General features: G+C 41.4%; 1 long non-coding RNA gene across 1 annotated transcript; it reads right to left on the bottom strand.

Annotated features, from left to right (window-relative positions):
- Window positions 1-32515: 32515 nt before the first annotated feature.
- LOC142055220 (uncharacterized) lies at window positions 32516-56204 on the bottom strand. Its single transcript, XR_012659846.1, has 4 exons — window positions 55262-56204; window positions 42784-42913; window positions 39641-39742; window positions 32516-33118 (listed from the first exon to the last, which is right to left on the bottom strand). It is a non-coding gene; the product is annotated as an uncharacterized LOC142055220 (long non-coding RNA).
- Window positions 56205-60948: the final 4744 nt, after the last annotated feature.

Genomic DNA, 60948 nt, shown 5'->3' on the forward strand with positions numbered 1-60948 from the left:
CTTGAATATATGGCAAAAATTATTCAGGTAAAAAGCATGTAGTAAACTTTCTGACAGAAAATGACAGGCCTCAGGAGACTCCGTGGTGCAATGCATTTGAGGTGAGTAGCTAAAGGAGAGAAATCTAGACTCTGCAGCTCAGGTTGCTGGCCCATTACTCTGACTAGATACCACAGTGTCCCTTTTGGCCCCTGGTGAACAGTGATATAGCCTGTATTTGCCACATAGCTCTGAATAAAGAAACAGGGGGTGGGGCAAATCCTCTGCAGGGTTGAAGTGTGTGGCTGGGCAAAGCTGAACGTGTCTAGTCCCAGAAAGAGCTGATGTTAAAAGTAGATTCTGGGCCAGCCAGTGGCATCCACAGATTGAGCAGTGACGGGGATGGCAGAATGTCTGCAGGTTTGTCCCTACATGCTAATAGCAGTTGCTGTAGCAGAGTGGCCAGCATGAATTCAGGTCTTCTCGAGGAGCAGCCATGTGAATTCATGAAGCTCCAGGCTGTTTTGAAATGTGTTTCTGAAATATGCTACCCCATGACTGGTCCAGAACAGGATATTCTTCCTTCTGTGGAGTTGCCTTCAACTCACTTTTTGTTTTGGCTTAGAAGCAAAAAGACAGAGGCAAGCTAAGAGAGTGGATACAGGATGACATTTGCAAACGGGACAGCTCTTGCTGTCCTATCCTTGCTCCTATACCCACTCTTTGAGCCAGAGTTGAAAGTCAGTATATCATATCCAAATAAACAGTGACAGGCAAAAATCAGTGTGGGAAATGCACTGAGATTGACCAGCATCATCCAAGATTCACACATGACTGGTTATTAGACAAATTTCTGCTCTTTGCCTGCCTTAACTTCCATGCTCAAGCTCTGCTTCTGGAAAAGCAGCATCTCATGTGAGCAGGCTTGTGTGCTTAGAGGTACATGAAGTACTTCTCCTTGACACTCCTGTGCCAGCAGAGACAGCCTAGCATACGAGGAGGCTGAAGGTGTGGTTTGTCCCCAGCATTTGGAAAAGACATGGCTGCAGCAACTAAGTGGGGAGCTCCCGCGACATGAGAGTGCAGTTAGCGAGGGAATGTGGTCTCCCAGGTGCTGTCAAGTATGGTTTTTTCAAAACAATGCAGATACAACCTTTATGGCTTAAAGTGAGCACTGCACAGGAAATTAAATACATGTGACAGAGACAAGTGGAGCTAAGAGACCTCATAAACGCAGATGGAGCCATCTGTATCTCCAGTTCAGAGAGCACCTGTTAACAGCTTATATGCCACATGCATCCTGATGCTGGAAGAGTCCTCAAGGGACCTGATTCCCAATCCACCTCATTCATCACGAGGCTTCACCTTTTCTCCTTAGAGAGGATCATAGCAAGGAGAGGAATAACAGATGCTGACCCAGCTGTTCTATCTCGAGGAGAGCATTGCCTGGAGGGCTCACCTCCAGTAGGAAGTCCCACAGCACTGTTTCTTATACTGGAACCTTTAAGAAAGTGTCAACCCCATTCCCAGCATGTATAAACTCCACAGTCGGGGATCCCCAGCATCCCTTGTGAGTACAGTCCTGGAAATGCTCACTGAACAGCCTTGCATACCGCAGCTGTTATACTGGACCTGAGCAAAGAGACAGTTGTTGAGGCTGCTGGGTCGTTGCCAGGACCTTTCGATTGGACTCTGAATTTAATTGGCCAGAAAATAGCATAAATGTATTTTCATACCTATTTTGGTCCCACTTCAAAATTCAGTGTGATCTGCAGGGACAGAGAGAAATGACAGCAGTGTCACACAGGCTCAAATCTGCCTCCTTTATCAGAAAAATTTTAGGCTTTGATTGTTCTGAAAGAAGATAGAGTAATTGAGTACCTCTCCAAAATGGACAAATGACTTGAGTGTACGGACTCTTACAGTGTCACACGCTTACAGAAAGCCTTAGAAAACTTCCTGATGCTAGAAATTAAAGAAGAGAGTGAACACTCTGAGACATTTACTAAAGTATTAGGTGCCAGCAGATGCCAGGAGAAAAGCTGGCGCTTTTCATGTTTAGAAAGCAAGAATCTACTTGTGACCTTGTTCTGGGCTAAAAGGTGAGTAAGATAAAAAGAGATGTCAGGAAAAAGAAAAAACAAAATGGTGTTAGCAACATCACAGACCTATAACAGCCTTGTCTTGTGTAGTCTCCATGCACTTTACCAGCTTTATCAATTAGTTGCACCAGAATTCATACCACCTACTAGCCCCTTTTGAACAAAACCATGACAGCCATTAACACAATTAATACCACCAGAAATACAGCATCTGGTGCAAAAAGTCTGCAGTGCAGTACAGGTAGAAATAGATGTGCTTGCTAGTGACTGGCTTGATATATTTTCTTCCCTGGAAGGAATTCACATGCAAAAGAGCCTAGCAAGCCTGGCAGCTTCCCTGTTCATTGTTTCCACTGCATTACGCTATGTAGAGAAGGAGCTGCCACCTCAGACTTGCACTCTAGCTCTGGTGCAGTCTTGTCTCTGAAGAGTCAGAGTCAGGGATGAATCCTGCTCAGAGATCTGTGGATTTGTGCCTAGGGCTCCATCTCATCTGGTCTTTACTAAAACCAAAAGAACATGGGAAAACATGGGATCCATTGCTGCCTCCTCTGAAAACAAACTGGCCACTGACTTCAGCATTGCAGGATCAGGACAGATATCTACTCCCATACCACCAGCACAGAGCTCTGCTGTTAGGAGATCGAATAATACCTTCTGGAAAGTTTTCATTACCACTGTTTAATGCAGAACATGAAAAGGACATGGTGGTCTCTCACATACGACTTACATGCTTATATGAAGATTTGCCAGTGCTGTCAAGCACGTAATTACAGTCCTCCATTAATAATGAATAGCTTGTAAACATATGCTACATATCCAAACAACACGTATGAACTATTTGCCCTCTTGAACCTAATTTATACCACTGTATTTTTAACTGATGTAGAATATTGTATAACAAGTAACTCTACAATAAAAGGTCAAGCTGTAGTTTTTCTAAGACCGGGAATGAAAACAAATACTACAAACATTACACAACAAAAAGCCTAAATATTATTCCATGAGGGACTGCTATATTTTGAAGAAAACAGTGTTACTAACAAAGAATTCCTTGTGGACTTCCAGCAAAGATATTTGATTAGTATGCCTACGTGCTTTTCAAATACTCATCAAGAACAACAGCTGGCAGTGACCAAACTCCTCAAACATCTGGTCTTTTCCTTTCACAATATTCTGAAGCCCCAAGAAAAAAAATATTGTCAAGAGACAAGATGTGTGTAAAGCAGAGATTTTTTTTCCATGAGGCTGTGACAGGCAGAGTGATGAATTTATTTCAAAAAGTACCTGTTTTTAATAAATTTAATCAGCAGTAAGATGTTACCCACAAAACAAGCAACTCTTATGAGAAGCTGGCTGACTTCTTTTGCACATCAAGAAGGGAATGCCTTCCTCTGTTGCTGCATGTCTCACCAGCAGAGCAAAGGGACTAGCAAGACTATCTATAAGACCTGAAAAGGAACAGTTATTTTTCTGTTACTGATTCTCAGTTCTTCATATACAACTGTAATCATAACAGATGACACTGAATAACACTCACCTAGATAAACCTCTAAATACCACACCCAGTACCTACAAGTTCTACTTAGTGTGATGAACCAACATGTCAGGGACTTCTAGTAACATATGGCCATGAAATGTCTAGATGTACTGAATACAAATACAGTGGTTCTTTTGTACAAATACATTCCAACTGGAACCAACAAAAAGGTTTCTTCAGGCAATTTACATTTTGCCTCTAAATTTAATACACGAAAAATTAAGCACCCCAAATGTTTGGACATTACCCAAAGTCAATGGAATATTTTTGAACACTTTCCACAATGTTTGGGCAGTCCTTATGTGAAAACTGATGAAAATTCAAGGGGTACTGCATAACTAAGGGTACCCACTCTCACACAGAAAGGACCTGCTGAATAATAGCAATGATAATAATAGTAAAAGGTCCTATAATACTGGATAGGTAACATGTTGAAGAAAGAATTACCATGATTCATACTCATGCAGGCTGGCCTACATTGCATCTTTCTAGCTAGGCACACCGTATTTTACATCCTCAGAATGCAAAGAACAAAAATCTTTTCAAATATTAATTCATAAATATTAGCTTAGTTCCCATCCTTGATCTTGTTTAACAGAACAGAATAAAAAAATGAGTAAACGGCAAGATTACATGTCCCTGTTTCTTTTCTTTCTTTTACCACAATTTTGCTTATTGCTTGCAGCAGATATGACACATAATGATGAAGAGAGAATTATTGGTGTAAAGCCTCAAAGTCTTTAATGGATAATACCGAGGTTTATTTCTGATGATAGCTGCTGAAAAGCCTATACATGAGGCTGTTGTTCAATATCAGATGCCAGTAGAAACATACATATATACATACATAAAGACTGTAAAAATGAAGTTAAAAGGTATATTTAAAAAAAAAAGGTTTTGTTAATCCTACCTTGGCAAATGTACCTCACAAAAGAACTGAAGGTATTGTTTTCCATTAGGAGGCTGAGCCAAATTTTAGTACTCAGTTGTGTGACAGAATTATGGTTTGAACTTTAACGGGGCACCAATAAGGAAGGCAGCAGTTGCCAGCAGCCAGCTACCTTGTGGTTGCATGAGGGATACAACAGCAACTAGAACACACGTCTAGGGGACCTCTGACAATCATGTTTGCAGCTGGAATTTTTCATCCGTACCATACAGAAATTTGACTTAAGGCAATGCTCATTAAAAAGAAACAAAAACGCTTGCAAATGCAGTTTTAAATTCAAATTTCAGAAAACACTTAAGTGCTTCTGATTACTTTTCCTTTCTACTTTCCCAGTTACATTCATGGCTTGGAATGTACATCTGCAATGAACAGTAGTTTAATTTTCAAATTTATCTTTAAACAGAAGTGATGTCTGGTTCATTTTGTGGTTCCTTAAAGTCCAAAGGTCCCTGATACTGAAGTTAGAAGCATTTAGATAAGATTTTACATAAAATGTAAATTAAGTCGGTCAGTCATTGGCTATCCTGAAAAACATTTCTAGTGTGGTGTTAAGCTGTGGGAGTGTTGCATAGATAATAGATTATTTCTATTAAATGCTATATATCACTTCTTCATATCAAGTGCTTTAGTGAGCTACTGCCTCTATAGATCTGTTGCCATGTGGGTTGCAGACATCTGTTGAGTATCAGGGAATGTAATCAAATGACTTGCCAAGAACTCCATCAAAAACGTGCCTTTTATATTTTTCTTAGTTGACACCACCATCCACAGTAGATTGACCTAACGGAGGGTAACACATTGAACTAGAAGCAAAATGTTTAAAGTGATGCAAGCCTCATTGTTAACCCCATGTACTCTTCAAAATGCTGTCCTTTAAAGTCAAGGTGTGCTGCAGACTGGGTGCAGAAGTGACCAAGCAAAGCTCCTTGAACCACCTTGCCGCTGGCCATAGGAGCTGGCTGAGGATGGGCTCTCTCCGCTCCTCACTCTTTCTGCAGGGTTTATTTTTGCCCCGAGATACCTAGAAAGGCAATATTCTCAGCTTGGATGACCATATTTCCTGGGGGGAATGAGAACAGCTGGATGTATCTGCTTGCCTCCCTGATTGCAAATTAAGGGAAAAATCCATCTGCATCCACCCAATTTGCTCCGGCTTAGGATCTCATTTTAGCCAAGTATTTAATGGCACAAAAGCCTATGGAAATACAGCCTATATACACAAGGGAGGGAAAAGCTTGCCTTCGTGTTGTCTCATGGCACTTGGTGTTGCTTTTACTATCCCGATAATGAAAACCTCTTTAAGTGTCCATTCATCAATCTCCTTTCTTTCTACAGTAATAATAAAAAAGTAAAAAAGACATACAGATCTAGGAGTCTTAAGGTTTTTATGCCTTACAAGTTGCACAATCATGTTTTTCATATAGCATAGGGTTGAGATATGAATACTATGGGACTGACTTAATGGAAGATTTCTGGCATCCTTCATAAACTATGTCAGACAACAGAAATATGCTCATGTCAGCGGAAACTTTACAATAAATTAGCCTAGTATAATGGTACCACCCACTAGGATGGTTACGATTGGAAGTCTGCTCATCCGCTCCGACATACTCGTTCACTCAGTGATTTATAGTATGGCACACAAAATTTCTGTCCAAGAGTGAGTGCTTTTTGTGTGGTCATTTACAATTACAGCAAGAGGGGAAAAGATAGCTTTGGGGATTTAGAATTTTTCACAGCAATTGAAAACCCCACTGAAATAACACCATGATTTAAAATATTCAGACTAGGGTTGAGATCCTACCCCTGCTCTGCCAATGGGGTAGGTAAAAAATAATTTCAGTGCAGTCAATAAAACTACAGGTAGGTAAAACTGCTATGGAAGAAAGAAACTCCAGCCATCCCTTCTCATCAAGAAGATTTTCCAAACTGAGGATATTCCTCCTGAAGGAAAGTGTCTAAAACCACTAGCAACTTCCAGAAATCAGGGTCAGGGTTGTCATTAGTTTTATCCTAAAGGAAAGGTCAAGCCAGGAGGCTCAGATCTATATCTAAATAGTCTCAGAGCTTAAGGAGAGTTCAGTTCCAACAGTTTCGGGACAATATCTGCTGTAGATCACTGAATGTTGACCGTGTAAGCCACATGAAATTATCCTCCACAGTTACTATAATGATAATATGAATAATAATGAGTATGTGTAACTGGTAGTTGCCCAGCTGGAAAACATAAAGTTTCCGTATATATCTGCCAATTGGACTTTTAACGACAAAACCACAGACTTTTGGACTATTTCAAAAAGGACAAATGGAATAAAAACATACTATCTCTGTGAGAAACTATTTGATTTGTAAACTGCAGCATTGTAAAACAAATGTCATATGTGCAGAAAAAAAAGAGTGGAAATGGTTCTTGAACACATATGGAAGAGAGTTTTCTTGATTTAGTACTTATTGCAATAAAACTTATTATTAAAAATGCAAAGGCAGAAATATCTCTGCTTTTGACTTTTTCTTAATGTTCATCCAAAGGAAATTTCTTTTCTGGGGGAGGAGGGGGAGCAATTTAGTAATTTCTGACCTCAGCTGATATTAAAGCTCTCTGAAACAATAAGGCCCAGGGGTGTCGAAGGCAGCTGCCTGAATTCCTCAAAAAATTTATTTACAAAGTCTATTTTGAGTTCCCTGCATTTCTGTAATGGAATCCAGCTGCTCTGACCTTTCGAGGTTACCTTGTACAGTGTGAACAGCAGCATAGATAAGCGTTACATTAAATTGCAGTTAGATTCTAACCGCTCAGCATTTTGGTTAAAGGGCTGACATGAGAGAAAGTGAAATGAGAAACAAAATTATATCTCTGGTCTGAGAAGTAAAGACCTCAGTCATCCAACATAATGGTTTGATGAGACTCCTGCAATGAAAATAATTTATGCAAAATAAAAATTGAACATGTGAGAGTACGCTCTTACAAAACACCAGGAAACCAAATTTGAAAGAGAAGATCCCTCTTCTCTTCTCACTCCTGAAATAATAATTCTACCTTCATTCTTTCTAGGCCATTTTAAGAAGCAGGGGCCTGAACAGAGGTTCAGTTAAGAAAAGCTTTATATAATACTAAAAATTCAGATTTCAGTTCTGGTGAAACTGTGCAGAAAAAAATGGCACATAGAGAAAGGACTAAGATGGGGTCTGGCAAAGACTGTGGCCCCTTTGCGCCTACTTGGGACAAACTGATAAAAGAGGGTGGATAGCGTGCTATGAAGCAAATAAAGTTTAGGGCCAAAGTCCATGGGAGAATATCCTTTGTATTCAGTGAATGTCAAATGAGACCTAAAATCAGAGCTTGCGAAGAAACTTTTTCTCCTTCAATAGAAATTTGACAAAAAGCACCCCCAGCAATTCAGCCAAACACATTCTATGTTTGCCCAGCTCCAAATAAGAGGCGATATATTTGTGCTTCTCGACATCTACCAGGGCTCGCCTCACCCTGGCTCCTTCCGGAGGGGCAGGTCCCTGCCTTGCCCAAGCTGCGTGTCCCACCAGGCACCACATTCATCCCTCAGCTGCACCATGGCCATGAGAAGTGGCAAATGGATGTGATGAGCTAAGCATGAGGTTCAGAAGGCACTCCTCACCCACAGGTCTCAAGGGCATTGCTGCAGCTTTTTACATAGCAAATCCTTCATTTTCAGCCAAGACCTGAGCATGTGGAAGAGGGAAGAGCTAAGCATTCTGGCTTTTGTCTTATTTAAAGTCATCAGGGTCAACATGACTCATGTCCTCTGAGGATGTGACTTGGGAATTTTTTTCTGTTGCTCAAGATTTTTATGCGTTTTTTCTTAAAGGTCCTAGAAAACTGATGAGAAAACACTTACAGCTGTAAAGTAAAGCCTGTGAAATGAACTGAATCTGAGGCAACATCAGAAGGCAAATAAAATGAAAAAAAAAAATTATCATTCTATTTGATTACTTTAACTCAATCTTATCACCTTTCCAATATTTATCCAAGTATTTTTTAAAGCTTAGGGTTGGCAATATTGCTGAACCTGTATTTTGGGCAGTCAGTAAAGCCTTGGAGCACATTCCCAGGCAGAGAACATTCTCCTTCTTCACCCCTTGGATCTTCTCCAAAAGCCACTGCTGCCTTCTCCCCCATTGCTGCTCACCTGTGGGCACGTTTCTCTTGCTGCAGCCCTTCCTGGCACACAGGCAACCTTGCACAGCGTGAGACAGAGTGGCTGAGCAATGCAGGGCAGAAGGTGCAGCCCCATGGCCCTGGAGCCCCATCCTGCTTCGTGATTGTGCTGCTTCTTAGCATGGGCTCTGTCTCACTCTGTTTCCTAAAGGTGTATGTGCAGCCTTTTAACTAGGTTTAGGAAATAAAACACCGTTCAGCTAAAAATCAAAATCAAGGCAGGCTGCTGCAAGGATGAATGCAGAAGCTGGGCAGACCCATGATCCTGCTAAGACCAAGGCATACTTGATAATTATGTGAGCCTTTGGAGGATGGAAAATGGTGCTATTGTACATCCCTCTGGCCTTAGGGTGGCAGTCTTGCAGCTGTACTGAGAAAGACAGTGTGTCTATGTGTGCTTCTCCCTTCTGCAAGCCCAGAGTCCCTCTAATAGCATCCAACTTTGGGCATTTTCCCAGCTCCTTCTTACAAACAAACCCACCTCTAACAGAACTGTAGGGCATACAGCAGGGCTAGAGACTCCCAGGCTGCCCACTGCTATGATCTGAGTTAGCTGAAACATGCCTCATTTGGTATCTTATTTTCTCTGCCCAGATTAAGCTCTTGGACAGTGCCTGCCACCTGATACCAAGACAGAAAATTATGTCACTGGACACTTCAGAGAGAAGTTCTGGTAAATGATGACATATAAGGAAAGTTTTCACATCTAGATGACCAGCTCAACAAAAGAGAACATCATAATAATTTCCCAGTGATGGCTGTCCTAGTGTGTAAGACATATGAAATGAGCTTGGTGCTCTCAACTAAGCTAATTCTGGTCTTTGCCACAAGAACCAGCACACTAGGTATCAAAAAAAATGAGCCAAATCCACAGAGCCATTTCATTTATGTATTGTGAAATCCAGGACCCCATGACTTCAGGTTTTTAGTTTCCCCATAAGATTCGGACCAGTGGCTGAAACACACATGGGGAAACCAAGAATGGAAGAGAGAAGGGGGATAATAGGGAAGAAAGGCTTAAGAATGAAAGGTATGAAGAAATAACCTTTATATTCCAACCTAAAAGAACTTTAACATAACATGAAAAATGCGAGGGGATGAACCAGGGAATCAGGAATAGTTGCCCTGTAATGTTATTGGCACAGAATTAGTTCACTCCTGGGGCTGATTTCCAAACATGCAGAACACTTAGTTCAAATGCATAAGAGCTGTTGGTGCACAAAACCTTTGGAAATAATGTCTTTAAGTTGTTTTTGTCTTTCCTCCCCCCCGACCAGCTGAATGTCTTTGAGGAGGCCAGCTGGATCCAATTGCTAGGACAGTAGTATTACAATCCCTCCCCCCCCCCCAGTTTTTCCACTTTTACATCAGTATGTTGGCAGAAAGGTTATTGGCATCATCACCCAGAGCCAAAGGTCAGCATGAAAGAAGAACGCGTGAATACTTTTATGAAGGAAATCTAAACTGCAAGTTAATATTCCTACTTTACAAAACTATCAAAACTTTTTTTTAAGTCAATGTTAGATTGATGTGGAATCAGATTCCAGATTCTGGAACATGCAAAATGTATAAAGGTCAGGGGGAATGAATATTCAAGATTCAGAGGCAAATTCAGAGGCATAAACTTCCCACATATTCCATCCAAGACAAAAATTTTCCTTTCATATTCTGCTGGTGGGATATTATACATTGGTTGTCAGTGCTAGGCTCCAAAATAGAAGTTTTTTTTTAAATTATGCAGTTCATGGTTCCAAAACCAAATGTCCCCATTGAGCCACTTACTTTTAAGTGGCTGTTTTTTAAATTTGACTTTTGCATTATGACCCATGGTGGGATGCCCTTCAGCTTGGAAGGAACCTGTCCATGACTTGGTGTCAGAGGAGGCTCAGTGGAGCCCTTACCTCTTTCTTCTGCTTGCTTTGAAAATCTGCCAAAGCAAGGTGATATTAAGGGCCAGTTCTGCTCTGGAAAAAAAAAAAAAACTGTAGTGCTGTAGTGAGTGGCACAGTGTTTATCATGTCAGTGTTTCCATTTGATATTTGAAAAGCTTACATGTTAATGTGTTTTTTCTAAGGGGTAGCTCAAAGAACACAGGCTAGGTTTAAAAAAAAACAACAAAAAAAAACCACCAAAAAACCCCAGAAAACCTTCTTGTCTTCTTATGCCTAACATCAACTGACAGAGGTTACAGACCATACTGTTCACTCTTTACAACAGTGCATCCACTCTGCCTCCACCTATACCAATGTAACCACCTTTGATAGAAGAGGAAAGAAAAATCACGCTCAAAATTCACATTGAGAGGAAGTCCAGCTGTGTGTGATGAGAACCCTCTTACCAGCAGCCTAAAGTAGGTAAGTTGTATAGAGACCTCCAGCTTTTTACTTACCAATAAATCCAGTTCACCTGGAAGCAGAGTCCGCTAGCAAAATGTAGCCAAGAGCATCAACACTAATTCATGTGCCTTAGGAGACTGCAGAGGGGCATCGGTGACTTTCTGGCAGTTGCATATACATTTAGCTCTTTTCAGAGAAGGCCTGTTTTCTTAGAGCTGTTTGGTTGGCGCATTCTCAGTATGTGAAGATGTCTTCCTCTGAGGATGTCTGCCAGCCAATGTGGCTTCTCCAAGTTTCTGCTGAGGGGTGCTGAAATGGTGTGTTAGTGAAGAGCCCTACAGCTGCATTCAGTCCCTCTTGCTGCCAGCTGGGACCTTACAGGAGTATGACATGACCAAATTTGCTATTTCCATTTCTAAGCTAGTCTAGTATCTAGGGTGAACTCAGCAGATAGGTTTTGCTACCTCTGTTTGCTTGGAAATAATGGTTCCAACAGCAGCCTATTTTTTCAAGAAACCTGGAACAAGTCTGAGAATTACAGAAACGGGACTGAATCTCTCTCAGCTGAAAGAAGTGGTTAAGAGGATAGCAATGCCAAGACTCAGCATAGGAAGAGGAATTCGCATGTGACAGCAATTATTTCCTTTGGCAAATGTGAAGGAGGTAAAGGAATGACCAGCCCCAGTAGGAAACCCCTGTACCTGCTGTGGTCTTTGCAGATCAGCTGTTTCCCTGAGATGCTCCATTTGCTACTTAGAAATAGGAGGAGGTGGGGGTGGAGGGAAAGGGAAAGGCCAAACTTAGACAGCTGCAATGAGTACCAGCCAATTTCTATATGATCCACTGTCCACCCCCAGCAAAAGATGTGTGAAGGAGAAGGAACATCTGCGCTTCTCTCATTCTTATCTTGCCCTTTGGGACTTGTAACTTGTAGCCAGTTATTCTAAAGCTGTTGTAACTTATCTTGGGTGTAAGATCAGCACATACAAGCTGTAACTGGCACACAAGTGAACCCACCCTGGTTTTGGTTCTCTGTGGAGAAGTTCCAAAGACTTCTATTTTCACCCAAATAACACCTCTCTGCCACTAACCTGGGTTTGCTCAGGCAGACCTAACTGTAAGGTTTTGTAAAAAAATAGCCAGTGAGGCTTTGACAAACCCAAACACACTTTCCTCTCTGGATAATTCTACTGTTCAGCAATGCAAAGTCATGAACATGCCATCATGCATCTCATGGGTAAACAGTGGCATGCTGTGAATCACCAGGATCACCTGGTATCCTTGAATATTCCATTTTTAGCAAATGTAACATACACTTGTGATATAGACTTTTTTTTTCTTCCAAAATTAAAGGTTTTGTTTCCAGGCAACAAACCTGGTTTTGCATCTTATGTGTTTGCTTTGTTCTTAAGGCCATGGTACACCATTTCAGCCACACTTTGGATCCTTTTCCACATCTGCATGTTGTTTTTTTTAAATCTCTAATAATCATGGTGCATAATTTTTGCCTTTTTTGCTCTATTTAAATAAAGCAGGCCATTAACACCAAAGCACATCATCTTTCACTAGTGATCTGCAGATGCAAAATACAGTGAAAGTAGTTTTTTTTTCCAATGATAAGAAAGCTTTTTAAATGTATCTAGCATATGGGGAGGTGGGTGTGGGGGTGGGTGCTGTTATACAAACTTTACTTTTTGATTAATTTTACTTCACAAGTAACTTGTTTGTTTTCAAATCCCAGTGCTATTTTCTTCTCTGAAGAAGGTCATATGAGGTTCAATAATGACTAAAACATCAGCAATAATTAGCAAAGGAAAGTGTATTGTTCTCTGGAAAGAGTGAGGCTTACAAAGAAACTGATTTTGAAAGCCTATTGTACTGTCATATTGAGGTTAGGATGCAGTTATGGAACAAATTTGCAACCAACATCACAGTGCTCAGCATGACTAATAATTAGTCAAAAAATGTAACTAGTAGTTCATCAAGACTCTTCTTGTGTTTAGAAAAAATGCAAATGCCAGGTTTATTTTTACTTGCTTAAGCATGATGTAAGGTTTCTTCCACTGGAAAATCCCCTATTAGTAAATTTATCTGGATTATATAATATTGTCCATGGGGCTTTTTCTTCTCCTGATGACTTGTACCTACGGAATTCACTTTATAAACAAAATTCTCATCGTGTGACTTCAGTGGCTGTTGTGCTCAGGAATAACCCCTTTCTGACATGCTTCTGCCCATGCTGCCTGCAGGCAGTGTCCAGTCTGATCCTGCTGTCAGTGCATGCTGACAGCGCTGCTCACGGAGGTCTGTTGACTCATCCGACTGGATATACTTTTAAGTGCCTCTGTTTGAAATTTGTTGGGAAAGCCAGAAGGAAAACACGTGTAACTGCTTACTCTCCATGCACTGCTCCGCAGCTGCCGGCAACAGCCTACCAGAGTCATATCTTGCTCCATGCCCTACTCGAGCCTAACTTTGCAAGATGACAGATGAAGATGTCAAACACAAAAAGGGTTGCAGTGACTCTTCTAAAACCAGGGAAGTGGTGCTAGATCCCCAAGTGAACTTTGGCTCACCAGGGTGGATGGCTAGTTTTGTTAGCTGCTGAAGGGGCTGGTTTTCCAAAGAAGCAAGGTCTAGAAGGTGGACCAAAGAGTCCAGAGACTTGGCCTGCAGGAATAATCCAGTCCAAGGAAAAGGCTTGAGATGGTATAACAAAAGCCTTTAAAATGTAATGAATAGTAACACTACACAGTGCTTTTACACAGCATTTTTTACACAGGCTGGGAAACAGACCTCTTTAAGATCATCTGTAAAGAGCATTTCCCCCCAGACTTCAGAGGCTGAAGTTTAGAGAAGTCAGGGTTTGTTTTCATTGTATTTTCTGTTGAGTATATGTCAGGAAGACAGTTCTTCATATCAGATCATTAACCATATTGTGTTAGGAATCACGATGCTAAGTACTAAATAGACCTACAAGACAGGAACACGGTTATCGTTGTTTCAGTTTAATCCTTAAAAAACCCTATTGTGCTTTTCACAAAAAAAGAGGAAGATATTAATTTAAAGGGTTTTTTTTCTATAAATGAAAGGAAAAAAGTGTGTGGCTTTGCTTGTTTAATAAAAAGTTATTTTTTCTGCACTGAACTGCTGACTGCTATCATATGATAGAATGAAGGGAGCCCTTCCTTGGGATAATCCCCAAAGGTGCCCAATTGCTACTGGGATATTTTTTGATCTCATGTTGGAGGACACCCAAAGAAACAGGCCTACAAAAATATCCTCCTGCACTACTGGCTAACAAATAAGTTACTGTTTTGTGTTGTAAGAATCATTAACAGCAGAGAAACAGGATGCTCAGCAGACCACTTTTCATCCAAAAAGTCCAGATAAACTCAATCTCTTTTCATGGGTGGATGCTCAGGTTCAACAGTCTGGTGATGATCCATTGTAATTCCTGCTGGGTTACAACCTACCATGATCTTCTGTTCAAAGGCTGGGACAGAAAATCTTTCTAGTACCAAATGCAGGAGTCTGGCAAGTTCTGCAGTAGGTTATTGAAATTATTAGGAATGCACATTTTCAAATGCAACTCTCTTAGCTGCAAAATGCTATTGTTTTAGGAGCTGCAGCTATTTATCAATTAGATGAGGATGACTGTGATAACTGCAGGGAATCTGCTCTGCAAGACAGCTCTTCATCCTCTCACAGCACTTGTCTGCAAAACATCCCACTGCAAAACCCTGAACAAATGGCCTCAAAATAAAAGGCTGCCTTTGGATTCAGTTTTAGGTAAGACCAACATGGCCGAGCCTGTGGTTTTGCCACATGTTCTGGAAAAAGGGCACGAAAACTGGACCATCTTAGGGCTAGTGGCCAGTTTGTTTCTCAAGATTTCCTTCCTCCTGAAGTAGGTTAATGATCTACGTCTTACCCACACCCCAAACCTGGCCAGCTGCATGATGTTTTAGGAGGTAAACCAGATGTCTTTGCTTTCCCTTACTGGAGGAGTCTCTCCTTTTGGCCACCCTGCAAGGTGCAGGTGGCCTCAAAGCCAAATGCAGCATAGATAAATAACAAGGGGGCTGATCTGGGTTTCATGTAAGAATTAAAACTTTTCCAGAGAGATAAGAGACATGCAGGCAGCTTCCTTCCCCTCCACCACCAACTTGGTCCATTCTAAGTCCTGCAAACACAAATTGGAGAACTGCTGGGACAGCTCCTGCCATCTGCACGGGGGAGGTCGAAGGGGGTGAGCATCCCACCCAGCCCTATGGCTTCTCACACCTACCACCAGCAGGTGTGGACCCAGATGCGTCTTTAAAGGAGGTGCAGCAAGCACTGGGGATCACGCTGTCTCCAGCATCTGCCTGCCTTTGCAATGCTCAGGCTTGTGTTACAGAGATGCAAAACTCACACTATTTCTGCTCAGCCACTGCAGCTGCTCACCCCAACTCTGATGGGGCTCGGAGGCACATCACGACCCTTCACTTGCACTCTGGCCTAATTGTGATATTTCACTCCATTGCAGCATTCACTGATTGTCATTTATTAAGGTGGTGGTAAATGTTGCATCACACCCCCCTCACTCCAGAGCACTTCCCTGGAGAGCAGCATGTGCCCCAGCAGTGCAATTAAAATAATCTTTTCCCCCTTTTTTCTGTGGGAAAAGAAAGTGTTGTCTCTGCCAAAGGGTATATTTTATGTCCGTGTACTAGGAGGGAACTCATAGGCCTGGTGATTTTCTAATTGAGCACTAGCGGGAAGCCCCAAGTCCTGTGTGAAATAAATATTCAAGGCAAAGCATGCTTTGTGTACCTATGCAACCTGCTCCTCGTGGTGATGGGTCCTCCGGTTAAGACCGAGGCCATTTAGCTGACTGCATTTGAGGCTGCAGGAGAGCAAAAAGGGTGTAATGGGTTCCCTGAATCATTCAAGCCCCACCTCTTTTGTTTAGAAAAATAAACTATGCTGTGCAAATACTTTGCTGATCACAAAATCTACTGGCAAAATTATTGTATTCTTCATTCTGTACAAAAGGGAAAACAAACGCTGGCAAGGATCACAGTGTGGATATTTATGTCAAATCCAATAAATGGAAAAAAAAACCCACAAGCAATAGTCAGCATCTGAACTGATATGAAATCAAAAGCCATTTTTGTTAAAGTTGGTTGACATAATCTAGAGTGATTCTTAATAACTCCTTTCAACCAGAAAGAGGTAATAAGTTCAGTTTAAACTGTGGGGGATTGTTTCACAAGATTAAGGAAGAAAAATTGAAAGTCAAGATAGAAGGCTATGAGGGTATAACGAACAAGAATGAATACGAGGTTTTAACATAGAAAGGGGAAGACCAGTGACAGGGTAATGTACCTTTTGAAAAGGTAACACCCATGGGATAGAATTTCTTAAACATGAAGATGCTACCATGGTGGTGGTAGTAAGATTTTTCACAGACATAGCATGTCTTCTCCTGGGGAGCTGTGAAAGGTTTGCAATACATAGGAGTAAAAAGGTCCTCTTAAGTGAACAAAATGTGGATTTTGCTTGTGTATATGTTCTCCTTTCTGGCTGAACTAAATGTAAGAGGTTTGCCTCAGATGCTCAAGCAGATGTTGCACTATAATTACTGTTTTGGGTTATAATAATATAGGCCAAAGCCTTTTAATTCTTCCAGCCATGAAGCAGCTACCACTGCCTTGCAAGGTCTGGCTAGGTTACCATCCAGTGAACATTCAAACAACTTTTGTTTCAAATCAATAGAAATATTTGCTTTGCAATGTGAACCCTCAATTTCCATTGGAAAGCTCAGTGCTCAACATCCTGCTCCCATCTTTTTTTCATTGGGAGTGAGAAACAGTGTTTCCTGGGACCTGAGTTTCAAACTGATGGTAGAAACCGAAGTCTTTCAGCTCCAGTCCACCAAATTTAAATATTTGGATTTGTTTGTTCTTACGAACATTCCCAATTTTTCCAGAAATTATATTTTCCTGATGTGTTCCAATTCTATTCGCATACTGACTGACAGCTGGGCAGAGACACACCACGGAGGGGATGGCATTTCAACCACTTTGTGACTAACTCTGGCAGCAGGAAAAGTTCTTTGTGTCCTAATTCATAAATCATCCCCTTCTTTTTTCTTTTTTTCTGGAAGGCTTCTTTTAGAAGACAAACTGACCTGGCATGATGATAAACAGTCATGAACTTGAATCACAGAAAGGAAAGTACCTTTTAGAACTATTTTCTTTCTCTTTTAAGACTCAAAGAAAAGCAGATGACCTTTGCAAAATTTCCAGCAGGATAAGGTTCATATTCCTCAGTCAGAAACAGCTTGTCCTTTTGCTTCAAAAATAGGTAGGCAGCTGAACAAACTGGTAAGTGACATTATCCATGATGTCCGGGTTTATCTGATATGATAGGAAGAACAAAGGCTGAGCAATATTTTAAATTGTTACATTACAGCAGAAATTTATTGCAATATATGGTTCTTCCCTAAACTTGCTTTCTGGGTTCCCCCCACTCCTTTAGTTTTAAATAGACCAAATGTTTCAAAAGAACCTCTTTTTTAGCCTGTGACTAACCCATTACTAATGAACCAACCTGCTGCTCAGAAGATGGGATATTTTTGATTAGTGAAAATGCATTCTCTTACTGGAAAAAAGTAAAAGAGGGAGAGGGGCAAGGGAATTCCTGAACACTACAGCCACAAGAACAGACTTGTGTTATAAGTACATATATATATATATACACACATATATATGTGTCCAGGTGGAGCTGCCCTGGGATCAAAGCTTTCCTAAAGGTTTTATGCAGCTGGATCAGTATGCTCTGCTTTATGAATTTTCTAGGAGAGGAGTTTGCCTGACATGTTGCCAGTCTTCAACTCCAAGCCTCTTGAAACCAGTTGAATATGAATCTACAGTAAGATATGGCTATAAATTGTGGGGAATCCCTTTTGGGACATTGTATTTGTTGATTCAGGGCTAAGTGACTCAATTTGCTATTTATTTAAACATTCCATTCACCAGTACATAGCCACATAAAATGTGGAATCACATTCTTGTGAAAGTCCTAGAGGCCAGTAGGCCACTGCCCCATGCCAAATTTCACTTGAGTTCAAGCCAGGTTTTTTCAGTTCACATATACAATGGATGAGAAAATGTAGTCCACATATTACAGTAGATGCTCAGCAACTTAAAGATATTTAATTTATACCTCAGATTAAGGCCAGAATATTTTCCTTCTATTGTCCAATTACCTGGCAGTACAATTTAAAGCATTTAATTAAGACCAAGGCAACATTTGATACCAGCCAAACCTCTCTTGTAACAAGATGAACTACAGCAATATTCTACTGCTAGAAAAGGGCTGCCCGAGGCACCCTCCTTTCCCAGGAAGCCATCTCCAGTTCTGACAGTGGCTCTTCCCTCATATTAAATTATTCTCTTAGTTGTATCCCTGCCGAGGTAGAAACTGCTTTACTGTAATGAATGCATATATATTTTTTATGAAGTGTCATTCTTACTCTGCAGGTTCCATTGGTGCAAGACTCCAGAAAGTGTCATAGAAATGTGAAATTAATTGTATGCTTGCTGCTTTCACTTAAACAGTCATTGCAATAGAAGAAGTTTAGAGAGCATGAAAATGAGTGAGATAATTTAACTGTCTGCACAGGACTTTCCTTTTCATTATTAAGTCTGTTCAAGGTAGGGAATGATCATACATATGCTTCTTTAACACACTTTAAACAAAATTCAGTTCATCTCCCCCTCTGTAGAAGATATTAATTAGTCTTGCTTTAGGGGAAAGCTTTAACCTACAAGAGGGAATTGACTGTGTTTTCTAGGTGGAGGGTTTAAACCCTTCTGAGCTTCTGGGAAGGTAAAAAATGATACCACAGTCTAAGACATGCTTCCAGTAGTAAGTTTCCTTCATCTATAAGAATTCAACTGGAAACACGTACTTTCAAACCAGGACAGTACTTCCCTTGCCCATGTCTGCAAAGTGGGAAGGCAGGTAGGGGATGGGGAGTCAGGAAAGCGTTATGTCAATCCTCTACTGTTGTAGGGCCTATTTGTTAGCCTGTACTCCGTCTCAATGATTTACAGACAATTCACAACTATTAAAGTCCAGCCCCAGGACCTTACAATTCACATTTGACACTCATCTCAAGAACCTTAACATAAAAAGTATATTAATACCTTATATTCTATACAAAGCATATTTTATAATAGGAGATACAAAATGAAAAGGAGGTGCATTTATTTTTCCAAAACCAAACTCCTCATTTACATTTTAAGATCATTAAAAGTTGGTTGAAAAGAAAAAGTATAACTGAGTTTCAAGCAGAGTATGTGAGCTACTACTGCTGGCAAACAAACCCATCTCCATTAACAACCGTTAACAAATGTGTAGCATGGGACGAGGTGTTGGAAACATAAGAATACAAAAAAAGGCCAACATCTCAAAACACAGAACTCTGGTAAGAATTATAGAGACTTGCATGAGGGAAACACCATAAGCCTGTAGGCAGAAGTGAATTGCTTGATCCAGTGAGCAGAGGTGACTACAGAAAGAGGTGACTGACTGGTGGCAGAGGAAGCGGGGCAGGAAACTTTGAGAAAGAAAACAAATTTCATTAGAAATGACTGGCCAAGTAAGAATATCAGCAGCTATATCTAGTAGTTATAGATGGTAAATTGGCCCCTGTGGTGGGGAAATCAGAAAGAATCCCAAGCTACCCTGGAAACAAGAAAATTAAGAACTGAACAGAATTACCATGACTGTTATACCCATCAGGGCTATTCCAACAGCAGATAGCTACCTGGATCTGCACCGTCCCTTACCTGACTTTGATTTCCCTGCTTCTGCCTAAGTTTTGGCTGCTACTTGCAGGGAATATTTTTTATTCACTTTAGCAATACAGGCTAGCCCAGAGTGTATAAACTGACATTTCTCTCCTTAGCATACAGATTTAGAAATAAGCTGCCACAGTCAACTTTCAGAGCTAGTTTACTATTATAGATAGAAACTTCTGGTCCTTTTGATACTACCTTCTAAAAAACTTGCTCCCTTCAGCTGTATTAAGCTTACAGTAACCTAGGTTTCTCAGGTCATTCTCTACGCTTTTACAACCTGAAATCCCAGAACTTCCTTCCTGATGTGGTCAGAGCCAGCAAACAGCTGGACAAGGTTGTCCTAATTGGTGTCAATCACTGCTTCTTATAAAGGTCAGGTGATCCCCCCATACCACCATTTCTTAATGAGCTCTGCCTTAGTGAGTTGTGGTGAGTGCTGTAGAGAGTACAGGCAGCTTTTTGCTCTGCCTTAGGCATATCAATAGGTGAATAGTCTTCTTTCTCAGATATTACTTGTTTTGGTGGCTATTCAGTGTGTTTCTGCTCAGTGATTTGGGTCTAAGAAGTTCAGTGTAAGTCTCCCCTTGTGTGTTCTGGCAAGTTAGCTGGTCACAATGGGCTGTGTGTGCTGTGTGGTTGCTCCTTCCCCATGACTGGGGAGGGGAACGCCAGTAGTCAGAGGAGCTGAAGAAATGGAGGTGCTTTTAAGGGTATTTAGCAGGTGGTATGCTTCTACCAGCAGATTTACCAATATATAAAATGTAGAGAGTTGAATGGTTCCTGTGGAGGTACCTTGTAGCACTGTATAAATTTACTGGAGGAATGTGCTGCTTCTCTGACAGTCTCCAACTACTGTGCTTCCCTTTGAAAGACTGCAGGAGCCTATTTCTACCTTGCTCTAAATACCATCAGCTCTCATTACTTGGTACCCTTATTTTCCCTATACCAGACTCAAGTTAAAGAGATGCAGGTAAAAGATACTTTAAACTTCCAGTTTACCCACACAAACTGGTTCTACTTACTACATCTTTCTCCTCTGACTTTGTGAATGACAAAGTCACTGGCTCAATTTTAATGTCCTCCTTAGAGCTGGGTGGCCAGGTCAATATTTTCTTTATAACAAAAAATGACTATTCTTTTCCTTCACCAGATGCTTTTTGTATACCCAGACTGGTTTCTTAAATTCATAGAGTAGCTGGTACAGTTCGTTCTCCTCACTTCTTCCTCAGGTTGTACATAGGAAAGGGTTCATGGATACTGAGAAACACTGCGCAGCTAGGAACAAGGAGAGACTAAGCTTTTTCTGAAATATCTGCCCTGGGCAAGGGTTGGCCATCATGGCATATTGAAAAAATACAACTTCTTATAGAAATCCTTGTCACTAAATTTACAGAAGTGTTCCTTCATGTTTGGATTTATATACAGCCATGTAAATAAATGTATTTGAAACACTTTCACCTCTGTGGTTTGCTATCAATATTAAGAATGTTACAGTATCCTTTGAGTCAAAAGTGCCTTTTTTTTCCTTTTATATGGAAACTTTAAAAAAAAAAAAAGGAAAGCTCTCACTACTGTAAAGATCAAGTATCTATCTCTGAGAGATCCCTACATTCCTTTTTCAGGAGCCAGGGCTTAACAATGCTGTAGGAAAAAAAAATCTATATGGCAAATCTTGTAGTACAAGTTTTTGTGGTTAACCGAGAAACATGCCATGAATCAAACCTTTGGAAACAGTTTAGTAATTAAAGACAAATGCTATGACATAATCATTTACACGCAGCAGAAAGATTTTTAGATTAAATCTGGCCTGACCCATTGCTCAGCAAGTGTTATCTGGGATTCTTGAAAGTCATTCATTTATTTACATCCTAATTTGGCCCACATGTTTTATTAAAAACAAAAGCCTATATTTCTCAGAGGAGTGAGCTCTATTCCAACTCTGGTTAATGAGTTTGGTCACGCAAGGTATGGACCTGTTCCAATGGGGTACTACACGGAGATACTCATAAAACAACAGAGAAAGTTTTGGCTTTCAAATAACTTTTTTTCACCCAAACTTATGCTCTCTAAGTACATTTATTTCAGGTAAATGAATGAGTCCTCCTTAGCTGCCCTGTCGATCATGCACTTGTATTCTACACATTATAAAATAAGCTGGTCCATAAAGTTAGTGGAGAAACCAGCTAATTTGGGTAAGGCAGCTGGGCACTCCTTGGAGGGGAAAAAAGTGTACATATAAACAGGAGGCGCACACCTTTGTGTATGTCAAGGTATTGCTCCATGTAACCATTGATCTTAAATCTACCTTTTCTTTCTTGTTCAGCCAGAATTACGTTACTACCAGTTCAGCTAGCTGAATTGTTTCTGCTGGGGATGAGCTGAAAAGGAGGAAGGAGCTTTATATGGATGGAGTTTGGAAAGAAATAGTGCAGAGAGAATCACTGACAAGAGGAGGAGATCAAGCTGTAAAATACTTTTGACCTGGCATAGCCAGAAGCAGAGGAGTGTAGTTGAAAGACTGATGACTATAAAAAAATTGAATAGAAATAGAGAAAGGATTTTTTGGTTATGAAATTCCGGGTTGCTTTCCTCCTTCCTTCCCTGCTCCAGTCTTCCATTTTGCCAGTAAGATGAGCAGCGTGGGCTAATGGAAAAGAAGGGATTAGAAAATGACAAAACAAACGGGATGAGGGAGGACTGAACTTGATGCTTCTGCAGGAAAATAGGGACTTTTTCCAAATGGAACCATGTTGCCCAAAAGGCTATTTTTCCACCCAAAAAGAGATCATGCTCCTTCCATGCAGGGATGTGAATTTCTAGAGTGTCATAAGCAGCTATAAGGAAGGAAAGGTTAGGCTTTATTTTAAGTTGGTCCTCACACATAAAAGAAGCTTCTAATGACCTACACTGCTTCGTGTCCCCAGTTGGTGCCTACTCCTGCAGAGACATAAGATAGACCAGTATACTGATAGTGGGCAGGCACCTGTGTGCAGGCAGCCGTCGTCACCTCTCGGCAGACCTTGGGGAGTACTAGCTGTTAATGCTTGTGTGGGAAATGAAGCATTTTAGAAGAGAGAAGTTGGGCTGAAAAAAATAAATATGCATTGCCTCAGGTACAGGTGAGAGTACTGCTGGACTTCTCTATGAGACTGGAGCCAGCTACAAATTCCTGCTCAAAGTGAGTGGAAACCAATGCCTGATCTCTCTGTTCTGCTCTGGAAAGTCTCAGCCAGCTATAATGCAGTTGACAGGGTTGAAGTCACATGTAAGGACACAGAAATAATGTCCCCCCAAACCCCCATGTATTTGGATCTTGTTGCCTTTACAGCACTGCAATGCTTATCCCTTAGCACTGAGGCAGGTGGGCTGATGTAGCAGTAGCTGTGATTGCAAGCACTTTGGGCAGTGTTGCTGCTCCACTCCTCCATGATACACTTCAAGTTAAAGATGGGCATCTGCTCTGTACGGTTCTGCTCAAGGCCCTGGCTGTGACTGGGCAGGTGCTTTTGCAGGACCATACCAACACTGGCACAGCTCCTTGAGCATGAGCCTGCATGTTTCCAGAGTCAGGGCACCTCACTGCAATGCATACACGCTTTGCAAGTAAAGAACCAGGGCCTCTGGCCCTATACATTCAAAAAGAAGTATGAAAATGATTGCAGGATAAGCTAATATTGTCCAAGATGTGTTTTTCACTTTTTCATGCATCTGTAGATCAAATAGAGAGCGCTGCAGGAGAGTGGCTTTCTTGATCTGCTGGTGCAAAGTTTTTAAAATTTATTTGCTTAGGAGAGGTAAAATCTGATTCAAAGATGCATTTGCTATTAGTAAGTGTTTGGCACTAGTATTTAAAACAGCTCTTTTCTATCTGTGGCAGCTTTTACCTTTGCTTAAGCCTCACAAACCCAAGATTTACAAGCTAATGAATACTAACTGACAATACGTAGACGATACCCTGTGCACCGGCTGTTCGGTGTAGATAACTAAGGCTTGTGAGTTTACTCTCAAACTGACTGCCTAAGCCTGGATATCTGCTGAGATACTTTATCCTTTTATGAGGGTGAATCCAGAGTGCACTGAGTAATGCACAATAAAATTAGTTTGAGAGGGGAAAAAGAGAGCAAAAAGATAAGCACAGTAAAATAAGCTCAAATGACTTCACTGTTCAATAATGACTCCTACCAAATAACTGCATTGTAGTTTTATCTTTCCAACCAAGATTGTGTTAATGCTCTAAAATTAAATCTCTTGTGAAAGTTATCTGGAATTTCTCAAACAAGTTTTAAAGGGGTTTATTTTTTCATCAGAGGTCATGCCTCAAGAATTTGTAGGAATTCCGCCTGGAAAGTAATAATCAGTGGAAACTGGCAGTCAAAGCTAATTTATATTACTCTTCCAGATAAAAATTCCTTCCGTCTTAGACCTGCATTTCAAAAAAGATGATTATCACTCTTGAGAGAATACATCAGTGAAAAAAGAGAAGGAATGACTTAAGAGACGTCTCTCCTGCATCTGTAGATTCAGGTTTTATGGTGGGTTTTTTATAATTCTTCCTTCTGAAATGTGTGAAGAACTGAGACAAAAGGGCAAGAAAAGAAGAAGGGGAGGTATGTATGAGGAGACACCAAAGCAAACTTAAGAAATCAGCTGCCAGGTAATTTCCCAGGAGCTTCAGAATAAGTGACTTCAAAGCAGGATGATACTTCACCAAATAGAGATGTTAGACCCTATTCTTTCCTTTTGTTCTGCTTGTGGAGTTATACCATGTCTGTCACTACTGTATCTGGCTTTCTGCCAATATTCAGTTTAACAGGTTAACTGTTGCAAGAGGAAAAATAAAACCATAACTTAAAAAAAGTTTCCGTCTCTGCGTGCTGGTGGGCCAGTTGTCACTCACTGGCTCTCAAACTCCTCCCCACACCACCAGGCTGAGGCTGAAATGGCAAAGCTCCTAACGCATTTACAGAGTGAATCCTGGACCTATCTGTCCCCGTGTGGGAAAGGGATTCAAAGGAGTGTGCACTGGCAAGGTCAGAAGAGCAGGAGGTGGTATGAAGTCAAGACGAGGGCATCTTTGGCAATGACACCTTAGGTGGCTTTCAGGTGCCTTCACATGTGCCTTTTTCATGTACTGGCCCTGCTGGCAGACACTGCTTGCCTTCTAAGCCCTGTGGAATAAACACTGTCAAAAGTGGTATTAGTAAGATCTGGTGTTTGATGTTAATCATATTCTGCAGTGCTGGTCTTCTGCAGGGCTGCCTCTGCTTGGTTTGTCATCAGCCTCATAACTGAAGCACTAATCAACTGCCAGCAGCACCGGTTCACATGATCTGTTTGTGGAAAACTGTGTTAAGCAACCCCACGCAAAGGCAGAGTGAGGCTGTTTGTTAATTGGATTTCAGTCTGAGATGCTGCCAAATGCTACACAGCCCATATGCATGTTACAAAACAATATGTTTTTGCTGTTCTCCTGCATAGTCATGCTAGATTAGATATTTTCCTGTTCAAGCACAAAGCAGAACATTAGCAAATATAGGAAGCCTTCTATTTATTACAAATTCAATCTCTTTTTATTGTAATGTTTCAACAAGTTTTTTAACTTAAATCTGTCAGTGTCACACACACGTGTATGTGTGTGTCTATTTATTTTTTCCACAGAATTCCAAATCATAATTTTGGTGTAAGGCCATCAATAACCCCGTGTGCTTCAGAGAGTAGGTAATCCTTTAGGAGTGGAAACAGAAGACAGATTTGCTTCCAATGGTGAGCTCATTCCTAGGTCACCACTGAAAGCAGAAAGAGAAACATGCTCCAAAGTAAACAACAGTTTGAACTCGAAAGCATTTTTCTTTTAGGGTGCCCAGCTTTGCATGAAGGAATTCCTGCAAATTCTCCTTAACTATTCTGAGGGCTATTTCAGTTTCCCAGGTCATTAGTGTGCATTTCTAGAGAGCACCGTGACAACCTACTGACTCTACAATACTTTTTGAACATGAGGATTGAAACGAAATATGTAACCAGATCCCTCAGAGCCTCACAGTTGAAGCTACTTGGAGGGAGGAACAGGGGGGCAGACACAAAATCGGTTATGAACAATGCAAATAAAGACCTTGACTTGGTAAGCAAGATAAACCTGAGTGAGTGCCAGGCAGTTTAACTTTTCCTAACCTAGAGTTTTGCAGCAACTATTGGCTAGCAGATAACTGTAGATTTGCATCTGTAGACTCTTGGAATCCTTTTCCAATTAAGCAAATAAAATAGTTTCAGGTAGGCTGCATGAAAGTGATTAATGAAAACACTAAATTGGTTATCCTTAATTAAAGCAAGAAAAAGTACTTGCTTGTGAAGGTCATGTGCGAGGAGTACCATGTTGTGCAGTACCAGGTGAAGGATTCCTGGTGGAACTACCAGGTGGGACTCCTTACTAGACTGAGGGATTGCTGTGGCAGAGGAAATCCCAGACATAAAACCCAGGCTATTTTCCAATCACTTGGCTTTCATTCAAAGGAATATTTGCCTTCTGGAAATCCAGGCCAGTGACTGGTAAGATATGGGTTGCCTCTGATATTAAGGCAGATAGCTGACAATCGGAAAAAGCAGGAGAAAACCTCTCTGTCACAGAGTAAAGTGTTTGGTTTATGGAGAAGCAGAAGAAATGGTTGAATGAGGTCAGATATCCCCAGTGGAGGACTCTAATGCAGAAAATAGATGGACTCATCTGACACGATCAGCCAAACCCATCCTTGGTAAAGGGAGTTAGGTGGAATCTGGACAATCACATAGACAGTGGCTGTAGTGGAGTGACGGTCTTTTCCTTGAAGGGACAGAGGATGAGAAGGAATTGACAGACCTATTAACCAAGTCAAAGGATTTTCACTCATATATTTAGGTGTTTGAAAGTTAGGGTGTTCTGCTGCTGTTGGGAAATAGGCAGTCTTTAGTTTTTCTTTAGAGTTGGATGCCAAATTTTGGGAGAGCTATTTTCAGAAGAAACCAGATGTTCAATGTGATAGTGTTCCACTAAATTGCCATGGCTTTATGAAATTGCTCTTGCTGATTTTTTTCCAAGTTGATATAATTTCATTTCTACATTTTTGAATGAATATGTTTTAGTATTTGATAAGCAAAGTTGCTTTTCATTTAAAATATCACTTACTTTTGTTAAAATGCAAAAATCTAAATTTGAAGCAATGGAAAAGAAAAGGCCAACAAATAAGAAAAGTTATTCACACATTTCTTTCAGACCTTAATCTCATGTTACCCCCCTGACTCATGCTCAGATTTGTCCTGCTTAAGCAGAAGTATGCTTATGGGGTTGAAAGTTGTGTCCACTGGGGGCCTCCTTCCTTCCTCCCAATGGAGGCACAGGAAACTTGTCTTAAATGTATTTCTTCCCATCCATCCATCTGCCTTAGAAACAAGGGGTGGCCTCCATCCAACTCATTCAGTGATTTGCTCTCAAAGGTCTTTTAAAATATGCTGTCAAATAAACAGATTATTTAACTCCTGCTTATCAAATCAAATAACCCATAACTATCTTTAAAAAAAACAACTTCCTCACACAGTGATTTCTTCATTCCCAGCTCTCTAACTATACCTACCATCAGTATCTAGGCCTTTGTAACAACCATCTCTTATTCTCTTTATAGAATAATTACAGTGATGAAGACAATTTAACAAAATAATACAGCTATGGGAAGAAGTAAACCCTAAAGATCCCTAGGCATTAATTTTAATAGGTAAACCAAAGCTTCTGGGAACGAAACTTGTTTGAGCAGAAGGTATCTACCTGCCATCCCCTATTAGAGCTCAGACACAGTCATAACCTCAGAGGTATTAAAGCAGATCTGCTGAGACCATGCAGACACTCTTCCTGCAAAAGATGGCTTTGTAAGAAATTTCTTGGCTTGTGACTCTCCTGGTAGAGACACCCTGAACTGCTGGAAAGAGAACAGCTTCACTGCTGGGAAGAATAGATGTGCCACTGGTGTCGTGGCAGTCTGCTCTTTCCCAAATGACTTTCCACCTTGCCTTTTGCCTTTTATTCCTTGGGGGCTACTTTGCCACCATGGTTCTCCCCACCACTGTTGGTCTTGATTTTTTTTTTAAATCCCTCACTTTAAACTGCAGTCTCCTGTGAATTATTCTAATCATGGGAGCAAAAACCTGCCAAAATAGGACTGAGGAAACACACTTTGAATTTCCTAGCATACAGTAACCAGGTGGGTTTAGTACCAATTGCCATTCTAAGAGGTTAAATGAAGAGTCCAGTCATGACTAGTCATCTTTGGAGGTTCCTTGTAGGCCCTGCAATTGCAGGCTTGCGACCTGGGCTTCAACCCAAGCTCTTATTGCCCATGTTGCCTGTGTATGTCTGATCTGTATCCCAGTGGGTGCAGACAGAGGAAAGTGGTTCCTCAGGTAGGCAAATACAGATGCGGTTTTGGGACTTGTTTGAAACAGATTCTTACTCTCACAAGTTTTGAACTATCGAATAGGGGATTTAAGAAGTTTGGTATGGCTAACAGACAGTAAAGACAGGATGTTGGTGAACATTCAAAAGCCCACTTTAAGTCTGTTTCTGTGGTTTCCAAGAAGACAGGATGCTTTTTCTTTTTACGTCCTCCTTTCTTCATTCTCTGCCCTGACTACTGCAAAAATACACCAAACTCTTAACTCTCCCTTCTTGTGCTGGCCTTCCACTCTCCAGAGCAACTTTGACATTTGTACCTGCCTTTCAGGAGGAAGCTGGAGAGTCAGCTGAACAACCTGTATTCTGTATTTATTTACTACCAAAGTGCTCTCAACATTGTCTCCACTCAAGATGAGGGGAATGGTGTTCACTCTAGAACTTCCGACAAGGTTTTTTATGGGTGATATAATCCAGTTGCAGATCCTGATTTATGGAAGAGAGCCAGGCTGTGATGGGCAAATTAGAGCTCCCACCAGATATTCCAATTTCTGCTTTCAGGCAGGAGCTTTTAGGAATTGATTTGTACTTCCCTGAAAGTGGAAACATTTCATTGTTGGGGAATGGGAGAGGAAGAGAGGAATTTTTTTCTTTTATATTAAAATTTTTTGAAACAGGGCAGTAGGATAAAGAGAAATCACTACAGTTCAATTCTGTTTTTTCTGCCCTTAATCAGTTCCCACCAGCCTGTTCTTTTTATTCCTCATTCCTGCCTGCTCCTGCTCTGTTCCTGAACTGCGACTGGCTGCACCAGAAGGCAGATCAGGCTTTTTCTTTGTATATACATCTTAATAAAGAGTGGTGGTTATACGGTACCATATTGTCCGACATCAATCTGGTAAAAATTTTTGTAAAAAACAACTGAACGCATCTGGGAAGTTGTGTCATTGGAATGAAAATAAGGTGATGATTATGTACCAGTTTCATTCTGAATGCTGGTGGTGATTAAGGAGAGGCAGATCCTGTTTTAACAATCTCTGAAACCTCAGATTGCTTTAACCATTGGTTTCTGTCTAGGTTCAGGACCAAAAATGCCATTACAGCATTTAAAAATTAATTTCGTGGTATTTTAGGCAAGGGAAGCTACCAAAAAACTGATATACTAATACTAGCTCAATTACACATATAGGCTCAGCTGATTATACAAGTTATCCAGAGAGACAACTTGTCCTGAGACTCTTTCCATAAGGCACTTCTGGAAGACCTGAAGTAAAAGGTGTTTTAAAGGGTTGACAGACATATTGGCTGGGTGACTTATGTGAGAGACACTCCAGGTTAGTAGGGATAACATTAAAAATAAGAATCTTTTTTAAGATTAAAAAATCTTGTAAGTTTACCTAGAAAATAATTCCTGAGGATTACTTGTCACTAATTCTGAGATCCACAATACCTTAATGAATTAATATTTTCCTATATAAATGTAAAAATGTACTTAAAATTCAACAGCTTCTTCCTGAAAGTTAGTATTTGTAATCTGATTTTAAAAACAAAAAACCCTAAAACAAAACAGCAGAACCCAAGAGCTTGCTATTTCCCAACTCACTGTAACAATATATTTCAAAGCTTCACCTTGGCTATTGTGCCAGAGGGAGGTCAATATGTGGATTAGAAAAAGAAAAGTGTAGTACATGTGGGTTCTTGAATGAAATCTTGTTTCAGATAAGAAGTAATGGTGTCCTTTTCTTGATTTCTGTGTAGGAAGAAGTAAAATGATTGCTGCAGCACTTAAATAAGCCATATGATATTTATCTTGGAAAAGAATCATAATTTGATTTGAACAATTTGTCAAATAAGTATGGTGGTAGGCACTGCCTAAGGTTAGTACATGGAGCCGTTAACAAGGCTCCTGGTTTAAATTTCTAATTCTTCCAGTGACTCATGGACAAGTCACTTAGTGTTTTTATTCTCTGAGGAAATTTTGTAAAACTTCCCTTGATAATAGCAGCACTGGTAGACAAGTTACTGGTATTTCCCAAGAGGAGATGCAGCATCTGTATCATATTTTCCTTGTCTGCAAATCATCACTAATATCATCTACCTCATGCAAATCATAGAATCATAGAATGTCCTGAGTTGGAAAGGACCTGCTAGGATCATCCAGTCCAACTCCTGTCCCTGCTTAGGACAACCTCAAAATTCACACCATGTGTCTGAGGGTTTTTTTCAAGTATTTCTTCAATATTGTCAGGCTTCGCACCGTGACTGCCTCCCTGGGGAGCCTGTTCCGCTGCTCCACCAGCCTCTGGGTGAAGAACCTTTTACTAATATCCAACCTAAACATCCCCTGGCACATCTTTCTGCCATTCCCTTGGGTCCTATCATTGGTCACCAGAGAGAAGAAATCAGCACCTGCCCCTCCTCTTCCCCTTGTGAGGAAGTTGTAGGCCATGATGAGGTCTCCCCTCAGTCTCCTCTTCTCCAGGCTGAATAAACCAAGTGACTTTAGCTGCTCCTTATATGTCTTCCCCTCCAAACCCTTCACCAACTTCATGGCCCTCCTCTGGACACTCACTAGTAGCTTTATATCCTTAATATACTGTAGTGCCCAAAACTGCCCACAGTACTTGAGGTGACGCCTCACCAGTGCAGAGTAGAGTGGGACTATCGCCTCCCTTGACCAGCTAGCAATGCAGTGCTTGATGTACTCCAGGACACGGTTGGCCCTCTTGGCTGCCAGAGCACGCTGTTGGCTCATGTTCAACTTGCTGTTGACCAGAACCCCCAGGTCCCTCTCTGCAGAGATGCTCTCCAGCCTCTTGTTCCCCAGTCTGTATGTACACCCAGGGTTGCTGTGCCCGAGGTGCAAAATCTGGCACTTGCTCTCGTTAAACTTCATACAGTTGGTGACTGCCCAGCTCTCCAGTCTGTCCAGATCTCTCTGCAGGGCCTCTCTGCCCTTGACAGTGTCAACAGCTCTTCCCAATTTTGTGTCATCAGCAAACTGAATTAGTATTCTTTCCCGCCCTATATCCAAGTCATTTATGAAGAGATTAAAGAGTACTGGCCCTAAGATGGATCCCTGTGGAACCCCGCCAGTGACTGGCTGCCAGCCCCATGTAACCCCATTTACTATGACCCTTTGAGCCCAACCCATCAGCCAGTTGCTCACTCACTGCATTACACGTTTATCCAGCTGTACGCTGCACATTTTGTCCAGGAGGATTCTGTGAGAGACAGTATTTACAGCTTTACTGAAATCCAAAAAGATCACATTGACTGGCTTCCCTTGGTCAACTAGGTGGGGAACCTTGTCATAGAAATAAATTAAGTTTGTTAAGCAGGACTTTCCTCTCATGAACCTGTGTTGGTTGGGACCAGTGACTGTGTTGTCTTTCAGGTGTTTTTCAGTAACTCCCAGAATAATCTTCTCCATATTTTTATCAGGCACAGAAGTGAGACTGACAGGCCTATAGTTACCTGGGTCATCCCTCTTGCCGTTCTTGGAGACTGGGACAATGTTTGCCAGCTTCCAGTCAACTAGGAATTCTCCAGATTCCCAAGAGCATTGAAAAATCATTGAGAGAGGTCTCACTATGACATCAGCCAGCTCTTTAAGCACCCTTGGATGAATCACATTAGGCCTCATTGACTTACAAGGATCCAGCTGGAGCAGCAAGTCCTGCACAAATTTGGGGTTGATTGGGAGTTTATAATTCCCACAACCATGGTTCTCTAGCCCAGGGCTCTGGAGAGCCCTGAGCCCACCACTGGTGTTGAACACTGAGGTGAAGAAAGCATTAAATGTCTCTGCTTTGTCTATGTCCCTGTTGATGGGGTGACCGTGTTCATCAAGTAATGGGCCAATGTTATTTCTGGCCCGCCTTTTGCCGTTAACATATTTTAAAGAGCCCTTTTTATTGTCCCTCATGGTACTGGTCAGCTTCAACTCTAATTGAGCTTTGGCTGCATTAATTTCCTCCCTACAGTGGCAAACAGCACCTGCATAGTCTTCTCATGTCACCTGACCTTGCTTCTACTGGCCATATACTTTCCTTTTTTGCCTTATTTCTAGAAGATCCCTGCTCAGCCAAGCCGGCCTTCTGCATCACCTGCTTGACTTCCTACACTTTGGAATTGCCTGCTCCTGTGCTCTTAGGCGGTGGTACTTAAAAAAGTGACCAGCACTGATGGGTCCCAGCACCTTCAAAAGCCTTTTCCCACTGGACCTTACTAAGCAGTTCCCTGAGCAACCTAAAGTCTGCTCTTCTCATGTCCAGGGCTGAGGTCTTGCTGGCAGTTTTCCACCTGTTACCATAGTTTTTAAACCTGACAGCTTCATGGTCGCTATGGCCAAGGCAGCCACCAATCTCCACTTCATCCATGAGACCCTCTCTGTTAATAAGCAACAAGTGTTTGAAACTCAACAGATTAACAGTTTTATAAAAAATGAGCAAACCAATTTTGAGCAAAGGTCAGATGAAAGCTACCATATATGAGGTGGAAGATGTTACCCACATTTTATCATTACTACTTTATGACCAGTATTAAAGTTATATGTACCATCCCCTCTCACAGCTGAGGACTTCATGAAGAGTTCAAACTGATCAAGTCATATTAACTACAGCTTAGATATCCTCTTTAACCAAATGCAAAGGTCTGCAATGAATAGCTAAACTGACACACAGAGTTGCCTTGTAGACTAGACAAACACTCAGGAAATTACTAAAGTTGGACATTCATGGTCACAGTGTGCTGGTTTTGGCTGAGAAGGGGTTAATTCTCCTCACTGTGGGGGTCGGCTACCTTTCCAGCTTCCCGCGCTCTGCCGCGTGGCGACGGGGGGGGGGGGGGGGACGGGGGGGGGGGGCTGGGAGGGGCAGGGCCATGGTGGGGATGGCTGACCCCGACTGGCCAATGGCAGGTTCATTCCATACCATGTGACACCATGACCAATATATTGAGGGGGGGCGGTGGCAGCGGGGATGCGTCGGGTCGGCGGGCGGCGAGCGGCTGCGGCGCGTGCAGTTTGTTTCGGCGGTTCGTTCCCCCTCTCCCCTCCCCTCCCCCTCCCCCGGGGCTTTGCGCCTCTCGTTGTTCTCCTTTACATTGCATTTCTACTGTTGCTTCTTTTAATTTTAATTATTAAACTGTTCTTATCCCAACCCACGAGCATTACCCTTCTGATTCTCTTCCCCATCTACCGGTGGGGGAGTGAGCGAGCGGCTGTGTGGGGCTGAGCTGCCGCTAAACCACAACAGTCATTTTGGCGCCCAACGTGGGACTCGAGGGTTGGAGATAACAACAGCTGCTGGTCACAGCACCATGTTGTCCTTTTTTGCAGTTGGTGTTAGAAATCGGTGTTGGTTGTTTGAGTCTGCTGTGTTCTGCTGTGATTAGTAACGTTTTGCCTACAAGATTTGTTATACAAACACTCGTTTTCAGCTTTATCTGGTATTTGGGGTTTTTGCTGAAACCGTTAATGTACTTCGGATACCACCTTGTTGAGGCAATTAGCAATTATACCTCCTCCTCTGAGAGATTTTATATGGAGGAAATACAGAATAGTACCTTTGCAACTTTGTTCTATGATGTCTGTGCCTTTGTTACAACAACGTTTTTGTATCTTGAACATCCTTGGGTGGTTAAGGTGCACTTATTGTTAGTTTTTGGGCATGTTGTTTTGGTTTTGACTAAGCAACTTAAGAATATCACCCAGAAATCTGCCCCGAGGCTTGATAGTTACGAGTGGCAGGGCATGTGGGATAGCATGGGCAAATACCTAGGGCAGTGGGCACCCCCAGTGTTTTGGAGTTTCACCCCCGAACAAGTGCAGAACCCTAAAAAACTAGTAGAATATTTGGAGAAAGTATGTTGTTACGCTGGGAACTCCAGAGAGACACAGATAACTGCTACATGCTGGGGTCTGGCCCATGCATACCGAGCCCTGCTCAACAGTATTCAGTGCCCCCAGGGGGAAGAGAATCTCTCTGGATTGAAATGCAAAGTGACTGGCACTGTAGACAATCCAGTCCTGACAACAGGCGCTGCAGCTACTCAAACCCCCACAAGTACCGGAGCTAGCTCAGAAAATAAACCCGTACCAGTATCGGTTGCCCCCATACACAAGACGAAATATTGGAAGCGGACATCAACTCGTTTAGAACGGGATGATGAAGAACCAGGGCCATCGCGGGGAGAGGAGAGAGAAGTAATAAATGAAATAGAGACCACCCGATCCCTGTCCTTAAGTGAGTTGCGAGATACGCGAAAAGATTATAGCCGTCGTTCAGGTGAGCACATTGCCACCTGGCTGCTCCGATGCTGGGATAATGGGGCCGGTAGCCTGGAACTAGAGGGAAAAGAAGCCAAACAATTGGGATCCCTTTCTGGGGAAGGGGGCGTTGACAAAGCAATTGGAAAAAAACCACAAGCCCTCAGCCTCTGGAGGCGACTCCTTTCTGGAGTGAAGGAAAGGTATCCCTTTAAAGAAGATGTTACATATCGCCCAGGAAAATGGACAACTATGGAGAAAGGCATCCAGTATCTAAGGGAATTAGCTGTGTTTGAGGTGATTTATGGTGACCTGGACGATCAATGGTCATCCAAAGATCCAGATGAAGCCGAGTGCACACGACCCATGTGGCGGAAGTTTGTACGGAGCGCACCATCTTCGCATGCAAACTCATTGGCAGTGATGTCCTGGAAAGATGACGAGACACCAACGGTGGCAGAGGTGATAGATAGACTCCGGGATTACGACACAAATATCTCTTCCTCGCTTGTCTCTGCTGTGGAGAAACTATCCCAAGAGGTCCAGCAACTCAAAGAAGATCTGTCCTACTCCCCACCTCGACAGAGCAGTGTCTCAGCTGTTAGGAATAAGCGTCCTTTGGCTCAAAGAAGGGGATACACACCACGGGCCACCCTATGGTTCTACCTGCGTGACCACGGAGAGGACATGATGAGGTGGGATGGCAAGCCTACTTCGACCCTACAGGCACGAGTACATGAACTGCAAGGAAGAACAGTCACTCAGGGAGGCTCTTCCAGGAAAGCTGCTGCTCCAGTTTCCAGCGAGCAAGTCCCCAGACAGAGGAGTAGAAGCGCAGATTTTATTTCTAAGTGTAATAGAGGGACTCCTGATTCACATTTACAGGAAGTGAGTTGTGACTGCCATGATCAGGACTAGAGGGGCCCTGCCTCCAGCCGGGTGGAGGAAAGGGATAACCGGGCTTACTGGACTGTGTGGATCCGATGGCCTGGCACGTCCGACCCACAGGAGTATAAAGCTTTAGCGGACACCGGCGCACAGTGCACCTTAATGCCATCAAACTATATAGGGGCAGAACCCATCAGCATTGCTGGAGTGACAGGGGGATCTCAAGAGCTAACTGTATTGGAGGCCGAAGTGAGCCTAACTGGCAATGAGTGGCAGAAGCACCCCATTGTGACTGGCCCAGAGGCTCTGTGCATCCTTGGCATAGACTACCTCAGGAGAGGGTATTTCAAGGACCCAAAAGGTTACAAGTGGGCTTTTGGTGTAGCTGCCTTGGAGACGGAGGAAACTGAACAGCTGTCTACCTTGCCCGGTCTCTCAAAGGACCCTTCTGTGGTGGGGTTGCTGAAGATCAAAGAACAACAGGTGCCAATCGCCACCACAACAGTGCACCGGCGGCAATATCGCACCAACAGAGACTCTCTGATCCCCATCCATAAACTCATTCACCAACTGAGGAGCCAAGGAGTCATCACTAAGACCCACTCACCCTTTAACAGTCCCATATGGCCAGTCCGGAAGTCTAATGGAGAGTGGAGACTAACAGTAGACTATCGTGGCCTGAATGAAGTCACTCCACCGTTGAGTGCTGCTGTGCCAGACATGCTAGAACTACAATACGAACTGGAGTCAAAGGCGGCCAAGTGGTATGCCACAATTGATACTGCGAATGCATTCTTCTCAATCCCTCTGGCAGCAGAGTGCAGGCCACAGTTTGCTTTCACATGGAGGGGTGTCCAGTACACGGGGAATCGACTGCCCCGGGGTGGAAACACAGTCCTACCATTTGCCATGGACTGATTCAGACTGTACTGGAACAGGGAGAAGCTCCAGAACACCTTCAATACATTGATGACATCATTGTGTGGGGCAACACAGCGGAAGAAGTTTTTGAGAAAGGTGAGAAAATAGTCCAAATCCTTCTGAAAGCTGGTTTTGCCATAAAACAAAGTAAGGTGAAGGGACCTGCACGAGAAATCCAGTTCTTAGGAATCAAATGGCAAGATGGTCGTCGTCAGATTCCAATGGATGTGATCAACAAAATAGCAGCCATGTCTCCACCAACTAGCAAAAAGGAAACACAAGCTTTCTTGGGCGTTGTGGGTTTTTGGAGAATGCATATTCCAAATTACAGTCTGATCGTGAGCCCTCTCTATCAAGTGACCCGGAAAAAGAATGATTTCAAATGGGGCCCTGAGCAACGACAAGCCTTTGAACAGATTAAACGAGAAATAGTCCATGCAGTAGCTCTTGGGCCAGTCCGGGCAGGACAAGATGTAAAAAATGTGCTCTACACTGCAGCCGGGGAGAATGGCCCTACCTGGAGCCTCTGGCAGAAAGCACCAGGGGAGACCCGGGGTCGACCCCTAGGGTTTTGGAGTTGGGGATACAGAGGGTCTGAAGCCCGCTATACTCCAACTGAAAAAGAGATATTGGCAGCATATGAAGGGGTTCGAGCTGCTTCAGAAGTGGTTGGTACTGAAGCACAGTTGCTCCTGGCACCCCGACTGCCAGTGCTGGGCTGGATGTTCAAAGGAAACATCCCCTCTACACACCATGCAACTGATGCTACATGGAGTAAATGGGTTGCACTGATCACCCAGCGGGCTCGAGTAGGAAACCCCAGTCGCCCAGGAATCTTGGAAGTGATTATGGACTGGCCAGAAGGCAAAGATTTTGGATTATCACCAGAGGAGGAGGTGACATGTGCTGAAGAAGCCCCACTGTATAACAAACTGCCAGAAGATGAGAAGCAATATGCCCTGTTCACTGATGGGTCCTGTCTCCTTGTGGGAAAGCACCGGAGATGGAAGGCTGCTGTATGGAGTCCTACACGACAAGTAGCAGAAACTGCTGAAGGAGAAGGTGAATCGAGCCAGTTTGCAGAGGTAAAGGCCATCCAGCTGGCCTTAGACATCGCTGAACGGGAAAAGTGGCCAGTGCTCTATCTCTATACTGACTCCTGGATGGTGGCAAATGCCTTGTGGGGCTGGCTGCAGCAATGGAAGCAAAGCAACTGGCAGCGCAGAGGCAAACCCATCTGGGCTGCCACATTGTGGCAAGATATTGCTGCCTGGGTAGAGAAACTAGTTGTAAAGGTACGGCATGTGGATGTCACGTCCCCAAGAGTCGGGCCACTGGAGAACATCGAAACAACCAGCAGGTAGATCAGGCTGCCAAGATTGAAGTGGCTGAGGTGGATCTGGACTGGCAGCATAAGGGTGAACTATTTCTAGCTCGGTGGGCCCATGACACCTCAGGCCATCAAGGGAGAGATGCAACATACAGGTGGGCTCGTGATCGAGGGGTGGACTTGACCATGGATATTATTGCACAGGTTATCCACGAATGTGACACATGCGCTGCAATCAAGCAAGCGAAGCGGGTAAAGCCTCTGTGGTATGGGGGACGATGGCTGAAATATAAATATGGGGAGGCCTGGCAAATTGACTATATCACACTCCCACAGACCCGCCAAGGCAAGCGCCATGTGCTTACAATGGTAGAAACAACGACTGGCTGGCTGGAAACATATCCTGTCCCCCACGCCACTGCCCGGAACACTATCCTGGGTCTTGAGAAACAAGTCCTGGGGCGACATGGCACCCCAGAGAGAATTGAGTCAGACAACGGGACTCATTTCCGAAATAGCCTCATAGACACCTCGGCCAAAGAGCACGGCACTGAGTGGGTGTATCACATCCCCTATCACGCACCAGCCTCTGGGAAAATTGAACGGTACAATGGACTGTTAAAAACTACACTGAGAGCAATGGGGGGTGGAACATTCAAGCACTGGGATACACATTTAGCAAAAGCCACGTGGTTAGTCAACACAAGGGGATCTGCCAACTGAGCTGGCCCTGCCCAGTCAGAAATCCTACATACTGTGGAAGGGGATAGAGTCCCTGTAGTGCACACAAAAAGTATGCTGGGCAAAACAGTCTGGGTTCTTCCTGCCTCCGGCAAAGGCAAACCCATTTGTGGGATTGCTTTTGCTCGAGGACCTGGGTGCACTTGGTGGGTGATGCGGGAGGATGGAGAAATCCGATGTGTGCCTCAAGGGGATTTGATTTTGGGTGAAAACAGTCAATGAACTGAATGGCACAATGTGAACTGCTATATAATCCTGTGTGTCACCCCTGTGTTGTATCAATGATATCAGAGTATGAGCCTCCCAACCCATGGAAGATCAACTATGAAACAAGCCATGCAGCAGTGATGGAACGATGACTGACTCAGTATGCAGCAACCCAACGCCACACACCATCTCTCCCACCCGGAAAGACTGATACAACAGATGGAGCCCAGAGTCATGGACTGGGTGAACTCAATGGACATTTTAATGGACATTTTACAGGGAAGGTCCATGAACTAAGGGAATGATGTCTGTGTATTATGTTAAAGGATGGGAAGGGGAGGGGTGGTGGTTGGTACGGTTGTATTGCATCATATGGGACCTGGGAATGGTGTAAATGGTATGGAATAAGGGGTGGAGAATGTGCTGGTTTTGGCTGAGAAGGGGTTAATTCTCCTCACTGTGGGGGTCGGCTACCTTTCCAGCTTCCCGCGCTCTGCCGCGTGGCGTGGCGGGGGGGCTGGGAGGGGCAGGGCCATGGTGGGGGCGGCTGACCCCGACTGGCCAATGGCAGGTTCATTCCATACCATGTGACACCATGACCAATATATTGAGGGGGGGCAGTGGCAGCGGGGATGCGTCGGGTCGGCGGGCGGCGAGCGGCTGCGGCGCGTGCGGTTTGTTTCGGCGGTTCGTTCCCCCTCCCCCTCCCTTCCCCCCTCCCCCGGGGCTTTGCGCCTCTCGTTGTTCTCCTTTACATTGCATTTCTACTGTTGTTTCTTTTAATTTTAATTATTAAACTGTTCTTATCCCAACCCACGAGCGTTACCCTTCTGATTCTCTCCCCCATCTACCGGTGGGGGAGTGAGCGAGCGGCTGTGTGGGGCTGAGCTGCCGCTAAACCACGACACACAGAAACTGGCAACAGAGAGAAGTCAGTGGGCAAACCTTCTGGATTTTGGATGACTGGCTGTGGTCACTTCAAGTTGTCTTCCATTGCACTCACCACTTTCAAAATATCCTGTGGCAATCAATAGATAAATAAAAAATTAGGTTCAGAGCCTTTACAGTCAATTCCAACCCTTAATCCAGTCCCATGACAGTAGGAATTAATTCACATAGTTGGGGGCTGAATATCTTAAAATGTCACCCTGTGTTTCTGTAACATCTTCAGAAAGAACATGAAATTCCAGTTTCTGTATAAAGAATGCATTTATTTGTTTTTCATTAATCCATCCTTTGTCAACATTGTACCTCTTCCCAGTAAACTAATTCGTTTCAGTCACTATCCTTAAAAAGCGCAGCTGAGAAGATAGGGCAAACGAAAGTAAATGAATGTTATTTTTAAAACTTTTTTTCATTGTAAGAGAATTCATAATGCTGTATTACCCTGAGCAGTTTCAGTCTTTACATTTCGAGAGTACTCCAGCAGGTGGATGTTTTACAATATGTATCACCTAAATGGACTTTTCTTTACCAGCAGCATTTTAGAATTAAACTCCTGCCAAGACTATCGGATGTCCATGAAAGTGATGTTGCTTTCTATATCAGAGTTTGCGACAGCTACAATATTTGTTTGCAGCATTAAATACATGCTTGCAGTAAATATGTTTTGTGCCAAAGGGAGGTATGTCTTCTGAGGAAGGTGGCAAGCACCTGGCTTTCTGGTCACAGGGAAAATGAATGCTACATTTTCAAGGAAATATATGGTGTCTGATGGGAACTAGATTTTGAATATATTAGAGTTAAATTTCAAAGGTTTTTAGATGCCTGTCTAAAGATGCAGACATGTCTTACTAGGTTTTTAAAAAGTGCCTAGCCATATAGGAATTATTTCTCTGAAAGACAATTTCCTTAGGATTCCACTATTTCTGTCTCTTTCAGTGACGAAACATAAAATTTAATACATAAAACCTGGATCGCCTGGCTCTCCACATACAAAATCTCAAAATATTTTGTAACATGCAAAATACCTTGTGTCCCTGCCTCAGCCAAGATTTCCTACCTTGTACGGACAGCAGGATGAAATGTGAGCTGAAATTTTTTTTCACCTTTATTTTATTTATTTTAAATTGACTATGTGACAATTCTATTAAATAAAAATAAAAAAAGTACAGTGACACTTAAAATCTCAGTCTCGCAGACTTCTAATGTGATTTCAGGCCCTAGGGCCTAAGGGAATTAGAAAAGTGAGATGTGGGGCTCTTAATTTTGGTGGTTTTGTTTGTTTGTTTGTTTTTACTTCAAATCATTAAATTAAACATATGACTGCCTGCCTTAAGACATTATGAATTTTTGAGAGATTTAATCAGGGAAGAATGTTTATGGCAATAACTTAACTGGATATACCACGTTTTATTGTCTCTTCTTTGTCATTGTCTCACTCCCTCTCAGAGCTTAAAAAACACTTTGTAGATTTGTCAAAAGCCCAGCTTCACAAAGGCTGCTATATACTGTTCACTGAGGGACTCCAGATCTGTTTTGTATGAGGCTACTAATGAGCTAATATGCTGTTACTGTTTTGGAGAGCTGCTATATGTGCCCTGACATGGCCTTCAGCTGAACAGTGATGGGGACTGAAGCCTGTTTTATTGCCTTCACCAGAGGTTTTTTCAGAAAGGAGGCAGGGATATAATAGAGATGTTAATCTACTGTACTTCTGATCTTCCCTGAATGACTTCATTGCTATAGACAAAAAGCTGTGCCTATTAATCCTTGCCTGTGCCCAAATAATGCTTGGCTTCAGTTAAAATTGTTTTGAAGGGTGTTAATTAGCATGTTGCAGAGAACTGGATTTGTGATCCTACCATTTATCCAATGAGAAAGTGGATTAGGATCATTAGACAGAATGCACCTGCAATACTGGGTGGAAATGGTCATAATTCACAATGCAAATTTAATTTTATTCATCATAATCAGAGTAGAAAGTTTTAATGTCACATTCTCAAAAAACTAGAATCTCTAAAAAAGCTAGATTATGCAAATATCTTTTACTCCTTATTTTTCCTTTACTTCACCTTACTAAAAACTGAGAACACTTGGCCAACAACACAAGTTCTTGGCAAGATAACAAACATACACAAGGAACAGAAAAACTTAGTAGGGGAAAGAGACAGCTCTACTATATTTTTTCTTCTTTCTACAGATAGTTTTGTTTCTTGCTCCCTTATTCAAATATTTTATAATCAAAATCTTAAGTGCAGGGATTTTTTTAAATTTGATTTTTTGTTTAAGCAAAGAAGAATAAAGATACATACAAAAAGCAATGAGAACATCGAGGAAAGCAGTAGTCATTGTCATCCCTGTTAGGATGCTGCTATTGTTTTTGTGCTCCCTATAACACAGGACCACAGGCTGGGGAGGGACCTTCTGGGCTCCTTGGGCCACTCAATAACTGCATTATACAAGCTCCTTTCATAACTAACCATGCTCCAACTGAAAGTAGGTCAGTGTTTCACCCATTTCTCCTGACTACAAGACTGTTTCAGACCCTGTACTTCAGCTTCTTCTGAAAGCTTCATTTATTCATGAATTGTTCAAGCTCATTTGTTCATGGGCCAAGAGTATCCTTTAGTTTAAGTAATTCTTTCCTTTCTTCTTAATCCCCATGACTGGCTCACATAGATCAGTCAACTTTCTCATTTTTCAGTGCTGGACAACCAAGTGTTTACCCTCCCTTCACAGGAGACGCATGCTTTAATTTAGTTAATCTTTCCAGAGCACAGATGACCAGAGCTGTGTAGTGCAGTTTTGATGCTATCTCACCAGCACCCTTCACAATGGCATTGTTCCTTCTCTTACCAAAATCTAGTGAAGTAAGAAAGGTTGAAAACTTCACAAAAAAGTTTAGAGGATATCAACCAGTCCCTTACATTCTAGGGTATTTTAGAAGTGTGAATCCCTACTTCACTGACAATTATTTGTATAAGATGAAATGGGCATTGTCCTAATCAGACCTGAATTTAACTGATTAACTACTTGATCCTAAGGAATTTAATACTTATTTTCAGTTTTACCAGTCATCTAGCTGGGGCCAGGAGTTGGAAGGCAAGTTTTGCTTACTGATTCTGCAATGCTTCAACAGCAGCATTGTTTTGGACAAGTTCAGGGATTCATCTGAGTTAAGGTAGTTGCACAATAAAAGTCAAAAATCCTTTCTTCATCCAGGTCTCTTCTTAGGTCAGTAGCTGAACTTAAGAAAAAAAATAAAGAGTTAAAAGGCAAACAGATTGCAAGCAAACATTGATATTTTTCTTAAATTTGGTTAAATAAAAATAATATTAATAAAAATAATCCACGTTCAACCAAGAACATTTTGTTCACACAAAAAGCAAGGTGCATTGCTTTATTCTTTGGCTAAGTTTTTCAGTCATTATTTTCCTCAAAGAGCTGAGGTAAATATTTAACTGAACCTTGATAATGAAAAGTGACTAGCAACCTAAAATGGAATGTAAAAATAATGTGCACTTCAAAAAGTGAAAGAAGAAGAAAAGCATTCCTGAAAGGAATTTCTGCATTTAAAAATGTTCATAGTGAAGTATCTGGATGTTTTAAAATCATTCCTGCCCTCTTTGGGATCAAAAACGTGTGTAAAAAATCAAATTGCTCACCTACACTGAGGGCAGGGCAAAGCAACCAAGCTTCAAGGTAACGGAATTCTGCACCTGACCTCAGGCACTTACTTCCCTCCTGTACCAAGATCTCTGCAGCTGGAGAGGTTTGCAAATGTGGTTATGAAGCGCCTGAGGCAGCTGCTTCTGCAGGCAGCCTGCACAGCTGGAGGGTTACTGAGAGACCATGGGGAAAACATTCATATTTTGATCAGTGAATTGACTGCTCTGAGTCAGGAGATGGCTGTTCTTTAAAGACCATAATTGTTAATGAGCAAACTCTATTCTGTGCTGAGAGAGCAAGCACAGTTTCTCTCAAGATTTGGTTAATTCTGGGTCTTTAAGTGAACTATCATATGGGAAGTAATTTGTTCAGTGATTTCCCTGGGAAAAATTACATATTGTCCCTAAGTTAAATATATACCCTCAAGTGCTGTAAGAAATGCTTTGTTAACTCTCTTCTAATGGATGTAGGATAAAAAACCCTAACCTGTTAAAAAAAAGTACTAAGTGTTCTATTTGGTTCTCTGGTGCTCATGAGCACAGGTTTTCATAAAACTGGTTGGTTGGTATGTAAGTCAGGTTTGATTGGTGTCTAAATGAACAAATGGATCGTGAACACACTTTTACATGTGTAGAAATAGAAAATACACACAGACATGACTTGCAATTGCAGTTATTACTATGCAAAAGAAGTTTTAAACATCTTTATTGGTCCTGGTTTCTCTTCATCTTTATTCTTATGGAACCATCCATCTCAGAGAAGGCTTGAAAATAGACTGAATTACATTTCTTGATCATTTGTAGCCTTTAATTTTTAAAGCCTCTTGCCCTTTGTTCCCCTCTTTCCTAATTTACTGCTTCAAAGCCTTAGGAGCCATGGATTTCTACTTTGCTGTTTAGACCTCCATTGTTTTCCTAGAGAGAGGCATTTCAACACAGGAAACTCTTCATAAGTTTCAAAACTCCACATCTCCAACCAAGATATTGAAATACTTCCTAAAGATTCATTTGTGACTTCTATTTGTCCTTGAGGAAAGCACAAAGTACAGACTTTCCATCAGAAACTTTAACACAAAACAGGCTATCAGTCTGAAATGCAAAAGAAATGAAAGTCAAAATCAAACATGGCTAAGCCCATGTCTGAACTTGCTCCTTGATGAAATAAGGAGGTAAAAGGACACATACCAAATTAAAGTAAGCCTTCTCTGGCCACTTTTCAAATGCAGGCCCTTCTCATGCCTGGAATGAGGGGAACTAATGAGATGGACGTTCAGTATGATGAATATCATCACTACCACTATATGGTCTATGGTAATGCTTCTGTGGTTGTCAGTGGTTTCTTTTAAATATATATGTCGCACCATAACTTAATGACAGAAGGGAGTGTGACTAGTTAACCTAGAAGATCACAGACCTTACTGCTTTGAAGCTTTATTATAAGTGGATGAATGTGGTTTTGTTTTAAAATATTGTTTCCCAGTAAAACCATTCAATAGGTCAAAATTAAAATTGGTTTTGGTCAAAAAATGAAGAAAACATCCAGCTCTGAGAGTTACCTCACTAGTGCTAACTGCTGGTAAAAGATTTCAGCCCTGTAGATGTGTTAATAACATGGCTGTTGCAATTAATTAGAACTAATTCTAATTTCTTTCTTTGCCAGGGAAGTCCTACACTTAAACCAGGCCTTTGGTTGACATTTGTAAGACTGATGACAGAGAACAAACAATTGCTTCATGCTGACCCAAAGCTATAAAAAAGTGAGATTCCAGCATTAAGCAAATTATGCAGCTAGAGAGAGCACATGTAAATTTATAGTGCATTTATAGTGATTATTTTATTAATAAACTGGAGAACTTTCTTTTATAAGGCTGTCAGTGCAACAGCCCTTCTAAATATCATATTAATTTTAATGCTCTTATTACACATTTTACTGTGCAAAATAAGTTTCATTTTTTCTCTTAGTACATAAATACCCCCCCCAACCTAATGAGTCTATTACTATGTATTACCTCATTGCCCCATTTACAGATATGCACCAAACACAGCACTTTCACACAAGTGGGCTAACAGCGTTCAGCAGCTGGCAGCACTTTGGAGGCTTGATTCTTTATCTGACAGTAAGTCACTAAGTATATGATATTCTTTTTTTTGTTCCCTCACTCTTGCAAACTGAGGAATGTAGCTATCATCTGGAAGTGGAATGGTGCGGTATTCGTAGGTGTTGCTTGACCCCTAATGGAATGCAAAATCAATCTTAATTGTTGTTCTTTGTTGATTCACCCCAGAGACATCAAAGACTGTGTAGGTCCATTTTGGAAAACTGGGACATTTATACTTTCTGTGTTTCTACAACTCTCCAAAAAATTGTAATATGTCTATGGTGACATTTTCTAATTCTCTTATTAGAGATATTTTTTTGGTCAACTTATCCTTAAGATACTATTTGGTAACTTGCACTCTTTATGTATAAATTTGTTTCAGAAACAGAGCCCTTAGCAATCACACAATTTTATTTTCTGTACTGCCCTGTTCCAATTCATAATAATGCTGACGGTGCCACTGTCAAAGAAGCAGACCATAGTTTACAGCTGTGATCTTATTATGCACTCGTTTCCTGAAGCCATGAGCTAGAAAGTACTTTTCACCTGCATCATACCAAATAGTTACAGGAGTATGGTAAGGTTTTTGAGGGAACCTGTGGGTTTGAAAGATAAGCCTATGCAGGGGTTGGAAAATGAGGTGTGCAATCAGCTAGTTCCAAGGGCGACACAAGCTTATTTAGTCTATAGCAGATATTTCTGGTATTTCCGAAAAACAAGATTAAGGTGACTGATTTCTATGACCAGCAGAGAGATCCACCCAGACTTGTTCAAATCCTGGGAGGTCCCAATTCCCTTGGAGAACGTAACTGAAGCTGCATCAAGCATACAATTTAACAACTGTCTATTACATCCCGGCTTTTCATGAAGAATTCAGATGAAGTCAAAGCTTCCAAATGTTAACCTAAGAAGTACTCAGAACCAATCAGATTAAGGAGCTGATGGACATGTCAGCTTCCTCTGAAGTATTACAGGCCATTTGACCACCAACCATCAGAGGACTTACTTTATCAGTAACTTCTGTGGATCCATTTCTGGCACTTTGTTTCTGTTTCTTCTCTTGCTTGTTTGCTCCCTGTTACCAGGAATGACTACCCAAGCTCAGTTGCCATGATTCCCCTTCACTGGCCTTTGTGTAAGTCATCCTGGATCATCACATTGTCAAACCCCCCAAACTCTATTTGTTCTCAGCCTTCATACTGTAACTGAGGGCTCCACTGTCTACTCCCTTATGCAGAATCGCAGCCTCTGAGACCAGATTATTTCCCTTCTTCCTATGCAGTGCACCGATCTTTACTGCAACAAAATTTAAAATCTGTTCTTTTGGTTTCATCTTTAGATCATAAACTTTGCCCTTCTCTTACCAAACTGGCATTTGGCTTTCTGCTACCCAAATTTATTCCTGTCTCAGTGGCTTGAATATTACTGTTTACCGGGAATAACTACAGTAGAAATAATTAACTGACATCCCAGTCAGAGTTTGGGTCATCAAACTGTGAGAAGACAATAAGATGAGTCTTGTCTGATGGAGCTTGAGTTTGGTAATTGGCATAACATAGTAAAAACTAAATAGAGTAGGTAGAAGCAAAGAGGTGATTAGATTGCGATGCTACATTAGAAGCAGTAATCCCAGAATCTACATCTCTGGCATGCAAAGATAAATCTTGATCTTATAATTAAATCCTATCATAAGATTGATGAATTAGGAAACTTTTATGGGAAATTCTAGTGAAGAAGGTACTAAAGTGCCTCAAAGAAAGCTGGGCATATCAGCATAGAAGCCGCAATCACCAGCAGGGCTGAAATGAGAAATAATGACCTCAGACCACATAAAATAAGGAAGCCTAGACACAGACCAAGATTGCTCTGTTTGGTCCTGAATAAATACAACAACCACCAAAAAAAAAGGCCGAGGTGGGGTGGGAGAAGTGTTTCAAAGTGTCTTGCTGCCACGTGAGTATGCCAACAGGTAAATTACTTTAAAGCCACAAGGTCATGCTTTGGAGAGCATAAAGGCAATAAAAGAAAGAGAGAAAAATCTGCCGGTCTGTCCCACTGGTGTCTTAAGCTGTCAACAGGTACACTACAAATACACACAAATCATATGGATACCACATTTTATATATTGCTTTTCGCTGTCTAAGGGAAAAGTGAAATCACAATTAGGCTCCCCATCATGAATGAAGGGTATTGAAGTAGCCTGCATGTGCCCTGGCAGTGCCACATGACATCATAGGATAGCTCAAGATGGATTTCATGTTGATGTAAACCACTGTTTAATTTCAGGAGTATACGTATCAAACAGCTCTAAGACTTGCTTCATGGACGTTAAAAGAAATGTTTACTTTTTCAAGCAATTACTTAACTTTCCCAATTATGCAGAAAAATGACCTCATTGTAGCACATAAATGTGCATTGGAGACTCTATATGTGCATTATAAAAAAAATATAGCTTTTAAAAATAGATATGCAACAGGATTGAGATACTTGAGCCCTAGACACATGCAGTATATATGCAGTGAGAGTAAAGGGATCTTTTCTACTGTCATTACCACCCAAGCCCCACTGAACATTTACAAAAACAAGAATATCTTCTGAAGTGTTTATAATGGTATCTACCTTATTTGCAGGAAACCAGCCAGATGGGATGACAAAGATCAAGCTTTCACACTGTGAAAAACAAGTCTTTACTTCCAACCTCCTCCTACAACCCTTAGACAGCCCTTACTGTCTACTTTGTGCTGGTACTTTGCTCTGCATTACCACCATACAGATAAGGTTGTGGGATGGGACCTTATTGGATCAAAAAAACCTGAGCTACTGCATCTCTCAGCCTCTAAACTGAACATAAAGAAATAACCTGGAGCTTTCATTAATTCCATTTACCTTTAGAATTTTCTGTAGGCAGCATTTAGTCATTCCTCTCTGCAGATTCAGTAGAAAGGTGGCAGCTGTAATATTCTCTGCTAAAAGGGTATTTTGGTGTATCATACATGATTTGAAAGGTTTGACAGAGCTTCTGCATTTACCATCAACAAGAGCATGATTTGGAAATATCTTTCCTGGACAAGAGGCTTGTGAGAGAAACTATTATAAAGCTAAGTAAATGCATGCCTAAAATAAAAGGAAGCTATCTGTGTGTGAGCTGCTATAAGGTCAGGAAGTTGGCAGACATCTCCTAAAATTTCTTTTGTCCTTACTTGCAACACTCCATCCTCCATTCAGCTGTGTCATTCCTTGTAAGTCCTGCAGGTTTAATCTGTGCAAATTAGGAAAGAGCTTGCAAAGGCTGGAAGACAACCAGTGACGCCAGCTACAGATTGCTTCTCACGCTCTCCAGCAGTCTAAAAGAGCCACATAGACACATGCATGTGCAATACATGTGTGTTAAAAAAATGGGTTATGCATAAGATTACTAAATATCTACAGGATTCAGCTCAGTCCTGTAGGTATTCATTCTTCCATGAGACATTGCATATATTTTCCCAAATAAAATAATCAGCGGAGACTGAAGGGATAAACTCATGGGTGGCACTGAAAAGTATGATGCAAACATAAGCTTTCCCTGCTGTCACCTTCTAATGCCTCTCTGTAAAATATTGAAAGGAAAAATTATCATCAAAAGAAGTTTGCATCCAAGGTTTCAAGAGAGCTGGTTAATATGCACAGTTGTCCCAATAAATCGTTAAATGTGTTTGCACTGAATTCGTAAATCACTGTGTGAGGCACTGAAATAACTGGCACTACTGTTTTGGCTCAGTTACCATTTTTACATCAGGGACTTATTTTCCAGTTTTTTCCTCTAAGTTGCTGTAATCATGTGCTGCAGTTGAATCTAAATTGAATGGCATGCACAATAAATATGCTCCCTCACTGAGATCATGCTAGCACTATAAAATGTAAAAGAAAACAGTGGAAGGCATTGAAGTGGTTCACACTGTGACCTTTTATAAACCAAGAAAAGAAAAACAGCAGAAAAGCAAAATTTGTCAGATTTATCTGCTCCTTTTGGCTTAATAACAGAGACTATGTTTGCTTGTCTTGTGAGGACATCTGTGGCACAGGAAAAAGCCTACCTGAGCAGAAAAGAAATCCCAGATCAGAGACTTCTTTCATCCACTCACAGATGTAACCCAACTGTGTATTTTTTTTCAGAATCTTACATCTGAAGTGATGACCCTTATGCAAAAGGAGTCACTGGAGTGAGCAGACACTGACTTGCAAAGTAAGCAACAAGTTTGGAGCCGAAAGACTCATTCTGTACCTCAACAGCGATCCTGTCTGTCACAGCTTTGTTATTACTTGATCTTATGCCATGCAAAACCCACAAATCTTCAGAAAGCAAAATAGCTACAAATGCCAGAAGGGACGTTAGCATCTCTCAGTCTCTTCCAAATATAAACAGCTACAAATCAAAAGCTGATCTTACAAAGTGCTCTTATCAGTGTTTAAAAACAATCAGGATCCTGTAACACAAGGTTATCTGCTTTGCTTGATTTTAGTTCTTGTATTAACATCAAATGCACTGAGCAGGACAGAGAAAAGTGAGCTGGACTAGCCCAGAGTATAGAAGACCTGGTTTCTGATCCCAAATCTGCCCCCTGGCTTCCTGCACAACAGAAACTCCACAACAAGCACCATGGAACACCGATTACTTTGCCTCTAGTTATTTATTCATCTGGTCAAGCTAGACTGTTTTACAGGGCAGGCAATCTTTTTGGTAAGCTTTAAAGTAAAGCTAATGCAAAGTGACAAGACTTGGATTTCTATACAGGCAATATATTAGCAAAAGGCCAGTTCTTTACATTTATTGCCTTCCACAATTGTGCTTCAGCTGAAGGAAACAAAAAAACTCAGTAATAAGTGTAAATCACCTTAGCTTTTCATAATGCTCTACAGTTTTTTGAAAGCGCTGTTTTCTAAAACATCCTATATGACAACCCCATGCTCATGGTTTTTAAAATGCAAAATGATGTATATTAAGTGACTGAAAATGTATAAATCAAAGTTTATATAAACTTAATATACACACACACGTACAAACACACTTGGAGAATGTGACTGATACTTTGCAATGCATGTTAAGGAACATTACAGTCATTCTCTGCTTTGCAATGGAAATATATTTGTTTTTAATGATGTTTTACTTTTGAAAGACAGGAGCTAAAAATGTTAAGCTCTTCTGATTGTAACTGGATTTCTCACTTTCAGACTCTAGACTATTCCTGATTTTATTTTCCAAAGGAAAACTAAATCACTAAAAGTAAATAGCTGGAAATCTATTTCTCTCAGTTGTTCATACAGATATATACTTACGTCTCAACTCCTCAATTCTGGTACTTTTTCTTTTTTCTTTCATATTGGTGCTACCTCTGGTAAAATTAATTCAGATTCACAGAAAAAATTAGGTTGGAAGGGACCTCAGGAGGTCACCTGCTCCAACCTCCTCAGAGCAATGCCAGCTTTAAGGTGTTCAAAGTGAGATCAGGTCCAGCTGAGGTTTGAAAATGTCCAAGGAGGGCCATATGCTCCCATCCAGTAAAGAGCTACAGGTACTGTAACTTTTGGCAAATGACAGGTACAATCTTCAGCAAGATCTGGGTGAGGTTGTTTTATCTCCTCTCTGGTTCTAAAATCCTTTTAGAAGGGTCTGTGTTTTGGAGATGCTTTATGCTGAAATCCACTCATTTTGCAGTAGAGAAAGGAGGAAAATAAGGAAGAGCAGAGTTGCCCAGTTTCTTAGCTGCTCGGTGTCGTTACTGCAATTCCTCCATAAAGGCACAAAGTTTTCCAGTTGACTGGGAAAGAACAATTGGATTTTTCGCTACAATGGTCTGCAGGCTTTGCTCCTACATCCAGGAAAAGGCAAGTGGAGAAATAGTATGGACAGAGATAAAGCCTTCAGCAGGAATGCTAATCCAACCTAAGCTAATTCACTCTTCAGAAATTGTTCTCAGTCACCCAGGGGATGTAGATATCACTTTTATCTATGACCTTAAGGCTATTTTTTAGGCACCTGTCTCCCATAACTTATGTTAGAATCATTCCCATTACTGCCCAAAGAAATCTACTTGCTGTCCATTGAGAAGTCCAGAAACAGTGAGCACATCAACATGCCAATGTCCCAGCTGCCTTGACAACCTGGACAGTTGTCACAGGGCTGAAGGCAAAACTGCCTGGACAAGGCAGCTAAATACAAACCAGCTAGGAATATCACTAGCTCCCAGATGTTCATGCCAGGAAACACCACAGATCCATTGGGATGCAATAACAACAATAATAAAAAAATATTATCTTCAAGGAGAGTCCCAAACCAGAAAAGCAAGGCAACGTTATTTGCTTACACCCTGGTTCCATAATGTGTAAGAGGAACACCATGGGGGCCAAATGAGTGGTGCTGCAACTCTCGCCCTAAGGACTGAAGTGGATAAACAGATCATTTGCACTGAAGCCATTTAGAAAATGGCTATAAATAACCCACACGTTGATCTTTGGCTTGCTGCAGCCTGCGCCAGTATGAGAAATGACTCCAGGAATAATTCCAGAAAAAAGCCCTGTCCACTTGCTGACTTCCATTCTGCCGTTTGCTTTCACATCCACTTTCAGATAAAATTGCTCCTGTTGGAATACCCTAGCATACTGCAATGCTATGAAAAATCACATTGCTGCTCTATTTCTCCTGCCTTGGGAAAGGAAAACAATCTTGATATTCTCTTCTTAGAGTGCCTTTGCATCCGCTTTGTCAGTGGGTTTGGATGGAGTCTGGAAGAACATTTCTATCCTGCAGAACATTGTAGGGACCCTTATCATTTCATGTGTTTTCTGAGTTCCATAACACTCATTCCAGCCCCATTTGATGTAAATTTCTTCCATAAATCTGCACTGTAACTTTCCTCAAGCCAGCATTACATTTCCTAGCACCCTCTACCCCAGTAAACAACACATGGTTTGAGTATCTCCATTGGTAAATCTACTGATTGAATGAAACAAACTGCCTAGTCAATAGGAAAAAGTCCAATGGCAACATAGGAAGTCAGGAAACACAGGACAGATCCAGAAGAAATTACTGGGGGGAAAATCAAATGCCTGTATGGAAAGTGTTGTAATTTAGTTTTATTCCAGGTCTAAAAGTGGAAAAACTTAAAGCTTCATAGTGCTTCACAGCGGCGCCATTCAAGGTCTGCCAATGTTTCCATTATGAACAGCAATTTTCAGGGGTTTGTAAGTCAGCCATAAAAATTTGCTTTGGGATGAAACTAGAAATAAAAGCTCTCCACGCAAAAACTAATTCTTCTCCCCCCCCCCCCCCCCTTTTTTTTTTGATGGAGAGAGTTAAATTGAATTTGGTTATTTTTAAGCCAGCTCAGATTAAAAAAATATATAATTGGTCATTTTTTGTACTCGTACAAAACATAGATTAACTTATAAGTATCTGTGGTTCAGCAGATGACAAAATAGATGTCAATATCATTACACTGCAAGAGGGCAAAGGTCTTTTTGGTTTGCATTAAAAATGTGAGCATCATTCCCAAGAGACAGACAGTAGTTATTCTGTGCAACTTTGCAATGGCAAGGTCTCATCCAGAGTACTCTACCCAATTGGAGCATCACGTGTTAAAAAGGAGTAAACCACAGAAGAACAATAAAAATCATACATACATACAAAACATGACATAAGGAAAGACTGAAGAACTTAGATTTCATCTACGAACAGAATATCAAGGGATAAGTGACAATAGCTTCCCACTATGAAAAAAAAAAATTAAGGAGGATGGTGTTCAGATGCTTTCCAGGATCACTTCATGAAGAGTAAGAAAGAAAGAAGTTTATCTGCAAGAATGAAGCTTTATGTTACATGCCTGTAAATTCACATGGCAGTGAAGTCATGCAGTGGAATCACCCCGTCTTGACCTGGTCATATCACTGAACAAATATTTCTCTTGGGGCTGGATAATTATTTTGAAGTTGGTGGTGGAACATTGCACTCAAATAATTTACTCAAATATAGCACTCAGATATATACCCTGAAGTTGTATGACCAGCTTAAACACACGCACATTATCTTTTTCACTGAACATAATTTGGAGGGTTTTTTCCCCTTTACTTTGTATTTCTAGAATTTTTAGCATATATTTTCAGCTTCCTGGCAATTCAGACTAAAAACCTGACATGCTACTAAGAAAAGCTCTCACACAATCATGGCTCTATATGAGCTACAGCTTTATGAAATGCATCACAAAATCATGAAATTTGCAACAGAACAACAGGAGGTTTTAGCTCTGCATTTATTCCACTATGCAGCTGGTTTACTTTCTACATTTTATTCTAGAGAAATTCTCTAGCTTCTAGAGAAACTAGACTGAGCAGTTTCTTTTTTTTTTACGGTGTGTCTTTTGTTTCTCTTTGCTAAACTAACATTATTTTGAGTGTCTTTTAACCAGCAATCTCCTAACCTTTACCTAAAGAGTTATTCCCTATATAACCAAAGGGCCAGAGTTATCTACACTAGTTTGAACAGAATTGAGACTCAATTTTTTTCAGTCTTTTGCAAAAGAATTAGGAGTTTTTTTCTGAGATTATTAGCAAGAAATATTTGCTGGCTTCTAGTCCTTTCTCTGGTAGCTTATCACAAAGGCTGGGAGTTTATGGTAATCTCAATACAGTGTAAAAACACTGATTTATAATTTAAAAGAATATGAAGCTCTGAAAAGCTTCTGACCATGTTTTACATTTTGCTGAGGGATTAGCTGACAAAGCATTTTATTTTATGTACATCACATAAATTTTAAATATTGCTGATTCTTTCCTAAAGAGAAGCTTATCTCCAAGTGGTGGCTGGGGAACTGATCATAACCTTCTGTCCCTCTCAAAGGCTTCTGACATTTTCTACTCCCCCTTTGGCCCCTGTAAGTATCAGGTCTTCTCTGAAGTGAAGTTATGGCCCCCAGGGTCTTTCCTCTGAAGGTTATTCATCATTTCTGCTGTCCTCCCTCACCCCCTCTGACCATGTCTCACTGGCTTGCATCATGCTGGTACCTCTGATATCTGCTTCCCAAGTGTTGACTGTCAACTTCAAACACTACCCTGACTCAACATATTATACACTGCTTTTCGTACTAAAAAGAAAAAAAAATTAAAACCCCAAAACAAAACAGTAGTGCACACCATTCTTACTCCTAGAAGGTCAAATCCTCAAGAACAGTGTTTCTCGTCCATGCTGCTATGACAGCACCTCACTCAGTATATCTCAGCTTGCAACACCAAATCCAAACACACTCAAGACCTAGATGTTTTGTCTCCTCATCTGGCTTGTGCAAGTAAAGCCCAGCTTACTGCTGATGGAGTAGGCAAGATCATCATCTACTCCCAGATAATCAAGCTAACAGCATGTTGACAGGCTTACATTATTCTGATGCTGACCAGAGACGATACCCTCATCATCCATACACCAAACACACCCCTGTAGGCAGAAGAAACTTCTTGAGCATTTGGCTCCTGCCCCTTCTACACTTCTACTCTGAGACAAACATACTGCTCTCACCAAGCGACACGGAAAGAAGCAGGGCTCCAGTCTGAAAACACCTTGGGAAGGGACAAGGTATGTCTTCTCAGGTAAGATCAAACAGAGCTCAGGGTGAGCATATCAGGGTAAGTTGACAAATCAGCTTAAATTATCTGTAATGGCACAGACTACACTGAAAGTTTGGTTTTGCCCTGAAACAGTTCAGGAGTTGATTGCCACTAGAGAGGGCCTGAGACACAGGCCACAATTTTCTTGCAGAAACAAGGGCCTGTGTGTAAGGTCACAGACAGACTTGGTGCACTCACCTAGTGAAAAAAGTATACAAAGTCTGTGTGTCAGCAAACATTTGATGACTGAGCTTGGATTAACACAGTGAAGTCACAGAAGGGCACAGAAGATTCCCCGTTCCTTGGTACTCTCTGGATGATGCCCCACAAAGCATACTGCTGCTGTACACACACTGCTCCATGCTGCACTGCAGGAGGACAACACACAAGACTCAATACCCACAGATTGCTTCTCCTCCTCGTTATCATCCTCCCTGCCTCCCCCAGATTTTAACAGAACAGACAGCAGATCATATCAGTGGCACAGAACTCTCATTTTTCAGTCTGGTACTTGAGGTTCCCTAGACCACATCTCACCTTCTCCTAAGAAATTTTCAAGAGAAATAACAAAATGAAGCAATACTATTATGAGCACTTGTTGGGTGGGTTACAAGTCAAGCTGCTGATGACTGAGTAAGTTTAATCACCTTCAGAGCCCTGTAACCTCCCTGAAATAGCCCAAAATGTTATGAAATGGATTTTGTACGCAGAAAGCAAGGAAAACAGACCTTTTAATTTACCAGACTTACAACTATGATTATGACAATAATGGTGGGTCAGAATGTTCCCATTACATCAGCAGATCTATAATTAGCCCCTAACTTTATTTTTGAGGGAGTAGGAATATCTTTCAGCTTGCCACTAGTTTCTGTATTAATTGCAACAGAAGTGCCCCCTCCCCAGCTGTCAGCATCATGCTACCATTTCACCTACATTTTCTCAAGGCTTAAAAATAAAATAAAATCTCCCACTGCTGAATTGCCCCTTCGACATCCTCTTCTACTTGATGTACTATCCAGCAGAAGCAGCTCCTCAGCTGGCACAGGGTCAAACCCCCAGTAACTCCACTCATGTCAGGTCCTTGGCTGATGTGTATTGGCATGGTTTGACTGGTCCCAAAGGAGCTACACCAATTTACAGAAGGAACTGGCACAGACAACTCCGCTCTACTCTGTATAGCATTAACAGGTCCTCCTAATTATTTATTGAAAGAACATTTTATTTTCCTGCTGCTCTCTGAAGCCAAGTCCCTCCAAGGTGGTCTCAATCCAGTGCCTGGAGATGGATGTTAAGCTATTTTTGAATGCCTGCAAGTTTTGCGTACCACCGTCAGGTAACCTTACCAGGTTTGGCCAGCCAGCCAGAAGCTAAACAAATTCAAAGCTCTGAGTATGATGCTGGGCACAAATATGGGAACAGAACTTGCGCCATTTAATTGTCTCAGTAAGCCAAAACACAATTTTGACTACAAGAGACATCAGCACATGCAGATGTTATACATGTAAATCATTATAACACACTCACTTGTGCTTATAGCACTGGAGGAAATTTGACAAAGTTAAATGAGGCCCACCCTTCTTAGCACTGCTTCAGCATCTGATTAAGTACAAAGGGAAGGTTTTAAAGTAATTGCAGTACAGTAATTACAGTAAAGTAATTATGGTACAGTAATTTTTAAAGCCCACCTTAATGCACAGACTGCTATGGAGGAACACATTATTAAACTTTCTGATGCTTGTGTATCTGTTTCACTACAAGAAGGGAATGACACTGATTTGGAATACTACTACACACAGCAATCAATATAAGCATGCACAGAAGTGTTTGGTAGGCAAGGATCTACACTATTACTTCTGGTGAAACCTTAAGGTAATCTGTTGTGTTAGCCCATTAAAAATCTCTGGTTAAAAATGTATTGGCTGAAGTAGCTTCCCCAATACTGCTCCCTGTCAAGGAACATACTGTGACAACTATGGAGAAAAAAAAAAAAAAAGGCAGTGTTTTCTGAAAAATTGTTTTTTCAGAAATACATATGCCTATAGTAATAATGTTAATATTGTAAAAAGGCAAGGACAAAAATATTTCCCTTTATTTCCCTGTCTTCCATTTATCTTCCCTTTCCTCCTTTTATCAATTTCCCCTGGTAAAAAGGAAAGAAGTAGAAGAGAAATGGAGACAGAAATCCTCAAAGGAACAAAGGACCTTTATAGCTTTTGAAGACAAAACTCTCTTCCGGGCTGAGAGGAAGTGGCAGGGAGAAGAAAAGCTTTAGTCAAGCAAAAATTTTTTTAAATTTTTGCACTGTATTCCTCCCCCCCCAATACTATTTGTTGCATTTCAAAACCTCATACAATAAGGGCAGCCAGCCTGCAAGTCTGGAAGGGAATTCAACACATGTTATTGGTGGATGATTTCAACATAGCCACAAGGGAAATGCATTTAAAGATCCATATGTTTGGTTGGCACCAAATCAAGTTCCATTAAACAACACTGTATTCAGCTACACAACAAATTTACTTACCATACATTTCACATGAGAACTAATTTGTTTGATAGGAATATTGCTGATGTTTATATTGGTTTACTGTAATGAAAACAGTATTTTCCAAACTATGAACAAATGCATACCAGTAGTTTTACAGTGGCTTAACCAAAGTACTGGTAGTGCTTCAAGAAGGGAATTTATACAATACGTATGTTTCTCAGCACTGCTCATGCCAAACGTAGTAAGGGGGTTCCACTACAAAGACAGAACTTGCTTGTAACACTGGGAGAGCAGACCTAAGTCTCCACACAGGCCATGGGGAGAGCTGCTGAGGCCAGCAGAACTACAGGCAATTCCAGGCTTGACAGTTTGCTGTGTCCGAAAATGCCTTCAGTAAAACCAAACATGTATGTCCAGTTCTGGTGGAGTGGAGCATGACCCGACGCCCTCCTTTCTCTTGACGCTCTACAGAAATTATTAAGGCAATCACTTACCCCGTTTTAGTTGAACATCAAACCCCTAAATTTTAGATGTGAAACCAAGGGTCTTTATATAAAATACGAAATTCACATACCATTGCCTATCTGGTCAACAAAGCTGCCAAATATTTTCACATACAGAAAAACACTGGCAACTGAGTTGTGCTATAAAAACAATAGAACATCTTGAGGATTTCACTTAGTAATTCCATGTGGTCTGGCATTAATCAGTTGGACATCTTCAGAAAAAATATATTTCCCTAGTGGGGAAAAAAAACAGTTCTTCCAAGAAAGTCACCTTCAGTGTTTCACATGTTTGTATTTTTGCTTAGAGAAGCATCGTTTAAAAAAGAAACAATTGAGAAGGAGCCAAGGATGATTTAATGATGTACTTACTGAAACCTCTGCAAATTGTCTTTTTTTGTCAGCTTTTGATATACAAAATCTGCCTTGGCACTTGTAATCTTAATATCCATTCTCTTCTTTTCACCAGGACAGTTCTGACTTCTGGTTATGAGTCATACTAAATTATAAATACAAACGGAAGCATGGGCCACATTGTTTCCAAAATATATGTCAACATGTTATTAAAAATACTGGCAGCACCATCTTTCATTTTTGATCCAGTTCATTACTGGGGAAATTATTTTAAATTAGCACACGGCACTCAACATCACCTTTGTACGTGCTGCAGGTGTCTACAGTACAAAAATGTCTTCCTGTAAAGCAAAATCTGCATGGTTCTAAGTGTAAATCTGATCTAATGTGTCATGGGATCAAACATTTCTCCACAGGCTGATTGCCCAAACAGAGAGGGAACCTGCTTTTAAACAAGCTGCTTCTCCCTTCCCAAAGTAGAGAAGGAAAGGTGGTAGTCAGACAGGCATTTGGAAGTCCTAACTGGAAAATACTCTGATGCGTACCAAAGAAAGGGTTCATCCCACTTCCAAACCCTGAGCTCCTCACTGGGCATTTATTTAAGCAGATTTAGACTGTAACCTGTTCAGTGGAAACACTTAAAAAAATTCATTTCTCTGAAAGGTGCAGGATTGAGGCTTAAGTCAAGATGGGTCTATGGATAAACCTGATTTAAATTATTGCATATTTCCAAATATCCTATTGATGCTAATGCAATAGTTCTTGCCCAGAAGGTTATGAGTCAGCCATTACTATTTCTGCAGGGCAAAGAGAATGAAGGGAAGCTCCATTTTCTTCTAAGTATAAATGACGTTTGCTACCAGAATGATGTACTACATAAACCTGTGGATCTGTGGTGCTTGGTTGCTGGATGGGGTTAAACCACGACACTTACACGTCATAAAAAAGTAAACCCAAAAGAGAGACCTTCCTCAGATATAAGCATACATTAACTGGGCTAGAGATTAGCAATTAAAAATCACAGCCATGGAAGTGAAGGATGGTTGAGCGTTCAACCATTCTTACTACTCTGGAAGTATTAAATCACTGCCTTTGCGTTTTTGGCTTACTACTGTGACTAAGGTTCATAATTATTTTGGCTGCCCCCCACAAGACCTTGGCTACATTAAGAACTTCACCCCAAACCCTCCGAACTCAAACAAAACTAACTCCATCTTTGAAGCCAGACTTTCTACATAGATCCATCAGTGGGAACCATAAGCTCTAAGGCAGCAGAGGTTGTTCACATGCTTGCATATCAGTATTTAGCCAAAACGTGCTCCAGAAAGGATTTTTACACTAAAATCAGCTATGACAACAGGTAAGCCTTGCAGTCTGATTTAGTTCTGCATATTTTAAAGGCCAAGAAGCGGCAGAAGCAATATTTTTAGAAATTCTCTACCGTACACATGACAGTAACATCTTTCTGTGGCATTTTTTAATTCAAACTACAATCTAATGTGCTTGATGTCTACCAGAATACATTCTGACAAACAGCTATAATTACACCAAGAGAGCACAAGCAACCAATTAATTCTTCCAAAGTTTTATTCTGAGCTTCAGAGTATTGGATTATTACTCCTTCATGTTCCATTTAATTTAAAACAATAAGCACTTTCAAGAACTCTGAGCAACATATCCTCCAACCACAAAATACCGGCCCTGTGAAGTAGTGGAAAAGCTGTAAGTATACTCTCTGCTCTATTTTGACTGTCTTCACTGTTTTAAGGCCCAGGTTACAAAATCTCATTGGCTTTGCTCTCAGGAATCTAACTTCCTTGTCACTAGCAATTAATGAATGTTTAACACTCATTACACAACTGTTTTTGAGAACTTAAGTTAATAAGGAGCAACCAACTTCTGCTTGCATTTCAAAGGAGCCTGCAGATTTACACAACGAACCCACAAAAGATTTCAGGTGCCTCCTCACCCAAGCAGCGTCTACAGCTTAACAACAGTGGATTTTCTGTACTTCAAATCAAACTCACAAAACCTATCTCAATGACAACAGGTTAGCTAAGGTAGCCAGGCTCACTGCTGTGCCCTGGGGAATAAGGGGCCTTACTGGCTCTTCTAAACTTTGTGTTTTTTGAAAAACCTGTTTGGTAAACAGTGATCACCCAAGACATAGGGAACAAGCTCATTTCCTGCCTCTGCCTGACAGAGTGCAGGTCGGTATCCCACGCTTGCAGGAGGTTACTCAAATCAGTGATCAGGAGACTGGTGCAGGGTGCTGAGTCTTCTCTACTTCAAACTGCAACAGTTAAACACTCCTTTAAGAGAGAGATGGAGAACAAGCATAACTCTTTTGCAGGTACACACCCAAGCAAAGGAAAATCTGGAATACCTCCTCTGTTCTAGTAAATGATGATAGTCTATACTAAAAAGATACTAGATAAGTTGACTATATAGGTAACATTTTAAGGCCTGGCACACAGGTGAACAGGCTCAGATGGGCAGAGGTGTTAAATCCAGGTGTCCAACATCTTTAGCTAACACTAGCT

The sequence above is a fragment of the Phalacrocorax aristotelis genome, chromosome 3, assembly GCF_949628215.1.
Source record: "Phalacrocorax aristotelis chromosome 3, bGulAri2.1, whole genome shotgun sequence".
NCBI classification, from domain to species: Eukaryota; Metazoa; Chordata; class Aves; order Suliformes; family Phalacrocoracidae; genus Phalacrocorax; species Phalacrocorax aristotelis.